The following is a 69,629-nucleotide window of genomic DNA, read 5'->3' as shown; positions in this document are numbered from 1 at the left end:
CATTCAGTATGATCCGAGTTTGTAGTCTCTATATTCTATCCTGGGCTCTGGACTGTCACCGATTAACTAGGCCTCTTCTGAGACTATATACGCTTTACTACAGTAAATGAGAACAGCACCTTCCCGAGTGGGATGGACACCGTCTCGCCCTAACAAGCCAGCTTTGCCCTCAAAGGTATTTTCGGCGCACCACCTGGACATCCCACGGTTCAGCGACCATAACCTGTTTAATGCTTGCAATGTAATTATTAATACTGTGAAATGTTCTGGGAGTTGATATTTATGTAACATTTGGAAGGAGTTCAGTGTCAGTGATATTTATTTTTATTTATTTTTATTCCTTGTGTCTTTCATCTCATTCAAGTTAGAAGTTTACGATCTGGTTCCATGTGTCGCACTCACGTATTCTCTCTCTCTCTCTCCCCCCTCTCTTCCTTCGCCGAGCAATACTGATTCTTGAGAATCCCTGAAAACTGTCAGCATTTATGAATTTTCCAGCTGATGGTTGACTTTTGAACTTTTTCTTGAGGATGTTTCCGTTCCATACTCTGCCCTTCACTCTCAGGCTCGTAGTGAAGAATCCATGTCTCATCAAAATCAGTTATTCTCTTTAAGAAACTTTCATCTTCCTTAGAGTATTGCTCCATATTTTGTTTGCAAAGATTTAAAAGCTTCTGTTTATGCTTTTCTGTGAGTTGGTTCGGCACCAGGTACACCCTTGAACCACAAATAATATAAAGAATCATTGCACGCTGCCCTTCTTTTGTGCAAATCACAAGTTTTTGCTCGCACCGCAGATACAAATGATTCAAGTTCACACGCTGCACAGCAGTAACTAGGGAAACTAAATCCTTGAACTAAAAGCGCTAATAAGAGGGTGCAGCCAACAAAAGTTTTAATATAAGCAGAGTGCAGATCATTTTTGACTTATCCTCATAAAAGGGGAATATAACATTTTGCTTGCTTTCCTATAACGGTCACGTTTTATTCATTTAATCAGTCTTTATAATTCCACCAATGGTTCTGTGGTACACATCTACCATATGCAAGTGGGATTATCTAGTAAAGCTGGTCTGAGTTCATCTAACATTGTATTAGAACTAATTCCAAGCACATGTGGTGAATAAAAAAAGGGAATAAAGTAATCGTTAGTTCTGTTTTTTCTTTACAGAATTAAACGCCATGCTTCTGAGGTGGACGACACCAGATCGCCGAGCGCTCTCGTTCCGGCTGTTGAGCCCCGGCTGAAGTACGTACCTCATCGCTGCTGCCCGGCTTGTCTGAACTCTGTGCGTCCGATGCAAAGGGATCAACACCGCGGCCAGAATCCACTGTTTATCCCGCTGCTGCACGGCTTTCGCCGCATGACCGCAAGAAGGCGTGTAGACGGAAAGGTGAGACTTTCTATAGTTACAAAAACTTGTACTGCTTCGAACAAACAAATCAAATGTTCAACTTTTTCGTCCCTTATTTTTCTCAGATGTCTTTTCACGTCTTCTATCGTGCCCCATGTGGGCGGGGCCTGTGCGAGATGGAAGAGGTGCAGGCCTTCCTGTTCGAGTCGCGCTGTGATTTCCTCTTCCTGGACATGTTCTGCCTGGACCCGTTTGTGCTGGTGAAAAGGGCCATGCTTCCATCCTACATGGCCAGCCGTCCTCGTCTTTGCCTGCCGGACATTTCAGGAGGGAAGGAGGCAGTACCTGTGTCTTGTGTTAACGAGCTTAACGATGTCCCTCCACCCCCTCTGGCATACACCAGTCACAGGATACCTGCACCTGGTGTCTTTATCAACACCAACCTTGACTTTATGGTGGGCTGCGACTGTACCGATGGCTGCCGAGACAGGTGTGTGTGTGTGGAATATTCCTTTAACAGTTCCAACTACGTTTTGTTGTGAACTATGTTTTGATTTGCACTCACTTGTGTCACAGGTCAAAGTGCGCCTGTTACCAGATGACCATCGAGGCCACGTCACTGTTCAGCGGTGGTCCTGTGGACGTCACTGCCGGGTACACGCATAAGCGACTGCCCAGATACGTCCCCACTGGGTGAGTTAGTCGACACGTAACCTTAGAACCCGATGAGGCCTGAGAGCTTTTCTTATTCCTCTCATTCCTTCTGCAGGGTGTACGAATGTAACCCCTTGTGCCGCTGCGATCCATGCCTGTGCAGTAACAGACTGGTTCAGCACGGCCTTCAGCTGCGTCTGGAGGTCTTCATGACTCAGCACAAAGGGTGGGGCCTGCGCTGCCTGGACGACGTCTCCAAGGGGACCTTCGTGTGCGTCTTCACAGGTGCGTGTGCAGCTAGAAGTTGACGATTAGCGATTTAACCGAGTGTACAGATGTGATTTATTAGAGCTTTCCGATGCAGGTAAAGTAGTCAAGGACGATATGGTGAACACAGAAAGTGCCATGACCGGCAACGAGTATTTAGCAAACCTGGACTACATCGAAGGAGTGGAGAAACTGAAGGAGGATTACGAAAGCGAAGCGTATTGCTCTGAAACGGAGGGAGAGATCGACAAGAAGACTCTCATCAGGATGACAACAGGGGCGTTAAAGAAACATGACGTGTTCCAGTTGGATTCGAGTTCCAGCAGTGGTGAAGGTGGGAGTGAGTGCGGAAGGGGGGGGGGATGGTGAGAGTGAGTTATGAATGAGAATGAGAGGGTAAATGTCTGTGTCAGAGTAAGTAGTTGAGGGTGAATGAATGGATGCGAATCAGAGGGTGAGCATGTGAGTGCGAGAATGAGTGGGTACAGTTAAACTTTGGATTGCGAGTATATCAAAGCTAATTTCCCCATAAGAAATAATCGAAACTCATGATTGGTTCCACAACCCAAAAATATGCATATAAACAGTTTACCGACTCTCTCTCTCTCTCACACACACACGGACACACACACCTCCGCCCGAGGGTGCGATTGGATGAGTTGGCGAGTGGATAAGTGGGCGGGTGAGCGGGTGGTAAGTGAATGGGTGAGGGGGTGTGAGTTTGTGAGCGGGTGAGGATGTGTCACTGGGTGAGGGTGAGTTTATTTCTTCTTTTTCAGAAAAGGAAGAGGCAACCCAACAGAAAACGACTCCCGATAAAATGGAGATAAAGACGACTCGTGACTATTCTGATAATGACGATGACGTGGATGATGAAGATTTTAAGATAAGCTCAGGTGACGAGATGGAAGTGAAGTTGAGCAGTGACTATACAAGGAGCTACACTACACGGAGGAACGCTAAGACTCCAGGCAGTAAGATCTGCTTTTTAAACTAAACAATAAACCTCATCTAATCCTCGACCGCTCTCATCTGATGCTTAATTCATTTTCTAATTTTTTGCTTCACGTTTACACAGAAGGAGAATGTTATAACACCCAGACATCTTCTGAGGAGCAAACAGAGGTGTCTGTCTTCTTGGCCAAGAAGATGAGAAAGGAAGGTCCGTGTCCGTTTAATTCTTATGTATATCGATGTGACGGTTCCCAGACGGCTTGTTTCTTCATGTTTAATGTAAAAATGTGTACCTTGTCAGGTCCAGGAGAGCGTAAACTGGGATTTGCCAAGAAGTCTACGCGTCCTTTCGCCATTAAGTCGAGTCACAGGCGAGTGACGCCACAAGCAGAGCCTGAGAAATGCATGCAGGAAAAGCAAATGGAGCACGAGCACGGCAGAAAGTGCACTCGGAGCCTGTTCGATGGAGAAAAGGCTTGCTATCTCATCGACGCCAAGCAGGAGGCCAACCTGGCACGATACATTAATGTAAGTAAATTCATGGGGATGAAATAGAGAGAGTATTGCTTTTTTTTTTTTTTTTTTTTTAATATACATCAAAGCTGAGCATATGTTCCTGAGCTGCTCTGATTTTAAATTTGCAAGTACATGGAGTATACAAACTCAAATATTATTATATTATTGCTTAAGTTGGTCAGGTCGAGGCTCAGCAACATTATGAGGCAATACAATGTCGTCAGCTGACAACCTGAATGTACTGAACGATCAGGTTATTAAATCTATGGAGTTTTTCCTTCTCTGATGGCATGGTCATATTTCAGGGCAAAAATTGTGAAAGAGTGGGCCTGGGAGCATGAGGAATCATCTTCACACATGAACTGGACAACACATTGTGCATTATAATCGATCCTTAAAGCATTTGAACAAAATGTGCTATTTCATAAAGAAATTCCCCAAAACAATTTAAAACACATAATTTATTTGCTTATGCCTTATTCTGTCGCTCTATTTCCACAGCATAGCTGTAGTCCCAACTTGTTTGTCCAAAATGTTTTTGTGGACACGCATGATCTCCGCTTCCCCTGGGTTGCCTTCTTCACCAGCAAGTGAGTGATTAATAAAAAATAAAAAAAGTGTGTTTTATACTGAATGCACTTCATGTGTGTATCACAAGTTCATGTTTTTAAAAGGTGACATTTCCCTGTGTGTGTTAGGCGTATCAGGGCTGGAACAGAGCTGACGTGGGACTACAGTTATGAAGTGGGCAGTGTTGAGGGCAAGCTTCTGCTCTGCTGCTGCGGTTCGGCTAACTGTACTGGACGGCTACTATGAACGGCTCCGTTACACAACCAATAAATCTTACAGTGAGACTGTTTTCTGTTGTTGCTCTGGTTTCAAATGTTCAACCTGGATGTTCCCAACATACTTTTACCATGTTTTAATTCCATTTTGATATGTTGTACTCGTTAATAAAAAAGGAAGAAATGTACACTGTGGTTGTTCACTATCAAATAATTCTGAGTACTGGAAAACACAATTTGTTTTTCACTAAGCCAGTTGAACAAAACTCCAAATGCTAATACATTTCCTGCAGTTTGATCTAGTTTTTAATGTCTCCTACACTTTTTTGAAACATGTTTAATCTTTAAGCCAAAAGTTATTGATAATCTCTCTAAGCGTCTTTTGCTAACACAGAACAGAATGCACTTAAAGGATAGTGCAGACAACAAAGGTTTTAATATAACAAGTGCGGATCATTCTTGACTTGCCCTCTATCTACTTATCTATCTATCTTAGACAAAACCAGCTCCATAGAGTCATTTGAACCTAAAGAACTGGCGCTGTCTTGCACAGACCCTCTAGCTCTAACCCTTCTTTGGGTTAAATTACAACATCAAGACTTCTTGCCTAGCACCTTTGCCTTACCCTTAATGTTGTTGGTCTTTCGGCTGCTCCTGACAAGGGGTTGCCACAATGGACCATCCAGTCCGCACATACAAGCTTGAAGCCTATCCTAGGAGACCTAGGGCACAAGGTGGGGTAGACCCTGGATGGGTGCCGATCCATCACCCATCACAGGGCACACACAATTATGCTAATTCACACACAATGGACAATTTTGGGAACACCGATTAGCTTTATCTGCATGTCTGTGGACTGTGGGAGGAGACCAGAGTACCTGCAAGAAACCCACCAAGCACACAAAGACCCAAGGTGGGAATCAAAAGTTTGTAACCACCTGACCTTCAGCCCCTTACTCACTCATTGTTGGTACTGCTTTATCCTGTATACATTGGTAAAAAGAGGAAGGTAAGCATGTTGAAGGTAACGGGATGACACGGGGTAAACTTTGGGCATGAATTCCTTCAACAACAAAAAAATGGCACTGTAAAATCTTATCGCAACCCTTATCTGAGAGTAAGAGTATAAGTAAATTTATCAACATTCTTAAAATAGGAAATCACCCCATCACTCAATTTCCAAAATGTAGGAGAGTTCCAGACGTGTCCTAACTGGTTAGGAGTAGTGAGGAAATGGTGTTCAGGCAGAGGCATGCCTGAAGGATAGACATTTTAGTGACTCTGAGTGAGACAGTGCTCATAAAAGATATGCTTGGACCAGAATGAAATACTTAAAAAAAAAAAAAAAAAAAAAAATTATTGTGTACGGTATATAACTGGTTCATTGAAGAAAATTCTGTATGCTCTCCTCAAAGGTGATTGCTAATTTACATTTATTTTTTTTACTAACATCGAAGATGCTGCTTTATAACAGTGATTTTGGTTTAGGTTTGGCATAAATAATAAACCAAACCTCATAAGTACACCGCAGAACCACAGATCATGTGCAGATTCATACACTTCCCCACCACTCAGCTTGAAATCAACCCCCCAAAAAAAGGTGCATCCACACATTAAAATAATCATATTTAAATGTCCATTTATATAAAATTATGAGTGTAGGGCAGCATTGTGGCTTAGTAGTTAGCACTGCAGCCTTGCACCACCAAGATCTGGGTTTGATTCCCGCCTGTGCATGGAGTTTGCATGTTCTCCCAGTGCTTGGTAGGTTTCCTCCGGGTATTTCAGTTTCCTCCCACAGTCCAAAGACATGCAGATCAGGCTGATTGGCATTCCCAAACTGCACATAATCGGCTCCTCATCCAGGGTCTACCCTAGTACCCCAAGTCTCCTGGAGTAGGCTGGTAGACAATGAGTAAGAGATTTGCAGTACATCGCATGGCACATACATTATGAGCAATTATAATCTGCATGTCTTGGGGAGGAAACCACCAAGCAGGGGGAGAACATGCACAGGTGGGAATCGAACCCAGATCCTGGAGGTACGAGGTGACAGCGCTAACCATTAAGCAAGTGTGCCACATTTGTCGAAATCCTTTAGGGAAGAAACACCAGAGGGTACGAGGTGTAGATAAGGGGTGACTTCCATACAGATGTAATAATACTTAGGTGTCCGTATACTTTTGGACATCTTGTATACTTTATTGTATACTAGAAGAACATAAAATGAAGTGCTCAGGGGAAATAATTTGTACACCCTATGTAGTTGCAATACACAACCAGTAGGTTGTGTGGATTTGGAACACAGCCTCCTCAGTGTTATTGGTGCTGGTGGTGATGGTGGAGAGCTAGTCGTCCAAAAAATTCAGCGCAGAGAGAAATCTAAAGTTTGAGCGCCAACACGGATTTTCTTTGGGATAAACGCACAGGCCTCGCTGCTAAAACGGTAATGAAGTAAGATTTTGTCGTGCATTGAAGAAAAATAGATTGAAATACGGAGTTATTTAACATTTAGCTTAGTTTAGTAGGCTAAGCTAAGCTAGGCTAGTCTAAGCTAAGCTAACAACCTCCTCAAGATGGCGGCAAGTGTAGAGCTACCTCTACTTTATCAAAAAAGCATCTTTAATTAGTATACGATTTTTTTTTTGGAATTAGGAGTGTTAGGAATGTGGTTTAGTGGAGTAGCGTTGTTTTTATGTTTACAAAACAGCCTGAGTTGGTGTAAAAGTTTCGTTAGCAAGTTGGCTAGTTCAGGTTGAGGCCTCGAGAACCACGGCACAGGTAGAGCTGCCTGTCTCTAAAAATAATAATAAAGTAATACTTGGTAAAAAAAAAAATAGTGGCGTCATATCTCCAGTACACATAAGGGAAATGTTTTGAGATATCTGGATAAGGGAAGCTCTTGATCACCTCCTAAATCAGTCTTTAAAAATAAATGAACTAATTCTAATAAATTTGGTTTGTAGATTATTATTATTTTTTATTTTTTTATTTTTTTTTTACAAATCAGTTAATCAATAATTAAAGTCTTTTTATTGTTAATTATTATGAGTTGTTATCAAAAAGTTTCAAGGCTAGTTTTGTAACACGCCAACAGATGGCAGCACAGAGCTGCACGCACAGTCCAGGGGAACACCGAGTTTTATAAGTCAGTGTGCCAAAAGACCGTGTTGCTCATGGCGATATTCTGACCATCTGCGTTACCATGTCTGATGCGTTTTCATTATGTACAGCAAGTTAGAACAGAGTGAATGCGAAAGAGACGTTTGATATGATTTGGTAAGTTTAAGACGATGCTGAGTTGTTTTGTGAGTGTCACGCACACAATGGAAGAACGTCACTGGAAGACGACGAGAGATTAGGAAGACCTTCGACGAGCTCACTACAAGAAAATGTCGAAACGATTTAGAAACTTGTGCATGATGATCGTCAAAGAAAAATCCACAACGCTGCTGCCATTGTCGGTGTATCATATGAAAAAAAAATAAGGCGGGTCTTACGCTCGACCAACTGCACGCTAATCGTCTTTTTTGAGCGTTCATGTCATTGTGCATTAAGAATTCACTCCCAGGTCTCATACCATCCATAAGTTCTACTGGCAGGTTTTAAGGCATCTGAGGGAGGACATACGGCCAAAGTGACCGGATCTGTGGCGTGTAAATCTCGAAACTGTTTAATTACTTCTCATAAAATTTATGTTAAAAAATATTGTTATAAAAATATTTTACACCCTGTCACCTTATTACCATTATGCTCTGTTTTTCTAAAGGTCCAGAATAAATCATGCCTTAAAACCGAGAGAAATTGATGCATGGTCCAATTTTGGGTTGAAACCCAAAAAAAAAAAAAAAACCCCAAACAAAAACCTTTCACAGGAAAATGGCTTTGGTGAAGTTTTGTATCCTTACCCTAGCAGTGATTCCTTTAGTGTGCACCAACGCGAGACTTATTAATGATGTTCCTTGCTAATTTTTCAGATAAAACAGTCTTTCCGTTAATGTGCGAGTATGTGAGTGAAAATCAAATAAGAGAGGAAGAAGTATTACTGTGTAAGATGAGAAGGGAAGAGTCTGATGCCTCCTCTCCTCTTTTTTATTTATCTTTTTGGAAAGTTTGACATTGAAATGTACAGTAATGGAAAATTGAAAAGTCATTCAGAAATTTTTTTACTAAGAAATCACAAAAGTGATGCACCAAGCTTGAGCGAAATGAGTTAATGCAACCAGAGCACCCTGTCGTTACATGATAGTCTGATATCTAAACAAGCCTAATTTCTACTTTTGGTTTATTTTCCAAGCATAACGCAAGGTCTAACGCTAGGAACTTTGCCCTCATGTAAAAAACACCCTAAAATGGCGGTTTGGTTCTGATCTTAACGCCAACAAGCTTTTTTTAGACCAGACGTCAGTTTTCTCAGCCACATAATATACCTCCACTTTACAGACCAGACCTTTCAGATTATTCAGACAAGTATGTAAATAAAATGATTAACTATTGCACATTTAGGAGTTGTAGCTAGAGTAAAACTATTTTCCGGTTCATTTTTCAGAACAAACTCATTTAATAAAATTTAGAATTAATTTTTATTTGTTTTTGTTCTTTAGCACTGTTACACTGACTCTGATTTATGTGTTCATGTGCTCAGATGCCCTATTCAAGGCGGTACGCATCGTCAGAGCGGGCCAGCCGCAGCAGCTATCAGGACCGCTATCGTGAGCGTGATCGAGAGAGAGGGAGAAAGCCACGCCATAGGCGCTCGCGGTCTTTCTCCTCAAGCAGTGAGCGGGAACGGAGGGGACGAGGACACAGGCAGGAGGCCACTTATGCACGCTCCAGAAGGTACAGAACAATCTCTGATTAAATATATACAGTTAAAGCTAAATTGCACTAGCGTTCTTTTGGAGGGATTTTACGCAGGCAATAAGTTGGTTACTGAACAGTTTATGCCTTCATTAATGTTCATATAAATTTTTTTAATTATTGAAAGTTTCTAAACTCATGATTCATGAAGCTCCCAAACACTTCCTTCCAGCTGTAATGACATAATTTAAGTCTTTTTTTTTACGTTTATTACTATAATGTATGCACTTGATATTCTTGTTCTCTTTATCAAAAAAATTGGATGCTAAACTGTAGCTGGGTTTTATGTTTCCAGCTACGACAACCGCTCTGTGGACAGGAGGCCGTACGACAGGCGCTACGGTGAAAACTACCGGCGGCAGGAGCACGAACGAGAACGCGACCGTGAACGCGAGCGACTGACCCCCGACGGCTTCCACTCGCGCGACGCTTCGACCAGTTACGACTACCGCCGCACGCACCAGCGCCACAAGAGCAGCAGGCGTAAGCACAAACGAAGGCGGCGTAGAACCAGGTCCTATAGCCCATCCTCCTCGGTGAGTACTTCCCAGCCCAGGCCTTGCTCCTAGGCCATCTTTCTCTTTCTCTCTCTCTCTCTACCTCACACTCTCTCTGCCCCTCTGTCTTTCTTTCCTTCTTTTTAACATTTCCTCTCCACAGCCCCAGGACTTGGTAAGTATAAACTCTTTTTGTTATTTTTTCCCCCTTTTTATTTTTTTAAAAAATAGGCAGGTTTTTTTTTTTATTCTTTATTTATCCTGTTTCAGTGGAAGTAATTACTTTGTAGTATAAAGTTGTTTGTATTGTTGGATTACTTAATGACAAGTTAGTGCAAATATTATCTCTCTAAACATACCTCCTCTTTCTTTCTTTCTTTCTTTCTTTCTCTCATAGCTGAAAAAGATCTAAAAATATTACTAGTAATAAACTGAAAAAAGATTATAGATTAAAAAGATGTAGATTTTTTTTTTCTTAATGTGAAGCTAATTTCAGTCTGTATGAACTTGTTTAATGTGCTGGTTACCAGTTCCTTTTGCTAATGTGTTGTTGTATACATAAATGTTTATGATGCAGGTTTTTTTATTTGTTTGTTTATTTATTTATTTATTTTGTCAGGGGTGGTAGACAGGAAGTTGATGGGAGGGGGAGTACATGTAGAGAGCAAGCAAAAGGGACAAAATGTGATCTTTGACTTGTTCCCTTGCACTATATCCCTATCGTTATATATATCTTCTCACGTGGTGTCATACGAACCGCTCCCATGATCACCAAACCTACGTACACCACCACCACCACCACTGCTCTGCTCCATCGCCGCGGCTACGGCTGCCCCTTCCACCCTCCCCTCTCGGCCCACCCCCTTCTGCTTTGATCCTGTGACCCTGGCCGGTGGGGCTGAAAAGCAGCGGAGTGCCAGCGGGACGCGGCCGCTATGTGTGAGGGACGACGAGGAGGGTCACCTGATCTGTCGGAGTGGCGACGTCCTGCAAGAGAGATGTACACACTGCCACTACTACTACTACTCCTCTACTCTTATATCGTAACCTTTCTCCCTATCAGTAGCAGCACAGAGCATACACACTCACACGCGAGGGCAAGAGCTCATGATGTCTTGATCATTTTGATTTATTTATTTTATTTATTTATATTTTTTCTTTAGAATATATTAGAAATGTTATACGTAGATAGACGGCTTAAAAATTCATACACGTACATATTTATCATTTGTAACCATTTTGTTTCTGGTGCGTTTCAGGGATGCTTTAAAAGCTTTTACAAGCTTTTGATATCCTTGTTCTCTGTATAGTCATGTCAGGGTCGTTTTTTTTTCTTTCTTTTTTTCCCCCCCTGATAGAACATCATATCACTTTTTAGTTTTGTCTCCCATGCATTAGTCTCGTTTAGATCTCCTCTCAGCATTTTAAAGATTTAGTTTGGGGTGGGATCGGGTGGCTCCCTGCTTATTATTTTCTTATCTTTTCAGTGATTCCTCAGAAGGGGGATGATGATGATGATGATGCTCCATTTCAGTAGTTTTTTTTTAAACAGTATACCCATCCAGGGTTATTACCCCAGTTATTTACCCCAACTTTGTTTGCATACATTGTCGGGTTGTCGATGTGCAGATCGTTTGTGCAATTTAGCTTAATTTTAGTGATTACCGCGTTGACGGGGGTGCTAGAGCATTTATCGCTTTGTCTTTTTCGGTTCTCTTGTCTGTTTTTGTTAATATTATTTACTTCCTGTCCTTTTTTTATCTGCTTTTTTTTCCTCCCCACCTCTATCTTTCTCTCTCAGATGAAATTGTTGGCACTCTGGGAGAGGGCACGTTTGGAAGGGTGATGGAATGCATTGACCATCGCAGGTAATTTGGTATTTTAGATGTTTTATTTTTTGATGTTTTAGAGTTTTGTATGAGCTCATCTTTTTACTAAATAAATAATAAAAAAGCTCTTTATGTAACAAGTTTAACACATTTCAAAATGTAACATGCTTAAACATTTTGGCTTAAAACTATTTTGACCAATTTGTCGTTATGCTAATTAAAATAAATAAATTTTTAAACATGTACGTAAATGGAAACTTTCATGGATACATAGAAATCATTCGCAGTAGATAATTTTTTGTTAAAAAAAAAGGGCGAAGCAGCTTATGTAGTTGTTAGTTATTTGCTTTTAATAGTTGGTTGTTTGGATGGTTTATTCATATTGTGTTGTTTGTTTTTTGCTTTTATTCAAGAGGTGGAGCTCATGTGGCCCTGAAAATCATTAAAAATGTTGAGAAGTACAGGGAGGCTGCGCGACTGGAGATCAATGTCCTGGAGAGGATCAATGAGCGAGACCCTGAAAACAAAAAGTGAGTGGTTGAGATCAACAAACTTATTGTCTATATACGGTGCATATAAAACTTTAAACCAGAGGCTGCAAGCAGTTGGGGCAAACAGTCCTAAATGGGCTTTATGAATATTCTACATCCCCAAGCTTTGACGTACTTGTTTTAAAACCTCTGCTTTAAACCGAAGTATTGTGTAACTAACAGATTATTTTGTTTAATTAAAGAACAGAAATTCAAGCTTGGAGGCAACGTCGTTAATTTTCCTCCAGGCCTCCATGACCTACTTAAAGACTTGTTTTTCTTTGCTTCTCGTTCCTGCTTTGCAGTCTTTGCGTGCAGATGTTTGACTGGTTTGACTATCACGGCCACATGTGTCTCAGCTTCGAGCTGTTAGCACTCAGCACCTTCGACTTCCTGAAGGAGAACAATTACCTCCCCTATTCCATCAGCCAGGTCCGACACATGGCCTACCAGCTCTGTCTAGCCGTCAAATGTGAGTTCACTAATAAAAATAAATCCTTCACTTCTTAAAGCTGCGCCTAATGAATGGTTAACTTTGAACATAGTGTTAAAAGCATTTTTATGGGTTTCTTATTAAGTGTTCATTTATCTACAGTTCTGCACGACAACAAGCTGACCCACACAGATTTAAAACCAGAGAATATTCTCTTTGTTAACTCAGACTTCACTATATCATACAGCGCGGAGAAGGTGAGTTTATTCACGTTGGGCCCTTTTTTTTTCCTTTTTCTTTTTTTAATAGGTAAACAGAAATGGACGGGGGGAAAATAATCTAAGGGGGAAAAAAAACGGGTCATGGGATATGGTGGAAAAAAAATTGTGGTAAACACAAACTAGTGAGCCGAGTGAAGTTTTGCGAGACCTCGCAAACATTTTCTAAGATCTTGCAAAACTTCACTCTTGAGTGTTATCGATTTAGAAGCACACACCCCCCCCCCCGCCCCCTCCCCCATTTCATTTACATTTACATTTAGGCATTTGGCAGACGCTCTTATCCAGAGCGACTTACATTTTTTTCTAATTACACATCTGAGCAGTTGAGGGTTAAGGGCCTTGCTCAAGGGCCCAACAGTGGCAACTTGGTGGTTGTGGGGTTTGAACCATTTCCCTTTACTGGCTCCGCAAGGACCTGTAAGAGTAAATCGTTTACAAAGGTGTGTCTTGTTTCCTTGTTTAGAAGAGAGATGAGCGTGCGGTGAAGAGCACTGCAGTGAGGGTAGTTGATTTTGGCAGTGCTACGTTTGACCACGAACACCACAGTACCATCGTCTCCACCAGGCACTACCGTGCACCTGAGGTTATTCTCGGTAAGTACAGGATAAAAAGGGATTAAAAAGTGGGAAGCCTTGACTAACTTATTCCAGATAAGTTTTACAATTATAACTTCATTAGTATCGTACATAATACATAAGTGTCAGCTGAACTCTCTTATGAGACTAACAGGAACCTTAGTTTTTAATCAGGTTTCTTGTTCAGCTTGCTTTTTGATCCCCAAAAAATGTGCCAAACTTATACACAGTAATTCTGTTTTCCTTGTAACTTTTACGCAGTCGTCATGGCTATTGTCATGAACTGCATCTCAAAAATTTGACCAGTTTTAACTTTAAGGACAAAATTAGAGCTTTTTTTAAACATAAACATGTCTATATTAGGAATAGTAAGTACAAAAAGCTAGTTTGGTTACCGAATGTAGAAGACAGTAAAGTTTATCCATTTTTATTGCTGAACCCCTATGCTTAGCGCAGGGTTTCAGGATAGTAAAAATACTAACATCGCACATACGTTATTCATTTAAATATCACTTGATCGGATGTGATTGACATTCACGTTTCAAAATTCTCACTGGATTAGTTAAAGCTGTGTATATTAGTCTAATTGAAGCTGTAATTAAAAGAAAAAAGAGATGTATTTTTCAGCCTATGGCAAGTTTGAAACCAACAATGTAATGGCATTTCCGTACCAGTTCTAACAACTGTTTAGAATCATGTTATTATTATTTTTAGCTAGGTTTTTTTTTTTTTTTTTTTTTTTTTATCTCCTCCAAAAAAAAATTCTAATTAAGTTGGAGCTAATTTCCACCCACCTTCAAGACACTGTCTTAACAAATCTGAGATGGTGAGGATTATCACGTGGTTCCTCTGGATGATGTTCCTCTTTTCGACACAGTTGCCTCCTCTTTAGATAACGCTTTTAAAGATAGGTAGTAGCTTTATACATTATGCAATAAGGTTTGTATAGGAGACAAAGCAGAATAAAAGAAAAAGTTACACACGAGGCACAACCCTGTTTTTGTCAGTCATGTTTTCTGGCAAATATTTAATTTTCGCGGCTTGATAGCCACGCTGATAGAGTTGGACATTTTTAGCGATTCCCAGTACTGTAATTTGTCGTCCCGAGTTTATACTTGTCAAATTAAATTGGCTTTTGCATGTTTTTTCTTTTGCTTTTTCAACACAAAGTCTTCCATTATTGTTAGCGAATGTCACAGTGTGTCTGATTAATCTTTTGTTTCCGTATAGAACTGGGTTGGAGTCAGCCTTGTGATGTGTGGAGTATCGGCTGCATCCTATTCGAGTATTACCTTGGCTTCACACTTTTTCAAGTAAGATTCTGTTCCCCCCTAATCCCCCCCCCCCCCCCCCATCCCCTTTCTCTCTATTACCAGGTAAGTATGTGTGACGTTCTATTCAGTCTAATGGTGTGTGTACAGTAATTAAACCTTGGAGTCATTAACTCAGTCACTGGATGCTCTCACTGATTCTCTATCTGCGTTATTTTCTTTCTCAGTTGCCTTTTCGGAATTTGTTTTCTTCATATTATTAAAACACTAATATTCTGATATTTAATTCTGTCTTTATAATGAAAAGTGCATCCAGTATTAAATCACATCTGCTTTAACATAAGCCTGCTGTCTTTTCTCATTGTTTCTTTTCCAGACTCATGATAACAGGGAGCACTTAGCCATGATGGAGAGGATACTGGGTCCTGTTCCTTCTAGGATGATCCGCAAAACGAGGTAAGGTACCGTGAGTGAGTGCACCCACGTACAGATTATTGGACCAAAACATATTACTTATTATATTAGTATAATTGTATATTATTACAAATTATATTGTTATATTATCGTAATATTTGTACATACAGGCTTTGTGGGTGTGTGTACAAATATTCTGTCATATTCACAAGTCCCCGATGTGACATTTGTGTTTCTTACTTACACTGCGCTGTATGAATACAGACATTCCCCAACTTATGAACATTTGAGTTGCGAATTTCAACAGCTGTGATAGCTTACGGTTATTGTACAAAAAAAATAGACTGCAGTGCACCAGATGCTAATATTTACAATTATATGCAATATTTTTAGTGTGTAATTGAATGTATAAAATGTCCAAAGTTTGGTATATTGTATGTTTGTGCGTGTGGGGGTGCAGGAGAAATGAGTCGCCTCACCAGTTTTAATAAATCAGTCCGAGAGCACGATGATAGAAAGCTGTAAAGCTGTCCTCATGCTGAATAATCCTAATGTCAGAAAATCCTCAACAAAACAGTGTTCACAGTCCAATAAAGTGGAAAACAGCTCGGAGACAAAATGGCGTCTGGGATTCCCCCAGTGATTTAAAGGCGCAGAGACAACACTTACATTTCACTGTGAGACTAATTTTCTTAGGCGTGATTATGGTTTTTGGCCACATGGTGGCAGAGGATTGGTATGCTTTATATTGTATATTTGCGTCAAAGGTGCATAAGACTCACTTTGTCGGACTTAAGAACAATTCAGACTTACGAACAAGCTCTAGGAACTGGTATCATTTCTGCAAATCATGAGTGTAAGGTCAAGCAGGCGAAAGTGGGCAGATAGCGCTTTTTGAATGTTACTTCGCCTCATTAAGAGTGCACAAGTAACTCATTGTCAGATCTCTCTCACATCTTACACTTAATCATGTTGATGGAATGACAATACAGACAGATTTGAATGTGACCTGGAATTCTCTTCCTAACAGAAAACAGAAGTACTTTTACCGTGGACGTCTAGACTGGGATGAAAACTCCTCAGCAGGAAGATACGTCCGAGAGAACTGCAAGCCCTTGCGAGTGAGATAGTTTCCTTTGTTGTTATTGTTGGTAATAATAATAATAATAATAATAATAATATTACTATAAATACAGCACTTTTTACATTAGTACAATCTGTATTAATACAATCTAACTCCAAGCCAGCCTTACATGTCTTAGAAAGGCTAGACACCAGGCATATTTAAAAAAAGGAAAAAACAAAAACATGAAACTGGAAATCTGGCTTTTGTGTGCAAAAAAACAGAGAAGAAGCGAAAAAAAATAGAAAACCCTAAACAGATGGAAAACAAACCAATCAAATAAGAAGTGGATTAAACTATACATTTAAAAAAAAGCGAAGGAAGGGCCACCCACACTGTTGAAATTTCGAGTTTGAATTAGGGATTGAGTAATGAATCTTTTACAGGGACAAACAGGACATAATAATCAACGTTTAAGATTGCAATTCAGTCTGTAAGACAGGATTTGAAAGAGATCTGTCCAGAATTTTTCACACTACTATCATTAAACTATTACCGATAAACATTGTAGATATTTTGATGCATTAGCTTTTATTAGAGAAGTGCTATTAAATATATTTTAACAATTTTTATATACATACTATATGTATATTTTTTATTATATGATTTTTTTTTTATAATTAATGAATAATTATATATTGTTTTGTAAAGTGTGAAATTATATTGTTTTTTATGAAGTGTAAGGAAAAGAAGATTATTAGGCAGAAAAAGATAAACATGTATAAGATATAATATTTAAACATTTAACGTAATGCAGCATTTGGTGCTTATTAGATTTTTTGTTTTTAATACTTATTAAAACCAGGCAGTCAGCATTAGTGCATCAAATGTCCAAAATCAGATCTAATTTTTTGTCTAATTCTGATTCACAAGAAAACTGAGATGTTTCTTGAACTGAGGTGTTTCTTGAGGTGGTATTTGAGTCCATTTTATCATTTCTTTGATTTATTCTGTCGCTCTTTTTTCAGCGGTACATCCTGTCTGAGGCGGAGGAGCATCACCAGCTGTTCGACCTGATCGAAGCCATGCTGGAGTACGAGCCGCCCAAACGCATCACTCTGGCCGCATCGCTCAGGCACCAGTTCTTCCAGAGTCCCATCAGTGCTGGGGAGCAGACGTCGGGAAAACCCTGGGAGACCAATCGTGATATTAGCCGGTGACCTTTGACTCTACCTGCCTTAGAATTAATTTTTTTGGCGGCAAAAAAAAAAAAAAAAACTTCACGTTTTTTGAGGGGCTGTGAACAGAGGGGACGTGCAACAACAATTGGGGTTTACTTGGTAAAACTTTTTTTTTTTTTTTTACATTTTCAGGCAACCTCACTGACCAAGTAGTTTTAAGGTGGACGGATTTATCGGGTTGCACTGCCGTGTCAGCTTTAAAGCATGTAAGGATGAAGTAGGACCCGTTTACAGTAGTTTTGTATTTATGGAGTGCATCATTTCAAAGGTTAACCTAGACGCAGAGTCTTCCACACATCAAGGACACGATGGAACGAACTATTGACCATCTAAAAATCAAATACTGCAAACTTGAAATATGTGGAAAAGCATACAAGATCTCACGTGTTGTTGCGTATATAACCATCTCTAATTGTAAAATGGGCAAAACAAGGTGTTTGTTTTCTAGAAGCTTTGGAAAAAACATGAATGTAAACACGAAGTTGGCTGCATTTGGAAGCTGAGCCTGAATCACGGACTCCAATATAGTAGTGTTTTTATTGGACAGGAAATAGTTGAAGAGCTGTTTCAGCATAGACACACTCCTTGATCCTAGCTCTGTTAGTCTCATCCGACAGCAGCTACTGTTCTCTGTAGCTCACTGCTACACACACATGCGCGCGCACACACACTCTCTTTCTCTCTAGTATTTTCTATTGAAGCCTTTTGTTCATGTAATCAAGCACAGAATTTTTTTTTTGTGCTCTGTGTCATTCTTGCCAGCACAGGTTTACAGTATTTATTTGAATCAGCATTATTTTTGTTGGTGTGTTTTTATATGAAGCTAAAGGTGTATATCTGTATATACAAATATATATGTATCTATAACTGTATAGAATAAAGGTTCTGTCTGTCTGCCTGGCGTTTGTTGAAGTCGTGGCAGCAAACGGCAGAGATCAAGTGCGTGTACATTGTTTATACCTTTAAAAGGAAACTAAACAGTTTATTCTTTGTATATTGCATTGCCTGTGCTGTTTTATTTGCTTAATGAAGGCGTGTGATAGGATCGACTTTCTCTGTAATGTCCTAATAAAGTCAGAACACAAGGTAAACAATATCTTTAACATTGTGAGAAAGAAGATTTTCAGGTAGGTTTGAATGGGAGTCTGTCTGTTGAACTCACAGTACCATCTCTGGTTATTTTCAGGTTTTTTTTGTTTTTTTAGGGTTTATTAATGTCTGGAAGACCAGCTTAAAGTTACTTTTATTACCACTCCTTCCTGGGAAATAATTATGGTGTACTGCTGGTGTTGTCACAGCTCCAAGGTCCTCGGCTCAGTCTTGAGCGCAGTATACCATTTGTACATGTCCTGCCCCCCTCCCAAAAAAAACAATCCATTTCCGAAGGGCCAAATTATTGGGTTGAATCAAGCAAAGAAAACAATTGAGAAGATTCGAAATGACTGGAAATGGGTTAAGAAATTTTTACCACGTTATCAAAAACTGTGCTGTCAAAAAAATCATGAATGGTGATCTCTTAAACAGTGGGTGAAGTTGCTTGGTAAAAAAAAAAAAAAAACTGTAAAAACCATAGCTGTGTTTAATAGTGAAAGTAAGAGCCTGACAGGAGATCTCACAGGATTGAGACTAGACAGCTGTCTCTATAAGAAAACCTCGTTAGACTCATCTGAAAATAAATCTTAAAATTTGTTAGAGAGCATAAAGATTGCACTTTGGAGCAAAGGAAAAAGGTCATGTGGTCTGATGTGTCCAGATTGAACCTATTCCACAGCGATGGTGCGTCAGTGTAAGAAGGGAAGCGATGCACCCAGCATGCATTGTGTCCACTGTACAAGCCTCTGGAGGCAGTGTTGAGATCTGTGGTTGCTTCAGTTGCTCTGGGAATAAAATGAAAGTCAGCTGATGACCTGAATGTACTGAATGACCAGGTTATTACATCTATGGAATTTTTCTACCCTAATGGCATGCCATATTTCAGGACTTAAATTGTGAGAGTGGTTCTGGGAGCATGATGACTCATTTTGACACAAGACCTGGACACCACATTGTGTGTCATCAAAAATAAAGGGAAATTAATAAAATCTTAGAGTGCACAACCTTTTTTGGCCAGGCAATGTATTTTGTTTAACATGTTCTCCATGTTTCTTTATGGGTTTCGTGTATGTCCTCTGCTTCGCTTCCACCTCCAAGTAACGTGTGTGAGAGCATGTTGCCCTGCAGTGATGCCTGGATCTTTCGATCCTGGAAGATATCAAGGATTCATCCCTTCACCTCATAAATCCTTCACAGTGTGGTAGAATAATTTCTACCTACTATCTCCCTAGGCTCATGTGCTCTTGTGTGCTTTGAACTACACCAGAGTAAAGAGAGGGTGTAGGAAAATGCACTGATAAATTATTATATAAATATAATCTTTGTTGAAGTCCTTTAAAGAATGTGTACTTCCTTAGTAATTTGTTATTGTTTCAAATCCTCTCTAAACCCTTTAAACCTCTTTTCTGATGATCTTATTTTATTACAGTAAGATTAAGGGAACAACCATGGCAGGAAACCCTGGCAGTATTATTGTCCTGCGGTCCTAATCTTTCTTCTGTCACTGGGTTCTCCTTCCATGAAACTTCTGATTGCTCTCTGTTAGATGACCTTTTCAGATTGATCCAATAAACTGCAGGTGGCTTTATCCAGTCTCCACCTGGGGTCCGTTCTTCGTACGTCGCTAACTCAGTTAGCTGGATTTGATTGTTGTGGATTTGTCCTGATCTTGGATTGTTTCGTTCTTCGATGCGCTTCTAGCATTTGTTGTCATAGCAACATATCCGTAAGCTTGAATTTGCTCGGGAGCAGGTTTATTTCATGTAAACAGGATTTAGCCTGCGCTCCTGCCAGGTTATGATTGGTTGAAATGGCGAGGTCACATCTGATTGGTTAAAGAGCATGACTGACTCATGTGGAAAAAGAAAAGTATATGCCCCCTGCCATGGACTCCCCCCCACTCTCTCACACACACACACAATCGCTATCAAATATTATATATGAACATAAATTCATAGGTTTAGTATTATCAAATATGATATTACTTTTATAATAAACCCTAGGCATGAGACAGCCGTCGAGACCATTATTACAAATTCTTGTAAATGTTTATTTTGTAACATTTATTTTTTAGGGGTTTGTCATAAAAATATGCTAAATATTTATATACATTAAAAATTAATATTTTATAATGATAAATTGGACGAAACTAATTTTATTATAAAATAAACAATATAAAAGTATACATAATATTTCTATTTTTTCATATACAACATATTTATTTTCATATTGCTTATTTTATTTTATTGTCTCATGTAATTTGTAATTTGTAAACCATTAACCTATGAATTTATGTTCTAATATAATATTTGATAGCGATTATGTAGGGGGGGCAATCCATGGCAGGGGGGCATTTCAGCGCATAACACGTGTTATAAAAAACATTGAGCCGCTCTTTTTCCATTTCGTCAACCAATCGGAGGGCTTGTGATCAGTGTTTCTACTGTCGATGCATATCGCTTTTTAAACCAACGCACGAGCGCGCAATAATTCTAGACAACTCAATCCAGCTATACTAATCAACAACAACAGGTGAGCTCGAAGAACCGACTTAGCCAGATCGTAATTAGCACGATGATCTCATCTTAGATGTGTCAATTCATCTCGGATGTGTCAAGCGACGTACGAAGAACGGACCTCAGGAAGGTTGTGACACAGGAAGATTCATCTCCACAACAACTCCTTCCTGCCTCTGCCCGTCCTGTGTTAAATTAGGAGTCAACTGACTAATCAAATCCGGATGAACATGTGACTTTTACAATCGCAAACTCCACTGGCTGGAAAAAAAACGTCACCATTTTAATTATAAGGTCAAATTATTGGTCTGCATCAAGCAACGAAAAACAACTAAGGGGATTTTAAATGACTGAAATTTGGTTCAGAATTGTTTAATAGATTATCACACATTTCTGACAGAAGATTACTTAAACTCTTGAAGTTGCATCATAAAAAAACAGGCAGCAGAAATCAGAGCTACAGTATGTTTATCAGCGACAGTAAGAGCATTTCCATACACACAATGTGATGAGAAGTCTCAGGATAAGGTCAGCTGTGTGTACGTAAGAAGACCAATTTTTATTTAAAAAAAGAAAGTTTGCTAGGGCCCATAAAGATTGTACCTTGCAGCAATGAAAAAAAGGTCATGTGGTCGTATAAGCCCAAATTGAGTCTATTCCTGAGTTTAGGACAGGCATTACTAAATGATGGATCGAGTGACAGTTATATTCGGACCCTGATGCTTTTCTGATAATTGAGAATAATTTTATATAACAGCAATCTAGTGCTTTTCCCTGTCAAGGTGGACGTGGCTATATACATAATTTAATATATCCAATCCATACGATAGTTTACTGTGTAAAGACAAAGTGTTTGGAAGAAACAGCAAGAAAAGGAAGGTAGACTATGAAAACTGAACTTTCAGAGATGAATGGACAGATCAATATATGTTTATTCTTAATGCAGGAAGTTGAAAACTAGTTTGTCTCATACTGTATGTTCAAAATGTGGCACTAATAATAAAAAGCAGTCAACTCAAAGAAAACATTATTGACCAGACCTTAAATTTTTAATTTAAGGTTTAGGGCCTTGTTCAAGGGTGCAGCAGTGGCAACTTACCAGGTCATACCAGGTCAATATCTTAACCATGGAACCATCATTTATTCAAGAACCTGCCCATCTGATGATACATCTTAGCCCCAGAGTACTACAGAGGCTTATGACCTTGTGGCGGATCACATTATGTATATTTCTGTGATTAATCCCCGTCCTTAATTACCACTGATTGGCATTTTGTTGTGATAACATTTTAGCAACTCAATTGAAAAAAACCTTTTCCCAATAACCTTAACAGTTGGTTCAACCACTGGTAAAAAAATTAAAAAAGAAAAAACCCTGAGATTTGTAATTTGTATTCATGAGTTTTATATCACAGTTGAGCAGATGTCACCAAAATATAAGAACAGATAAAATGCTCTAACCATCTGTCTGCCATTGCCGGATGTGACCTCCCCAACCTACTTATCCTTCAAACGTCTTCCTTATCCCCTTCTCCAGCTGTCTACAGCAGAGATTTCACTTCTTTAACCTTTCACTCTGAAGGGTTTAAAGAGCTGAAGGTTTATATTAAATAAACAAATTGAACAATTAAATGCATTGGCCTTAATAAGCACTGTAAATAATCTATTTGTTATAAACCAAAATCGTTAAACTGTTGAAGTCCTGACATGATTACGCTTCCTTGCTGTTACTAATGAGATTACCGAGCATTATTTTGTCTTGGAATTAGGCAGCAGAGATTCAGACAGAGCGCTTAAGAGTCTCATAGAGGCGCAGACCTAAAAGGAAGAAAGCAGCACTTTGTATGGATCGGATATGAATGTTTGCATTTGATGAACGTAAACATCAGGGATAAGGTATGTAAAGATTATTGTCTTGATTTTTTTTTGTATGTTTTAGATAAAAAAAAAAAAAAACTTTTACCATAATGGGTAACTTTGAAGAGTCATAACTTTGAAGAGCAAAGAAAAAAAAATACACTGTACTTGTTCTCTTTCAATACATGAGGTTTTTGTTGGCAAATTTATCGTTTTAATAAAAAAAAATTATCGTGAATAGAAGTCACAATTAATGTAACAATACAAAACTACAGTGCAAAAGTACTTTTAAAGTACTAAGTTTACTATTGGCAACACAGTGGCTTAGTGGTTAGCAATGTGGCCTTGCACCTCCAGGGTCTGGGTTTGATTCCCACTTTGGGGTCTGTGTGCATGGAGTTTGCATGTTCTCCCTATGGTTGGTGGGTTTCCTCCTGCAGTCCAAAGACATGCATATTAAGTTAATTGGCATTCCCAAATTGCCTTTAGTGTATGAATGTTGACTGGGGTAAAAATGGGAATAAATACAATGGTTACCAATGGCCTCCACAGTCCCTAGTTGGCTACAGAGGTTCCTGGATGGATGGATGTTGATGAACTATTATTGATGAAATTTTATACTACTATATTTTCAAATATAAAAATATTTTATTAGTTTTATTGCTTAAACAGCTTGTTCAGTTTTTAATTAAAATATAACTTTACATTAAAGTTAAAATTGCAAGATTGCCAGTATCTTGTATTAATGTGTATATTTGTATTTGTTGAAACAGTCCATCAGTAGACCACGCACTGTTTTGTCTTAAACTGAATTGTGATTTGTTCAGCCCCTAATTTGACCTGAAGCACGAAGATTAAATAAGGTGAAAGTCATTTATATGGACAGGAGTCAGAAAATCCCTGGAAGCGTTGAGTATTGAGGAGAAGACAAAGAACTAAATACTCTCCAGCTGCAACCTGTAACAATAAAAATAAAAATAAATAGAATAAGAACAACAACAATGAATGTGATGGTGAAGAAATCCCTGGCCAGCTGTGTATCAGGAGTGAAGGATGGAGTTGGTAAAAAAGGAAAGACTGTTCGGAGGAGAAGTGCACCCTGCTGTTACTCCCACATTACTTACGACTCGTCCTGGATCAGAGCCTACCAAGCTGAGCTCCACAGAGAAAGGTGAGTACTCAGAGAGGTCAAAATAATAAAAAATCAGAAAGTGTAAATAAAATAAAAGTCATGCAAAGAAATCTGTACATCCAAAAGTACAAATAATCCAGATAGTGTTGCACTGCTTTCTAAGAGAAATAAATATCACATTATTACAGTCTGGGTATTGCCAATGTGACAGCTTTTGTCTTTGAAGCTCTTCTTAATGCATTAGAAGCGATGTTATTTGCATTTTGGGACTATTCTGATTACTGACAATGTTACACCAGCACAAAGGGGAAAAAAATTAAGTGGGTTTAGGTCTGGTTCTATTCCATCTTCTGTCGTTGCCAGTTGAAAATCATACAATCATTAGTTCCTGCCGAGTTATCTGATTGAACGAGAGGCATTCCAAAGGATCTTATAGTAGATGGTAGCAGCATTGGGATGTTTACCTACAGTGGTACCTCTGCATACGAATTTAACCTGTCCCGGAGGTGAGTTCTTAAGGTTTCGTATTGTGAAATGCATTTTCCCATAGGAAATAATGTAAATGCAGATAATCCGTTCCAGCCGCCCAAAAATATTCCCAATTTCCAAAACTATAATCATATTTTTGCATATAAAAACAATCAAAACATTTAGGAAAGACAATGAAGTTAAATATTAAATAAATAGACATTAAACCTAAATTTATGATTCCTCTTGGCACCGGCTGCTTTAAAAAGAAAACTAAAAGTGACTCCCTTTTCTTTTTGCTACCATCCTTGCTAACATTCTTGAAACCTATTGTGCTATCACTTAAGTCCTCACTTAAGCTTGCACAAAATGCAAAAGACTCAACAAAAAAAGTGATATGCACCTTAACTGGCATTCAATTTAGCTTGAATGCAAAGTTTCAGTTCTTAAGGCAAAAATTTGTAAAGCGAGGCATTTACTGGTAGCTCAAGTAAGCATCCCAGATGTTCTAATAACTGTTAATTACACTAACTCTTGGTCGCAGCATGGGTGAATGTAGGTTGGTACAGTGTGCAGTATTGAGGAGAGAGCAACTACCTGACCAAAACCCACATTCAAAACCACATTTACCGAAGCCCTTACAGCATGAAAACACATCTGATAATGTTGTCTTTAAAAAATACTTTGACTCCTTTAGAAGTAATTGCTTCTGGGTCGTTCTGAATTCCATCTAAGCCATCTGTGTTGTTCTGTTCATGGCTAATGTGAGCTACAAAGGCTAACTAGGTTTTACCAAAAGACTGAATCACAAATTTATGTTTTTTATTTTCCATTTAACGGTATTTGGGATTTAACCCCCAAACATGGAAGTTAGCTAATATTGTAAAGTGGAATAAGTGGAAATATTAAGTAAGATTCATAAATTTCTCAGGACTATCCATCACCTCCATGGTTTATTTCGTGTTGCCTTTTGCCTATATAGCACCGGTAGGAATTTAAAACTACTTTCAACCCTTTTAATTACACTAACTGTTGGTGGCCAGATCCACCAGTTATGGAGAGATTTATGTTAAAAACTAACTGGTTAAATAAATCAACAAATCAAAATCTGTTGATAATAAATCTGTTGTATAAAAGCAAAGCATAAATCTGTTGATGTTTGTGGAACTGTTGTATAAAAGCAATATCACACTGTTGTGCTGAATATCACAAAGAAGGGATTCCAAGAAGGGATGCTGTGCTAAATATCTGCACAGCCATGATGATATTTGGCACAGCATCCCTTCTTGAAATATTGTTTCATTAAAAATTAAATATAGGCAAATTCAACTAAAATCTCTTCATTAGATCTCTTCAGTTCTGTTCACTTGGAAATATATTGTTCAGTGCAACCTGCAATTTTTTTTAACTTAATTTTTAAGTAAAAGTCAATGACAAACATCAATGACAATTATATGTGTACTTATTCGTGCTTTTGGATTTGCTGCTTTTTTACCCACCCCCTATTTTTCTTTGCTGTTTTTTGGTTCACCCTTTAAATCCTTAACTTCATAATGATTGTACAAGCTGTTATGAACCTATGTCCTATAGGAAACTGAGACAAGGCATATTAGCCCAGAAGAAGGCAGAGAGAACAGTTTTGAAATCCCACTACAGAAACCCACATCACTACACAAAGGTAAGAGTGTAGCCCATAAATGCTGATCCTGAGATTAATCCCTTGAGGAAGGCGTCATAGACAAGAAAGAGCCTTTGTTTTCTGCCTTTGCTTTTCAGACACCCCAGGACAGGAAGCACTTGAAAACCAAAGCATCTCCAAAAAAAGATGACTCGCTGTTTGGTGCCTTCCAAGGGTTGAGCATCAATATGGACAGCATCCGGTCTTTGAAACACACAGCACCGAGAGCGGAGCAGTGTAAAGTCATGTAATAAGAACGCACTAAATAATTTCCATCAGTAATAAAGCACATATACAGGGGATGTTACGGCACAACATGTGGTGCATAACGGAAGTATATGTTAATGTAAATGTACAGTACAGTAACTGTGTTTCTTTTAGCTTGGTTTGTTTTCATTGTTTTAATCTGTGTCTGTAGGTGTACATATCTTATTAGACTCAATCAAATCATAAATAAATAAATAAACTGAAATACAAGTTGTTGTTTTTTTAAATTCCTGATGATTATTTCTACATTTGCAACGTACTAATACGTTTTCTATCCCAGTACACTGATTTGTCCATATCATGTACTTACTGTGGATAGATTTGGTCTACTGCATATACAGTACGTATGGAAAGTGGCAACATAATTGAACCCTGGGTAAATCAGTAATCCCAGAAATCTGTAAGACTCCATCACACTCATTATATCATTTGCACATGTTCAAGAAAACCACCACCTTTTACAGCACCAGCTGCCAAGTTACCTTCGATCACATGTAATTTAGACTATATCACACTGCCCTGGCAAAAAAAGTCACACACTCTAATATTTGTTGGACAGCCTTTTGCTTTAATTATGATACACATTTGCTGTGGCATCGTTTTAATAAGCTAATGCAACATCACAACATTCCGTGCAGAGTTACATAGATTTTTCTTTAAAATCTTATATTGATGATTGGAGAGTCGGACCGCTGCAGAAAGCCTTTTCTAACACGTAAGATTTCCAGTGGGTTTAAGGTCTGAACTCTGTGGTGGCCAATACATGTGTTAAAATGATGCCTCATGCTCTGGAAACCACTTTTTCACAATTTGAGGCCAATGAATCCTGGCATCTTCATTTTGGAATATGCCCTTACCATCAGGGGAAAAAAATCAATTAATTGAAAAACCGGGCCAATCACCATATTAAGGAATTCAACTGACATAATTTCTTGGGCACATAACGTCAATGAACCTAGACCTGACCTAAACCTAGACCTGACCCAGATCATTAGTAGGGATTAGATATACTGTAGGCATCACTTCATCTGCCTCTGTTTTTAACCTGATCAATTAATCACTTTGGAACAGGGTCAGTCTGGACTCATCAGACCACATTATCTTTTCTCATGGCTCCACAGTCCTTTTTTTATGCTCCCTCACTAAATGAAGCAATTTTTCCAATAAGCCTCACTAATAAGCATTTTTCTTTTCTAACAATTAAACCTTTTTAAAGTTTCAAGTGATCACTGATGACAAAAAAAAGACAAGATTTTTCAGACCACATTTTGTCCTCAAAGATCTCGGGTTACCACTATCCTTCTAGGTTTTAATAATGGGTTTTACAATTCTGAACCTCATTGTATAGTTTTAGTATTCTCCTTAGTCTTTGTTTGATGCAGGACAACAATTTCACCCCTCTGAACCAGAGTAACCTCTTTGCCACAACCACAGAATGTCTTCTAAAATGGTTCTTTAAGAAATGAGAAGCTACTCACTTTGGCTAGGCAATCTGTTTCTACACTATTATTTCTATTTTAAAACATACACTAATCTCACAAAAAACACATTATATGACAAAATTCTCTTAGTCTACATTTGAGCAATGTTTTAGCTGAGGTACCTCTGCCTTTACTCAAGTACAGGATTTGTGCACTTTTGTGCCCCCTCTTGCTTTATGTTAAATTAATAATTCAAAGGAAATTAACTTATATTAAATTACATTTTATTTTTAAAGCACTTTTAATGCACATTGTTGCAAAGCAGCTTTACAGGAATCTCTTTATGTTACGATATGGCAGACTCTCACTCATCGTCTATATCGCTTAAGGGTCACCTGGAGCCTATCCCAGGAGACTTAGGGCACAAAGCAGAGTAAACACACATTCACACACTATGGGCAATTAGGGAATGGCAGTTAACCTAATCTACGTGTCTTTGGACTGTGGGAGAAAACTGAAGAACCCGGATGAAACCCACCATGCACAAGCAGAACATGCAAACTTTATGCACACTTTGTGCAAGGCTACAGTGCTAACCACTATGCCACCATGCTGCCAGAATCTGGGTCATGTTCATGGACATACAGGATTTCTACATGTTTTGTCATTGTGCTCCACATCCTCCACCAGAGGGAGAACAAAACATGTGAGATGTTTCCTGTGTCAGTAAAAGCGAAGATGGTCACTACACTGTACTGTTGCAACTGCTGCAACCCTTAATAATGATCTTTTTTTCAAACTTTTTAATTCATGGTTGTGGTGTATCTAACACTCAATTATTAAGTACTCTTTCTTTCTTATAAGCTAGGGGATTCTAAAGATGTTGATGAAGTGTTTAAAATAAAACCTGTTTCTGTTGTCCACCAAAACCATTTACATATTAGTAGTTCCTACACAAATTATAATAGGGACTGAACACATGTAGGGCTGGCACGGTGGTTTATTGGTTAGCTGGGTCACCTTGCACGTCTGGGATCGATTTACCTCTTGGGTGAGCATGGACTTTGCATGTTCTCCCACTGTTTGCTGGGTTTCCTTTGGGTACTCCACTTTCCTCCCACAGTCAAATTCAAATTCAAAGTTAAAATTTTATTTGTCAAATAAACAGTTATACACAGTATGATACACCGCGAAATGCTTAAACGACCACCTTAAAAACGTAAAAACAATTAACAAGAAATAAATAGGACAAAATATAGAAAATATTTTAAAAAATATATAAGAAATATAAAAAAACTTATCTTTACAATGAGAAAAAAAAATAAAGATGAATTTAAATGAAAATAAATGTCCAGGAAGTGTGAAAATGTGCATGTGTGTCTAGATGTTTATGGTCCATAAATGTCCATAATCTGCCAATGTCCATGAATGTCCAGAGTATGTGCAACTGTGCATGAGTATGTCCATAAGTGTCTATTACTGTGCAGTGTGCAAAAATGCTAAGATGATTAGTTCTGTATAGTGTCCATTTTTTTTAACATGGAAGGGTTAAATGCTTTTTTTTTTAAGATAAGACGCAGCGTGTTATTTTCCGTTTTTTATACGCTTTAGTCTACAAGCTGAGCAGCAGTCTCTCTCTCTCTCTCTCTCTCTCTCACACACACACACACACACATAGACACACAAAGGCTAATCAACCTTGTGTCAGTAGAGACAGAGAGAGAATTGTAACCACTTACAAGCAGATTACACTCCAACCTGCAGATTTATGCATGAGGCAAGTGTGCAGGATGAAGCGGTCGAGTGGCTCATTTCTGCACAAGAACTCCCTTGTTCTGTAACTCTAAAGATATAGTGACTTCATTTTTGTCTAAACAGGTTGTATGTTTTTCATCTTATAACTCTAACTTATACATCTATAACTTCAATTAGCCCAGGCTACATCCTACAATCAGAATGGATAGCTCGAGTGGACAAGCAGGTAATGAGAACTGTCCTCTTCCAAACGGAGCCTCCAAAAACCGAGGCAGGTTATCCTTCTCTTCTTGGCGTTCCTCCTCTTTGTCCTCCACACACGGAACTGGAGGTGGAGGTGATCTGAGCCGGAGGCTACAAAGTCTCATCCGTAAGCACGAAAGAGCTGTTTCTACAGCCAACTTCAACATTAAACCCACTGAGGTGACAATTGGGAGTGAAGGGATGACCTCGACCATTCCATCTGTAGGGACCTCTGGAAATCCTAATATTGAGGATGGCGAGACCGCTGACCAGTCCACTTATCTCCAGAAGCAGCTGAGCTCCATGTTGCAACCAGGAGTCAACAAGCATTCTCTGCGTATGTTTGGCAGCACCCAAGGAGTTGAAGCTGAGCAAGAGAGAGTCCGGTCTTTTGGGGTCTGGATTATACATCCCTACAGCAACTTCAGGTAAGTGACTCAGGGATGCTATAGAATGTTCATGGATATTTACAATCTAAGATTTAGATTACTTTGTTTTGGTGTGTATTGTATTGGAAGTACATTTACTCCTGGTATGATGCACAAGGTCAAGAGTTTCAGTTCACGTCATTGAATTTGGGAGTTTTAATCAGGCCCCTTATGAAGAGCAATCTTAATTCATCAGCATACCAATACATCTTGGACAATGATTTACTTCCAACCTTGTGGCAACAGTTTGGGGAAGGTCCTTTTCTATTGAAACATGACTGTGCCCCAGTGTCCGGCCATCTGTTTGTGACCTGAAGCTGAAGCGAACTTTCTGCAGCAGGACGATGATCCAAAGCACACCAGCAAGTTTACTTCTGAATGGCTGAAGAAAAACAAAATTAAGACTTTGGAATGACCTAGTCAAAGTCCTGACCTGAATCCAATTGAGATGCTGTGGCATTACCTTAAAAAGGCGGTTTATGCTCGAAAGCCCTCCAATATGACTGAATTACAACAATTCTGCAAAGATGAGCGGGCCAAAATTCCTCCACATTGCTGTAACAGACTCATCGCAAGTTATCAAAAATGCTTGATTGCAGTTGTTGATGCTAAGGGTGGCCCAACCAGTTATTATGTTAAGGGGGCAAACACTTTGTTACACAGGGCCATGTAGTTTTGTATTTTGTTTTCCCTTAATAAAAAAAACCCTTCATTTAAACTGCATGATGTGTTTACTTGTGTTATGTTTGACTTCATATTTTAATTTGTTTGATGATCTGAGACATTAAAGTGTGACAAACATGCAAAAAAACAAGAAATTAAAAAAGGGGCAAACACTTTTCACACCACTGTACGTGTTTTATTTATAAGAAAAATGTCATGACAAAAAGATCCTAATAAGAAGTACAAACAACTGTTTTTCGAGAACAAAGAATTGGCAGAAGCTAAGCACTCTCAACCCTTGTTATCTTTCTATCCTAGGGTTACAGTGCATGACTCAGTGAGTGTCAGGTATTAGTATGTAGGAAGTACAGATAAATGGATAAAGGGATTGAAGTAAGACAGAAGTGTACCTGGTTACCTCTACAATAATATAGTAGCACATATTCAATGCAAAATGTACTCTAAAGTATTCGTATTTATAGGGTTTTATTTGTTTATAAATAGGTTTAAAAGGTTGCCTGGACAGGCATGGTACTGCACGTACTGTGGTCAAGGCAGACAATTTTATGCCAAATCAGCATCTTTTTATCAGCTACAAATCAGCGTTTTTGCTGTAACAGCTATTCTGTAATTTTGGAATAATGAAGTAGTTAGTCAGTTAGTTAGACAGGAATTCATTTTTGTGGGAGATAAGAAAATATGTGAAATAAAATTACAGCACGATGTTTAAGATTACTTGGCAAAACAGTTGCCTAATTTAAGTATTTAAGACATAATATCTTCCACCAACCAATCTTGTAGAAATAATGACATTTAAATCTGTAATCAATTTTAAAATAATAGTAATAATTATCTAATCTGAAATAATAATAATAATAATAATAATAATAATAATAATGTTACTGGAAAATATCAGTAGAGTAAGCAACATATTAAATAATATACCACAATTTGGACAAAAATCATAATGAAGTCTAGCTTTACCTGCAAAATCAGAAACAGGTATGACAGACAGTCCCGAGTCCCTATAGATTAACAGAGAACCTGTGGCAGATTCTCCAAAATGCTCGAGAAAACTTAGCAGCTCATTTCCATATATAATTGTACAAAATATAGCTAAAACCACTGATGAATTTGTAAACAGCAAAGCTTTGTCATACTTAACATTCACTTTTATACACTATGTTGTTATGTACTGCATAAAACATACATTACTGCACAATTGAAGTAAACAAAAAAAGTCTTACAAACCCTAATTTTTACACAAATTCTATAGTTTATTATTATTATTTTTTTACGTCTATGCATTATCAAACATCACCTTGAGAATAAATAAATCCTGGATGCCTTCCCATTTTATTCAGGCTTGGGACCAGCACTGCATTCAGTGGCTGAGGTTTTATGCATTAAGTGGGAATCCACATGGCAGGTGAGAAACCTACCAATGCCATTAAATCAATCAATCAATTAATCAATCAATCAATAAACAAATAAATAAAAGTTACTGGATGTTTGTATGGCAGTGAAGTAAGCAACATATTACATAACACACCGCTTTTTAGACAAAAAGCATAATGAAGTCAGACTGTTTTTATCTTCAATAACAGAAACGTTGTATGACAGAAACAGGTATAACAGTCAGAGTTCATAAGGAAACTGTACAAAATGTACCTAAGACCATTAATTCATTTTTAAACAACAAAGTCTTGTTAGACTCGTATGTTTTTTTAAATACCGTTTATTGCTTTTTATTTTTTTATAGCTATTTTTTTATAGCTATTATTATTTTTTTTTTTACAATTTTTATTTAGTATTAGTTTCTAAGGCATCTTTGCTTTATAGCATTTTGTTTTAGTACAGTTCTGTTATTTACCCAAGTTCAAGTTCAAGTAGGCTTTATTGTCATTACAACCATATACAGTTAGTACACAGTGAAACGAAACAACGTTCCTCCAGGACCAAGGTGCTACATGCAACATAAATTTACATTTATAGACACTAAATTACCATAGACACTAAACTAGCTAACCAAGAGGCCTAGTTAGATGGCTAGCAGAGACAGGACAGAGAGACCTAACATAAATTACAACATAAAATAACAAAATAAACTAACTAGCTAAGTAACATTTTTATAGACAACATAAAGTGCATGTGCAAATGTGCAAACAAGAGCAACAACAAAGTGACAGTGCTCAACCACGACATAACAGAACATAAAATATTGTGGCGTGGGTGGGGTTTTGAGTAACAACCATCATGCTTTGCGGGAGGGATTGTTATGTGTTCACCGTGTTGGGGAAAGGTGTTTGGGGTAGTGGCTTCGGCCAGGTTGTGTGTGTGTGTGTTTTGATGTCTGTTTTAGTGACTGTGGAATGTGCTGTTTTGTGTTGGTGCTCAATAAAGTCCTCCCAGCCATTCGCATTGGGCAGCCAGGAAGCTCACTCGTCTCTCCACCATCCTTTCCGGCGTAAAAACGCTACATTTGGTGTCAGAAGTGGGATGGAGAGTAACGGGTTTGAGCGCACAACGGAGGACCTTCTGAAAATCCAAGCGGGCCGCCGAGTAGCGGAGCGACTACTCGCGAAGAAGAAGCGCTTTCCAGACGGCGCTAAAGCGAGCACACCACGGCAACCAACGCGGAGCGGCGAGGTGAAAATCCCGGCGCTGGATCTCGGGGCGGAGGCTGTCGCTGCGCAAGCGCCGGAGCAAGAGACAGCTCCACGCGCCGTTAGCCGGCAAAGCGACCTGCCGCTGCGCGAGGCCGAGCGCGCTGAGCCCATATCGGCGGTACATCACGGCAGAAGAGCCGAGCGACCGCCCGCAGCTCAGTGGCGCTCGGTTCGTGAACCTAGCCGGGGACAGGGCTACCTGTCGCGGCTAGGCAACGAGCAACTCTCCGACGTTTCGCGGCGAGGCCGAGGCACGGGACAGCGTACACCAGCAGCCGCTAAACTAGCGCCGGGAGGACACTTGGGAAGCCGCGCGGGGCTCTACATTGACTGTGTGCTGGATGGCGTCTTACTGCGGGCGCTCGTGGACACCGGCTCCACTGTTTCGCTGCTGCGCTCTGGATTACTGGGGCAAAGCAAGCGTGTTCGCCGACGGCCTGATCCTGCCTTCAGCATCCGCACCGTTGCTGGGGGCTGCGTCAAGGTACGGGCGTGTCGCACGGTGCGAGTCCAGGTGGGTGGTCGAACTTACGCACACGAGTTCTTAGTGGGGAGTGTCGAGGAGGACTGCGTTTTGGGGTTGGACATTTTGCATAGATGGGGTGCGGTGCTGAACTTGTCCAGCGGAACTCTGCGTGGTAACTTCGGGGTAGCCAGGTTGCTCGGACCCAAACCACAGCCAGACAGGTTAGCAGCACACCGGGAAATGGAACTCCCGGTAGCCGACGTAGAACCCTCGACGCAGGACGTTTCCCCTGTGCAGCCCTCCAGACCCTCCGGTGGTGATCAGCCGTCCAAGCCAGCATGCAGCCGTCTTACTGCGTCACCCGCAGTCGCTCCGCCGGTCTCACAGCTGAACTGTGAACCGCTCATCGCCAGGCAGAAGGGCCCCACCCAGCGCTCGCGGGCACCGCTGCGAGACTTTCGGGTGGGGGCACCTATGGGGCGAATGGGCGTGGACACTCACAGCCAGGGGCGAGATTTTGCTGCTGGCGAGCAGGTGTGGGTGTGTTCCTCCGGAAGGAGAAGGAGGGGGCTCTCGGCCGGGCGTGTGTCTCACTGGGTGGGCCCCTGTACGGTAATAGCTCGGCTCTCCGATGTCATCTACCGGGTGCGGTTGGCGGAGCGGGCACGAGTTTTGCTCCACCGGGACCGTCTTGCGCCTTGCCAGCCGCACGCCGTGGAAACATTGAACTCTGTGGAGGCCGGACCGCCTCAGGACTACGTTTGCGTTCATCTCTCACCTGCCAAAGGACGCCGGCGTTCCCACCGCCAGCGCCGACCGCCTTCACGCTTCCGAAACAAAGTTCTTCATGGTGACCAGGGACGGTCACAGCTCGGGTGGGGGCAGTGTGGCGTGGGCGGGGCGGCGGCTGACGACCAGCATGCTTTGCGGAAATGTCGGTGTGTTCACCATGATGGGGGAAGGTGTTTGGGTTAGTGACTTCGGCCCTGTTGTGTGTGTGTTGAAGTGTGTGACGTGTGTAATGTGCTCCAGTTCAAGCTAGTGCTGAATTGGATGTAGGCTCCTGAGTGAAGGTGCTGCTCATGCCTTACATGCTGTGTGCTTAATAAAGTACTCCCAGCCATTGCATTGGGTAGCAAATAAGCTCACTCGTCTCTCCAGCATTCTTCCCGGCGTAAAAACGCTACACATAGGCCGAACGGCATGCGCCGGAATTGCCATAGCCCTTGCCCAATCGAGAACGTTTTAGGTCGCACTTCCAGGGCGAGCTCTACTTGCCAGTACCCGCTACGCAAATCCAACGAGCTAAACCACGCCGAGCCCGCAACTATTCCAGCGCATCATCTATACGCGGCAACGGATAAGAATCTTTGCGCGTTACCTCGTTTAACCGCCGGTAATCGACACAAAACCGCCACGATTCGTCCTTTTTACGCACGAGTACAACGGGTGAAGACCACGGTCCGGATGCTGGCTCTATGACGCCCGAGTCGGCCATCTCACGCAGCTTCTGCTCGGCTATAGCTCGTTTAGCTAACGGGAGGCGTCTCGGATGTAACCGAACAGGAGCGGCGTTACCCGTGTCGATATTGTGCTGCACCAAATTGGTATGAGTGCACTCGCGCTCATCTACTGCGAAAATATCCGCGAACTCGTGCAAAAGGGACTTCACGGTGTCGGTCTGCGTCTGATTTAGCCCCACACTGCTACGCCGCATCAGCTCGGCCATTATTCTCGCTCGGTCGGCTACCGGATGTTTACATGGTGCGTCCACCGGAAGTTCCGCCCCCCCCGGTGCGTGCTACTAACCCGTCCGGCTGCGCTTTGGGCACTAGCAACCTGGCTAAACCGAAATTACCACGCAGAGTCCTGTCCGCGAGATTCAGTACCGCACCCCACCTTTCCAAAATGTCTAACCCCAAGACACAATCATCCTCAATGTCCGCCACAAAGAATGGATGAGAAAGAATGATTGCACCTACTTGTATTCGCACTGTGCGACAGGCCCGTATCCTCAAATAACTCCCCGACACGGTGCGAATGTTCATGGCCGGTTCCGGCAGCACACAACCGCGCTCTCCTCGCTTCAACAATCCCCCACGCAGCAGCGAAACTGTAGATCCGGTGTCTACGAGCGCCCATAGCGAAACATTGTCCAGGCCACAGTCCACGTAGACCCCCGCGCGATTTCCGACACGTCCCGACCGGAAGTTAAATCTAGCCGTTGGGGAAACAAAGACGGCTGTGGAAGGCGGCTTCCCCTCGGCGCCCCCCGCCGCTAGTCTTAACGGCTGCTGGGGTACGTTGTCCTCAGGCCTGAGAGCGTTGCAGCTGTAGTCCGGCGGTCCCTGGCCCCGGCGTGGTCTGCCATGATGGGCTGAACCGTTAAATGTGTCGCAGCTACGCACCTTTCTCGGGTTAGCGTCATACTATCGCCGGTTTGTGAGGGATTTTGCCACGATCGCCAGCCCGCTGCACGCGCTCACGAGGAAGAACCAGCCGTTTCGCTGGGACAGGGAGCATGCGCGTGCGTTCACTCGGTTACGAGAAGCTCTGGTTACGTCGCCCGTTCTCGAATATCCTGATATAGCTCGTACGTTTATTCTCGACACGGACGCGAGCAATGTAGGGCTGGGGGCCGTCCTGTCGCAGGTTTCGGAGGGTAAAGAGCGTGCTGTCACTTACTTCAGCCGCGCGTTGTCCGGGCCGGAGAAGAATTACTGCATCACGCGGCGCGAGCTGCTAGCGGTCGTCGCGGGCCTTAAGCATTTTAGGCCGTATTTATATGGGCAATCCTTCTTGCTGCGGACCGATCACGCTTCGCTGGTGTGGCTGCTCAGTTTTAAAGAGCCCGAGGGGCAGTTAGCGCGTTGGCTCGAGCGGTTGCAGGACTATAACTTTACCGTTCAGCACCGAGCGGGAAAATTGCATGCTAACGCCGATGCGTTATCCCGCCGGCCGTGCAGCAAAGAGCGTTGTCGACATTGCGAGCGGGTTGAAGAGCGTGTAGGTGGTCACGACATCGAACACACCCCGACCCCCGTGAATCAGAACATTTTCCCTGCGCAGTCTTCCGAAGCCCCCGTCAGTAATCGGCCGTCCGAGCCGGCCTGTAGCCGAGTTACTGCGTCACCTAGCCAATCGCCTGTGGTCGTTTCGCCTGTGCCACAGATGGACTGTGATCAGCTAATTGCCGAACAGGAGAAAGATCCGGCGCTGCAGCGGGTCCTGGGGTGGGTTAACGCGGGCCAGAGACCGGATTATGCCGCTGTTGCTCACCTGGGGCCCGAGGAAAAAGCTCTCCACTCGTAGTTCAACCGACTAGCGTTGCGGGGAGGTTTACTCTACCGCCACTGGGAACGGCCGTGCGGCGTTGGCGAATCTTTTCAGCTGCTAGTGCCGCGGAATCTCCGGGCACGAGTGTTGGGAATGGTCCACGGGCATGCGGGTGCAGGACACTTCGGAGTCACTAAAACGCTGCGGCGGTTGCGCGCTCGCTTCTACTGGCCGGGCTGCCACACGGATAGTGAACTCTTTGTGCACAGATGTGACGTCTGCACGGCAAAGAAGGGCCCTACCCAGCGCTCGCGAGCACCCCTGCAAGACTTTTGGGTGGGGGCACCTATGGAGCGTATGGGCGTGGACATTCTTGGGCCGTTTCCCATCTCCGATCACGGGAACCGGTATGTGCTGGTGGCCATGGATTATTTCACAAAGTGGCCGGAGGCGTTTGCTGTCCCTGACCAGAGCGCTTCCACCACGGCTCGAGTGCTGGTGGATGAGGTGTTCAGCCGATTCGGCGCCCCGGAGCAGTTGCACAGCGATCAGGGGCGTAACTTTGAGGCGGAGGTGTTTGCGGCGGTCTGCGAGCGCCTCGGGGTGAAAAAGACCCGCACCACGCCCCTTCATCTGCAGAGTGACGGCCTCGTGGAACGCTTCAATCGAACGCTCACCACCCAACTCGCCGTGCTTACCAGCGACCGGCAGAAGGATTGGGACGAACATTTGCCTCTCGTGCTTTGGGCTTATCGCACAGCAGTGCAGGAGTCCTCCCAGCTGACGCCAGCTGCGTTAATGTTCGGTTGCGAGTTGCGCACACCCGTGGACCTTGTGTTCGGGTCCCCTCCACAAGTGGATTTACCCTGGAAGCCGGGTTTGGATTATTTTTTTTCATTGAAAGACAAACTGTTCCGTGTCCACGAGTTGGCACGTAGACACTTGGCGGACGCCGGCGTTAAGCAGCGCCGCGTGTATGACACTCACAGCCGGGGGCGAGACTTTGCTACTGGGGAGCAGGTGTGGGTGTATTCCCCCGGAAGGAAAAGGGGGCTCTCCCCTAAGCTCATGTCTCACTGGGTGGGCCCCTGCACGGTCATTGCCCAGCTCTCCGATGTAGTCTACCGGGTGCGGTTGACGGGGCGGTCGCGAGTGGTCGTGCTCCACCGGGATCGTCTCGCTCCCTATCGGCCCAACGCCAGTGAAACACCGAACTCTGTGGAGGCCGGTGTGCCTCAGGAAGAGGGCTGCAACCCGTCTCCCCCCGCAAGAAGACTCCGGCGTTCACAACGCCAGCGCCGACCACCGTCACGCCTCCAAGACTGAGTTCGCCATAGTGTCCGGGGACGGTCACAGCTCGGGTGGGGGCAGTGTGGCGTGGGTGGGGTTTTGAGTAACAACCATCATGCTTTGCGGGAGGGATTGTTATGTGTTCACCATGTTGGGGAAAGGTGTTTGGGGTAGTGGCTTCGGCCAGGTTGTGTGTGTGTGTGTTTTGATGTCTGTTTTAGTGACTGTGGAATGTGCTGTTTTGTGTTGGTGCTCAATAAAGTCCTCCCAGCCATTCGCATTGGGCAGCCAGGAAGCTCACTCGTCTCTCCACCATCCTTTCCGGCGTAAAAACGCTACAATATGGTGTTGAGGTAGTGGGTAAACATAAACATTCCTTAAAACAGCAGCAAGAATTGAGGAATTAGTGCAAAATGTAGTCCAGTAATGATCATTGTGCAAAAGATTGTTAAAAACAGTGAAGCATTTACAGGTTGGTGTGTACGATAATTTGGTGGTGTAGGTCAGTGTGTCTGCACTTGTGCTGATTAGTCAGTCCAGTCTCAATATTTTGAGGTAGTTGAGTTAAGCTGTGTGATAATGTTTGTGTTTGTGTGTGTGTGTGTGAGTGTGTTTGTGTTTATCAGTCCAGTCCCTTTTTGTTAAGGAGACGGATGGCTTGTGGAAAAAAGCTGTTGCACAGTCTGGATGTGTGTGCCCGAATGCTTCGGTACCTTTTTCCAGATGGCAGGAGTGTGAAGTGTGTGTGAGAGGGGTGTGTCCGATCAGCCACAATGCTGGTGGCTTTGCGGATGCAGCGTGTGGTATAGATGTCTTCAATAGAGGGGAAAGAGACCCCGATGATCTTCTCCGCTGTCCTCACTATCCGCTGTAGGGTTTTGCGGTCCGATATGGCACAATTCCCAAACCAGACAGTGATGCAGCCGCTCAGGATGCTCTCGATAGTTCCTCTATAGAAGGTGGTCAGGATCGGTGGTGGAAGCTGGGCCTTCCTCAGTCTTCTCAGAAAGGTAGAGACGCTGTTGGGCTTTCTTGTGTAGGGAGCTGGTGTTGAGGGACCAGCTGAGGTCCTTCTCATACCCATTTTTATAACACTTTCACAATTTGATTTATTTTTTTATTTTATAATATTATGTTTTATTACAAAATGACCTTTTAGAATAATTTCATACCACATTTTATAATAATACCATATTTACTTAATAATGTAATTTATTTAATTTCTTTGTACTCTGTTAGTCAACACAAATATGGCAGTGATTGGTTAATCCTTTCCTTTAGATTATTTTGTTACAATATAAATAAAAACAAACTTCGGTAAAAGGTTGTCTGTCAGAGCCAGACTGGTTCCTACAATGGTGACAAAACACAAGAAAATATTCTAGACATGGTTACTGAATTTTCTCCACTGGACCTCAAAGAAAGAGATTTCCCTTTTTTGGGGGGATTGGGATTGACAATTTTTTATTGTTTAAAAAAAATTATTTAAAAAATTTATTTTATTTTTTTACTGTAAATTAAAGGATCAGAGATGTTCTATTTATTTTGTTTGGTATTTGGAGGAAACTACTGCTATAATTAGAAACAAATGTGGTATATTAAAAAGTATCATTATGAAAAAAAATGTACCACTTTTAAATGAGCCATTATGAAAAGGTTTACTACCTATTTTAAATAAAAAAAGCTATTAAAGTAAAAAATTAATATCTGTAATAAAACATTGAGAAACAGAGTGATTTTTTTGTTTGTTTTTATTAGCCCTATTTTTTAATTGATTATGTTCTCTTTTTTCAAGGTTCTACTGGGACTTGGTAATGCTCTTTCTGATGATGAGCAACCTTGTCATACTTCCATGGTGCATCACTTTCTTTGAAGATCAGAACACTCTGCCATGGATGCTTTTCAACATGGCGTCAGATACTCTGTTTCTGACTGACCTAATCTTAAATTTCCGCACGGGAATCCTAGAGGACGATAATTCCAACATCATCCTGGATCCGCAGGTGATCCGACGCCGATACCTGCAGGGCTGGTTCCTTGTGGATTTCATCTCTTCAATCCCGGTGGATTATATTTTCCTTGCTGTGGACCTGGAGGCCCGGCTTGAGTCGGCGGAAGTTTATCGCACTGCTAGAGCATTAAGGATTGTCCGTTTTACTAAGATCCTCAGCCTGCTCAGGTTACTTCGTCTGTCCAGGCTTATCCGCTATATTCACCAGTGGGAAGAGGTAAGCAATGAGAAAATTTGACTCAAAAGTGTATAGAGCCATTAATGCACCAATAATGCAAATTTTCTGTAATGACAAAAAAAATCAAAAAGAGGTTCTGATCAGCTGATCAGGTTGATCAGATTAAGATCAGCAATGGCATAGTACTATTTTACAAAAGTAAAATATGATAGTTACAGCTGGTCATAGAGAAAGGGTTAAAATTTAAATTGCATATCAAGATTAAGATCCATTTTAGCATACATAATGCTTTGTAATACCATCAAGGGGAAAGTACATCCATCAATTAACCCTCAGTTGTCTACATTCATTTAGATCTTTCACATGACATATGACCTGGCAAGTGCAGTTGTTCGAATAGTCAACTTGATCGGGATGATGCTTCTACTATGCCACTGGGACGGCTGTCTTCAGTTCATGGTCCCCTTGCTTCAGGATTTCCCCCCAAACTGCTGGGTTTCCAAAAACAACATGGTGGTGAGGAAGTTAAATGACTTTTACAGCATTTTATCCAGATTTGTTCACTAATTCAAATTCTTTCAAATGACCCATGAACTATGGCAAGGTTAATGGGCTTGCATATGATTCCTGTGAAAAATATCTAAAGTCACAGAACATGTCAGTTCTCTCTGAGGAAAATCCTCATTCATTAGTTCAAAGACACCCACAAGGTATATAGACATGGATTTTACTGTAACAAATTTATCATGGCTAAAGGGGGTTTCCTCCTGGCCTCATGTCTAAAATAACCAAGCCAAATAAGATAGTTGATTAGAATCTTTCTGCCACATCTAAAGCTCGTCTAGGACCGTTGTTCTGAACAGATCTTTGAACAGCATGAAAAACGTTTTTCCTAAAAACCTTGGTCGACCAGGTTGTAATTGGCATTGATGTTTTACCTTTTTTACCCTTTGATTCTCTTAATGTTAGAAAGGGGTTCTGAAAGTTGAGTCATGTCAACTGGACATCTTTCTTGTTAGGTTAGATACATTTAACTACACATCCAAGTGGTCTAAGGGTAAGTTGGAAATTTGGTAACTCATCTTTGAATTCTACAATGTCAAAGGATCCTCTCCTAGCTGAAAAGTCTCGATACATGAGTGATGGAGAAGGTGAGAGTAGAAGAGGGTCGTTAAGAAAAAAGAACTGTTAAGATAAAGTAATAATAGAAAGAGATTAGGGAGAGTTTGTAACCCTCTGGAGTCTGAGGCCTTTCTGAAGTGACCCGCTTAAAGAGGTCTTTATGTCTGTATTATCTTACACAAGAGGCTATATTGTTGGTTGTACTTATCTAGTTTAAGCGCAATCATTAAAGAAGTAGGGAAATACACCTTGGATAGGACTCCATCCATGGAAGTTATTTGAAGTTCTTAATGGTACTTTTTAGCCAAAAGGTGAGAAGAATAAACTATTGAGTCCACATCCAAGTGGTCTAAGGGTAAGTTGGAAATTTGGTAACTCATCTTTGAATTCTACAATGTCAAAGGATCCTCTCCTAGCTGAAAAGTCTCGATACATGAGTGATGGAGAAGGTGAGAGTAGGAGAGGGTCGTTAAGAAAAAAGAACTGTTAAGATAAAGTAATAATAGAAAGAGATTAGGGAGAGTTTGTAACCCTCTGGAGTCTGAGGCCTTTCTGAAGACCTGCAGTGGGTCAGTGCTCTTTTTAAGTGTGCACGTCTTTCCCAGTGGACCTGTGAAGACGTCTTGTTCTTCCTGGAGATGGATGAAAGGGCAGCATGAAAAAAAGGAGACAGTTTGGGCCTAAGACCTCCACCTCTGTTTGAAGAAAAAGATACTTGTCCATAGATAGCTATTTTTTCTACCCCTCTCTTGAACCATCTGTCCTCTTTGTCCAAAATTCGTACATCGTCATCCTCAAACTTGTGTCCTTTGTCCTTAAGGTGAAGGTATACTGCTGATACAACCCTGAGGTGTTACTTCTTCTGTGTTGGTACATCCTCTTATGTAGTGATTGTCTCCCCAATGTTGAGTTTTAAACACTCTTCACTGTTGATCCACATATATTATATAACTTGTTAGAAAGGGGGATTTCTGGACTCCTAGCTATTTCATTTCTGGTTCAGTTCACCTTCTGATTGACCAACAATCTGTCTCCTTAAAAATCTGCCATTTTGAAGTAAGGAATCAAAAAGTAGTCATTATTTTAAAACTATGAGCATCTATTGACTTGAATGCGGGTGTACAGTATTGGGAAAATACTGACTTATACTATCTGATGTCACTTGGAAGAGAATTAGTTCTATTTTGACTCTGGTTCCTCATATGCATATCCTTTCATGGAGTTTTTCTTTGCCACCATTTCGGTAAAGCTGCTTTGTGAGAATCCAAATAGTTTATATCATATATATTATATATTTGAACTTGAATTTCAAGATTTATATTAGAACTATTTGTGTTTGCAAAGTATGTTGTAGTTACTACCTGATCATATGCATTTATTTTTCTTATTAACAAAATTTTAATTTTAGAAACCTTTTACATCGTTGTTATTCTTTTCGTTGTCAGAATGCCACCTGGGAGGAACAGTACTCTTATGCTCTCTTTATGTCCATGAGCCATATGCTGTGTATCGGATACGGTGCCCAAGCTCCAGAGAGAATGACTGATGTCTGGCTCACCATGATGAGTATGATTGTAGGTGCCACTTGTTATGCCATGTTCCTTGGCCATGCAACCAACCTGGTACAATCCCTGGACGCCTCCCATCGCCAGTACCAGGAAAAGGTACTGGTGCATATTTTCTTGGTTAAAATGGAAAATTGTTATAAACTAACAAAATGATATATCCCCAATTGTTCATTTACCAAAGTAGATGCTGTTTGACATGATTTCACTTATGCATTTACTTAAACTTATATTGATGCCATTATTTTATTATTATATATTTCACCTGTTAAATTTCCTCTCTTTTATTATTTTTACTGTTGTCTTTTACAGTACAAGCAAGTGGAGCAATACATGTCTTTTCATAAGTTGCCTGCTGACTTGCGACAAAGAATTCATGACTATTATGAACACCGTTTCCAGGGGAAGATGTTTGATGAGGACAACATTCTGGGAGAACTCAGTGACCCGCTTAAAGAGGTCTTTATGTCTGTATTATCTTACACAAGAGGCTATATTGTTGGTTGTACTTATCTAGTTTAAGCGCAATCATTAAAGAAGTAGGGAAATACACCTTGGATAGGACTCCATCCATGGAAGTTATTTGAAGTTCTTAATGGTACTTTTTAGCCAAAAGGTGAGAAGAATAAACTATTGAGGTGATGGACAGTCCCATTTTGGAAAGTTTCTTTTTATATTTCCACTTATTCTGCTTTAGAATATCAGCTCTTCCCCCAGTTTGGCAGACTGTACCAACTTACTTTCACGCATGTTGCAATCAACAGTTAGTGTAATTAATGATTGTAGAACACCTGGGACAGGGAGTAATACAAATAGTTATACGTCTTAGTGCTGTTAATGTCCACTTGTGGGAAACTTCTCACTCAATCAGATTACTTGGTTAGAACTAACTGTTGTATCCCGTAACAACACATAAATACTGTTTATCTGAATACTTTAGTAAAGGGATAGCTTCATGGTTTTTATTTAAAGATAGCCATTAATCCTGGTGATCAGACAGTCAGTGGAAGTTCCTTGATGCATGTTTTCCATGTACCCTGAAAGATGGTGGGATCAGTTAAGTGGTGCTAGAGGCCCAGAGGGAGTATGGTGCAAAGCAGACAACTACAGAAAGCCAGCAAAATGGTGGTGTGGGAGAGCTCAGTTGCAAGGGTCAAACGCCATAAAGAGGGATATCTGCAGTAATCCAGGTGCAAAATGACAACAAACTAAACAAAAGAAACCAAGTTCACTCCCCAAAGATTCCAGCATGGAGTCCTAGGGATCATAATTGCCCTGCTCTCAGAATGACATGCTTGCACTTCAACAGTTGTGAATAGTGCTTTCCTCCAGTTGTCTTACCCTACCCCTACATTCTCTGCTTTCATAACAGGATATAGTAAGCTTCAATTGCCGTGAACTGGTAGCAAACATGCCACTGTTTGGCAACAGCGATCCTCACTTTGTCACTGTGCTCCTGACTAAGTTGCGGTTCGAGGTCTTTCTGCCAGGCGATACCATTATTCGTGAGGGTACACTGGGGCGTAAAATGTACTTCATCCAGCATGGATGTGTCACTGTCCTCACCCATGACAAGAAGGAAAAGAAGCTCAGTGATGGCTGCTACTTTGGGGGTGAGAAAATATTTTACTGATTTGTTTTAGGTACATGATTTAAGTTATGATCATACTCTTCTCCTATACTGTAGCTCCTCCAAAGTTTACACTTTGACCCCTATTTTTTCCTTAATATTAATGTGTCCTTTCCTTTTCTCAGAGATTTGTTTGCTGACCAGTGGGCGTCGAACTGCCAGCGTGCAAGCTGACACCTACTGCAGACTCTATTCTCTCAGCGTGGACAGCTTTAACGAGGTGTTAGAAGAGCACCCCATCATGAGGAGGGCCTTTGAGAGTGCCGCCATAAGGCACCTTGACAACACTGTATATGCCATGCCATTGAGAGAAAACACAAAGGAACCGACAAAAGAGAAAAATGACAGTGACGCCTTATAACATATGGTTAATTGTTCATTTTGTCATCTACCATGTTGAGTGTCATCCCGTCATTGGACTTGTGTCATCTTGAGGACTTGTTCCAGGGAGGCCTGAAAGGCTTTACCGGCCCGAGGGGTTCCCAATCCTGGTTCTGTAGGATCCCCTGCTCTGCACATTTTAATACATTTTCAGGTCCTGTCATACCAGATTCATCTAATTAACTGGCTGTAATTAAAATAGTTGTGACAAAGTTTTCTAAAATCAACACAGGGTTAAAATGATACATCCAGGGTATGAAAAATACCCACAAAACACCTAATATTTGGTTAAATGTACAGTAAATTAGCAAATATCATCTTTAGTAGATTCTTTTGGTATTTATTAACAAGTTTCTGGAAGAATTCTACTTAAATATTTGACCTCTCTTCTTGGCAGAAGTGTTGTAATTTTCTGTCACAGGTCAATTTTTAAAGGTTAGTTCACAATTTGTGAATAGAGTTAAGGTTCCAAAGGCTTCAAGCTATAGAGTGCTTTATATATTCCACAACCATGGTGATGTAAAACTGGCTTGACTTAGGGAATCCGTCATCGTTTTTCTCAGTTCTGTACTGAGCTCCTTGCACTTTCCCATTTTCCTTTTTATATTGGCACAGAGAAATTAACAGAAGGTTGAGACTTTCTCATGAAGAAAAAGACATTATGAGAATTTCAGCGCCAATAAATTCATTATCTCATTGGATGTATGTGTCATTTTAATGGTATATTTATTTAAGATTTTAATTGAAACTTCCGCTCTAAATTCTTCTCCTCCTTCTAAAGCCCCAGAAAAAAGATGAGATTTAAGAAATCATTGGAATCACAATGTATCCAAGACTTTCATGTTCATGATGAGTGCATGTAAACTTCAACCTCAACCTTAATGGTTTTGAATGGAATTTATCTGTGTTAAGTAAATAAATTTCACTTTACTCTTTCATTATGATTACAAATAATCACAAAGTGCAAACTAAGAAAATAACAGTATTAAACTCCCAAAGTTACAGGCAGGTGACCAAGTGAATGAATGCACTATTGCTTATTCCACTATTACTACAATTGAACCATTACCACTATTAAAGCCATTTTAAAGGTCGACTTACATTCTAAACTAAACTAATATGCATGTAACATACTCTAACAATACCATGAGTACAAACATATTATTATTACATAGTCACTGCACTGTTCCTTACTGTGCTTGCTGTCCTGCCTTAGTAATTCTGTATTTTCTTGCTCTGTTTGTACATTTGCACACATGCACTTTATACTATATATGTATATAGTCCTGTGTAATCATAGTTCTGAGTAGTGTCATGTAGTTCAGTCTTGTTTTATGTAACACCATAATCCTAAAGGAACATTGTTTCCTTTCACTGTGTACTGTATCAGCTGGTTTTAAATGGCTTTGGCTGTTCTGGAGAGCTTACTGGTGAGCATTACATGAGGTGATTCATCTGCTTAGAGTGATTAAACCTGTCTTACCTCACAAGTGGATACACGGACATGTCAGGGTCAGTCTCAACAGGAATGGAGGGTAATGCATTGGGGGCTCTATTGATGTCAAATATAACTGTAAAAACATATGTATGCCCAGTAAAGGTTTAAAAAAGTTAAAAGTTTTCTATTCTGGGTTTATTTTCTAATATGACCACTGGTATGGAATCCTTACTCTTCTGTATTTTATTGCTGAGTAAAAATGCGTTAGTGGCGAAAGTCCTGCTTGCATACCCCATTTTTTGTTAGCCCTCTGTGTGAAACCCCCAGATTGTAAAAGACACACCCTCCTTACTGAATGTCAGGATGTATATTTTGTGTGTCCTGGACGAAGCAATGAGGTGTAAACTGACAAAAGGAAAAAAAGAAAATTGCAATTCTATGCAAATCTCAACCTTACAAAAAAATAAAAAATAATAATAAAGTTGTGTGTACAGGAACTAAAAATATTAATTCATGCCTTTCAGTCCGCTTCAACTGAATTTAAATGTTTATACAATAAAAAGAAAAAGGACTAATTTAAACATGATAGATCTATAATGCACATAAACTTACTAACCACTTCATTAAGTACACCTTTTATTTAGGGAAGCCCTATGGGACACATATGTGACAGCAACATATTCTTTGTTTTACATTAAGTTGTTCAAGAAAAACAGTCACAACAGGTTAAATATAAAATGCCTAGAATTGCTAAATGGATTGAAATTTACTTATAGACAGAAAAAACAAGCTTTTTAAAGTTATCTAATTCTGTTACGTGTGCTACCCAGGTCATGTATGTTATACGTGTTAATATATTGCAGGAATTGTTGTTGCAGAAAAATAATCCATGCCTTTTGGCTTAAGAGCAGTGTGAAAGTGATCAGTATAAGGAACAGGCCGAAAGCATTTTATAGAAAAAGAACATAATACCTTTATCCTCCTGAATAAAATGCGGTGGTGCTTTGTAAAGGGAGACACACAGGCATTAGAGATTGATATGATCTGGGAGCTCAGCAAATAGATTGAAGGTCACACCATTTGTGCTCTGGAAAATGGCCGGGAAGGCCGTTATTAAAACAATAATTAAGAAGTCTGACCTCGACCCCTGTCACCTGTCCAATTACAGGCCGATATTAAACCTCTCCTTAAATCTTTAAGATCAATCCCTGCTATCCTGTATCACCCAAATAAGAATGGGTTCTCTGTTGAGTCCCAGTTCCTCTCAAGGTTTCTTCCTATTGCCATCTCAGGGAGTTTTTCCTTGCCACTGTCGCCCTAGGCTTGCTCATCAGGGACTATCTGACCATTTTAATTCATACACATTCACATTCTGTTGAAAAGTAAACACTACTACCTAAATTAATTGTTGTTTAAAATATTTGAATCATCGTTTTATGAAACGATTTGTGTGCAGTGTTTAATCTGTCACTTCCATCCAGACTTCCAGCAGAAACAGCAAGCTTGGGCTTAATATCATTCTAGCATATTGTAGCGTTTTTACGCCGGAAAGAATGCTGGAGAGACGAGTGAGCTTATTTGCTGCCCAATGCAATGGCTGGGAGTACTTTATTAGGCACTCAGCATGTAAGGCATGAGCAGCACCTTCACTCAGGAGCCTACATCCAATTCAGCGTCAGCTTGAACTGGAGCACATTTCACACGTCACACCCCCCTCACACACAACAGGGCCGAAGCCACTAACCAAAACACCTTTCCCCAATATGGTAAACACACCGACATCCCCCCCAAGGCATGCTGGTCGTCAGCCGCCGCCCCGCCCACGCCACACTGCCCCCACCCGAGCTGTGACCGTCCCTGGTCACCATGACGGACTTTGTATTGGAGGCGTGGAGGCGGTCGGCGCTGGCGGTGGGAACGCCGGCGTCCTTTGGCAGGTGAGGGATGAACGCGAACGTAGTCCTGAGGCGGTCCGGTCTCCACAGAGTTCGATGTCTCCCCGGCGTGCGGCTGGTGAGGCGCAAGACGGTCCCGGTGGGGCAAAACTCGTGCCCGCCCTGCCAACCGCACCCTGCTAAACTAGCGCCGGGTGGACATCGGAGAGCCGAGCTGGCTGTGAGTGTCCACGCCCCTTCGCCCCATAGGTGCCCCCACCCAAAAGTCTTGTAGCGGTGCCCGCGAGCGCTGAGTGGGGCCCTTCTGCCTGGCGATGAGCGGTTTACAGTTCCACAACCCGTGGGAAACAGTGGAGCCGGTGTCCACGAGCGCCCGCAGTAAGACGCCGTCCGGCACACAGTCGAGGTAAAGCCCCGCGGGGCTCCCCAATCGTCCACCCGGCGCTAGTTTAGCGGCTGCTGGTCTACGCTGTCCCTCAGGCCTGAGAACGTTGCAGCGGTAGTCCGGCTGTCCCTCAGGCCTGAGAACGTTGCAGCGGTAGCCCGACGGTCCCTGGCCTTGGCGTCGTCGCGGAATCTCGGAAGCGGTGTCGAGGCCTAGCCGCGACGGGGTTCACCTACCGAGCGACACTGAGCTGCGGGCGGTTGCTCGGCTCTTTCGCCGTGATGTGCCGCCATAATGGGCTCAGCGCGCTCGACCTCGCGCAGCGCCTCCTTACGGTCACCCGCGCCGTCGCCTCGCCGCGAAACGTCAGAGAGCTGCTCGTTGCCTAGCCGTGACGGGTAGCCCTGTCCCCGGCTAGGTATCGTTCGGCTCTTCCGCCGCGATGTTCCGCCGATATGGGCTCAGCGCGCTTGGCCTCGCGCAGCGGCAGGTCGCTTTGCCAGCTAACGGCGCACGGAGCTGTATCTTGCTCCGGCGCTTGCGCAGCGCCAGCCTCCGCCCCGAGATCCAGCGCCGGGATTTTCTGCTTCCCGCTCCGCGTTGGTTGACGTGGTGTGCTCGCGCTAGCTCCGCCAGGAAAGCGCTTCTTCTGCGCAAGTAGTCGCTCCGCTACTCGGCGGCCTGCTTGGATTTTCAGAAGGTCCTCCGTTGTGCGCTCGAACCCGTTATTCTCCATCCCACTTCTGACACCAATGTAGCGTTTTTACACCGGAAAGAATGCTGGAGAGACGAGTGAGCTTATTTGCTACCCAATGCAATGGCTGGGAGTACTTTATTAAGCACTCAGCATGTAAGGCAAGAGCAGCACCTTCACTCAGGAGCCTACATCTTGAACTGGAGCACATTTCACACGTCACACCCCCCTCACACACAACAGGGCCGAAGCCACTAACCAAAACACCTTTCCCCAATATGGTGAACACACCGACATCCCCGCAAGGCATGCTGGTCGTCAGCCGCCGCCCCGCCCACGCCACAATATTTTCATATTATAATTAAAAATATGTGTTCTCTTACACTGTTTTGTCCAACCAACTTGTGATGCATCCAGTCTAAAAAATGACTAATAAAGTTCAATAAATTATTAGATTCTTGACTTGGCTGCAGTTGCTCAATAGTTCAGGCCTGGAATTTACGAGTCTACCTGAGCCTTCAATAACTACCTGGACTCCAAGGTGTGAGAACCTTGGAGTCTTTTCTTACTATTTTTATTGCTTAAACATTATGCTGTTTTTTTTAATTGTGGTGCTTTAATTATGTGTACAGTTGAAGTAAAGTACATTAATACACTCCCCACTTCTTTTCTCATGCCATGTACTATTGATTTATTAAAAGAATGTAATTTTTTTATAACCCATAACAATATTCTATTAGGTCTTGAGCCATTTTCCAGTGAGACTCACAGCAGTGAAAACAGTGGTGCTGGAAATTAACACTTTCATACCGACAATTTTCTGTAACACTCAGCTTCTTCAGCTTTTTTCTTTTACATTTAGGCATTTAGCAGACACTCTTATCCAAAGCGACTTACATTTTTATCTCATTACACATCTGAGCAGTTGAGGGTTAAGGGCCTTGCTCAAGGGCCCAACAGTGGCAACTTGGTTTTAACCATTTAACTGTGATTTGTGGATTTGTACTTAAACAAGGATGTCCTCTGAGTGCAGCCCTTTATGTACTGCCAATAAGTCCATTAATACATAAAATTCAAAATGACAAGAGACTTAAAGGAGTAAAATTAGGGGAAAACAGGATTATAATATCGGCTTATGCAGACGACATTACAGTGTTTATAAAATCAAAACATGACCTAGTAATAATATTTGAGCATTTTAAATCATACGAAATAGTTTCAAGACCATAAGTATGAAAACTGAATGTGTATGGGTCGGAAATCATACAAAGAAATCTAAAGTCTAAATTCCAGAGACTTAAAACTTAAAGGTTTTGGGTGTTTACATTGAAACGAGGGATGTGTTGAACATAATTGGGCTAAAAAAAGAAAATTAGTAATTAAAGAAGAATTAGACAAATGAAAAGTGCAAAACTTAAGTTACAAAGTGCAAATTAATATTATCAAAACCTTCATATTATCTAAAATAATGTTTTAAACATGTATCTTTCCACCACCAGATAATTGGATTAAAAAACTTAACAAATTATGCTGCAACTGCACCTGGGACAGGGCCAGAGAAGTCACTAAACGAGCATTGTTATTTAAGAACAGAGATCTAGGCGGATTAGGTTTTGGGACCGAAACCAAAATCTCTGCCATTAAAATAATCTCAAGCGGGATCAACAGAACCGCAAAATGGATTAGAAGTTCATTTATTAAACATTATGAAATAAAGTAATAACTTAGCCATGCACCCTGTTTTGGTTGGAGTCAGACAAAGTGCGCAAAAGGTGTGCAAAGCTGAGCTACTTGAGCGCTCCTGGAGGGCTGTGATTGGTTGAATGGTGAGGTCGCATCTGATTGGCTAAAGAGTACGAGTGACGTATTTTTGAGACTTTGCTGGCATGTTGGAGTCAGGAAAGTCTCAGAAAATACACCCACACAAATCCAGTGATATTCACACACAGAAATCAATTTTCACATGCACAGCCCATGATGCACTCGGAAATTTTAAACATTCACATTTTTACACAGTTGTACATATGTGAATTGTATATTATGAATATGTATATTTTTTATGCATGTGAATGTGTTTCTCTTTGAATATATATATTTTTTCATGCATGTGACATGGGTTTTACTCTCGTGAATTGGGTTACGCACGTGAACATCGTGTCTTTTGTGTGAATTATTTATGAGACCAATCTGCCTCCATAGTAAAGGGCTCGGAAAAGAAGGCGCTAAGCGTCACCGTAAGGTTCTTTGCGATAACATCCAGGGCATCACTAAGCCAGCTATTTGCTGTCTGGCATGTCGTGGCGGAGTAAAACATATTTCAGGCCTGATCTACGAGGAGACTTTGTGCTTAAAGTTTTTCTGGAGAACGCTATCTGCGACACTGTCACCTACACCGAACATGCTAAGAGAAAGACTGTCATGGCCATGGATGTGGTGTACGCTCTGAAACGCCACTCTGTACGGCTTCGGTGGTTAAACACTTCAACAGTTAACGACGCGACCACAGCGGCTCTTTTAAGATCCACCCACATATCCAGCAAAAGAGCTTTCATTTCTGTGTTTGAGAAACATCTAAGCTTTAAAAAGCAGTCCTCAAAACACGCAGTTTAAAAGCTGCACAATAATATTTATATAGGAGCTATAGAGCAGAGGAGATAACTACAGTAGATGTTTGTGCATTATAGGTATACGTTTTAAAGTAAATCTGTATAAATTGTTAATCAAAAGGCTTGGTTTTCGAGTGTTTAGCTTATAGACATATGTAGGAAATAGTTTTAAAAGCATCCGGATGTATTTAAAAGATGACAAATGATAATGTTTATTTACGAATTATATTTACTTGATATTTCCTAATAGTTAAACATACTTATTTTCTGGATGTAATTATTGTAAATATAATTTTTTTTAATAAAATAAATAAAATAAATAAATAATGAGGAGTTTCCACTTCCCAACCCCCCAATGTAAATGTAATTCTAAACCGACGGGAAGAGACACAAAGCGTAGCAGAAGCGAAATAGAAGGCGGTCCCACGGAAGAGGAGTTTGAAATATCGACCAATCAAAATACGTTCTTGGCTTGCGCTTAATTACAATGTAGCCTGTACATAGCGGCCCGCGAGAGGAAGCTATTTATTGTTTTCTCGAGGAAAACCAGTACGATGCCTGAACCAGCCAAGACCGCACCCAAGAAGGGCTCGAAGAAAGCCGTGACCAAGGCGGCCGGGAAAGGAGGCAAGAAGCGCAGAAAGTCCAGGAAAGAGAGTTATGCTATCTACGTGTACAAAGTTTTGAAGCAGGTTCACCCGGACACAGGCATTTCGTCCAAAGCTATGGGAATCATGAATTCATTCGTTAACGACATTTTCGAGCGCATTGCCGGTGAGTCTTCGCGTCTGGCTCACTATAACAAACGCTCCACCATCACTTCCAGAGAGATCCAGACCGCGGTGCGGCTGTTGCTTCCTGGGGAGTTGGCCAAGCACGCCGTGTCTGAGGGCACTAAAGCTGTGACCAAATACACCAGCTCTAAGTAAAGCGCGTTACTGCCGCATTTATCAACCCAACGGCTCTTTTAAGAGCCACCCATGTTTTCCGTCAAAGAGCGATTTTCTGAATCGTACCATTCTATTCTTGTGTTCTGGTTAAGGCTGACCAATTTACATGTTTCCTCTCTAAAATAATTTCATGAGGTTCAATAAAGTAGTTTATACGTGGCATTTGAACACAAAATAAATGTTTTTTTTTTTTTTTTTTCATGAAAACTGGTAGTTTACACTTGGTATTCCTGGTCAAAAACACACATACCACATTACAAATGATGAAGGTGGACATTGAGCCATTCTGCACAAACTCAATTGAGGCCAGACATTTAAATCATGCATATACTAGCACAGTGAATTTATATATATATATATATATTTGCATGCTAAATTTTTAATTTTCATGTATATTTTTAAGAAATTTTTTTTTTTTACTTCTATGGGTCACATTAGACCACTAAATGTGGATATACACAAACGTTTTCTCCTCTTGCGCACATAATTTTCACCATTACTCTTTTTATTCAGTTAGGATAGCATTTCACTGCAGCAACACGCTATAAAAAATATGTACAAACTCATCCATTTAATAAGTAGAAAAATATGAAAACGTGCTGATTTTTCTGAAACAGTGAGGTGGCTCTTAAAAGAGCCTTTGTGTAGATTATACGGGGTTGTAGTTTAAGCGCGCTCTCCGCGAATACGGCGGGCCAGCTGAATGTCCTTGGGCATGATGGTCACCCTCTTGGCGTGGATAGCACACAGATTGGTATCTTCAAACAGGCCGACCAGATAAGCCTCGCTCGCCTCCTGCAGAGCCATTACAGCCGAGCTCTGAAAGCGCAAATCAGTCTTGAAATCCTGAGCGATTTCTCTCACCAGGCGCTGGAACGGCAGCTTACGGATGAGCAGCTCGGTAGACTTCTGGTAACGACGAATCTCCCTCAGAGCCACAGTACCGGGCCTGTAACGGTGAGGCTTCTTTACACCGCCTGTAGCCGGCGCGCTTTTGCGGGCAGCTTTAGTGGCAAGTTGCTTCCTAGGCGCCTTACCACCGGTGGATTTACGCGCGGTCTGCTTGGTTCTTGCCATCACTCACTGTACTTCAAAGAAAACAGAATGAGAAACACCAAAGAAGGCGGCCTATTTACAGCTCAACGCTCGGCTGCGCTGATTGGGCGTCCTAAAAGCGTCGCCTGTCATTGGTTTCAATGAGTTACGTCACTTCGCGTTCTACCAAAAAGTCCTTATCGTTGCGGTTTTATTAAACTTTATTGAAATGTAATCCTTTGTCACTGTTATTTACATGGTATTGGTTTTTACACATACACGTTTACAATTTCAAAATATCGCATTATATTACACGTTCTCTCGTCCTTTTTAAACCGTTGCGACAACCTCGTTTTATCAAGAGTATACCCAACTTGCGCTATTTTAATTACGATCTGTTTACTTATCCATTAAACAAAAATAATTATATAAAGTCATAGGGGTGTGTCTGTGCTTATAACCAAAACGTTAGAGATCAAATAGAAAAACGCGCTTTTAAAGCAAAGATGGGTGGCTCTTAAAAGAGCCTTTGGGTACTAGGAAATGCAGCAGTCGAGGGAAGTTACTTGGTCTTGGCCGGCTTCTCGGTCTTCTTGGGCAGAAGGACAGCCTGGATGTTAGGCAGCACACCACCCTGAGCGATGGTCACTCCGCCAAGCAATTTGTTCAACTCCTCATCGTTACGCACGGCGAGCTGGAGGTGTCGTGGAATGATACGAGTCTTCTTGTTATCGCGAGCGGCATTACCAGCCAGCTCCAATATCTCAGCAGTGAGATACTCCAGCACGGCAGCCAAGTAGACAGGAGCACCGGCACCAACGCGCTCAGCGTAGTTCCCTTTACGGAGAAGCCTATGGACACGGCCCACGGGAAACTGCAGCCCAGCTCTGGATGAGCGAGTCTTGGCCTTAGCACGAGCCTTTCCGCCGGTCTTACCTCTTCCAGACATGATTTAGTACGTCAACTCGCTCAAAACAATCGTGAAATACAAGCGCTCTTTCCCGAGCTCCATATAATATAGGCTAAAATGCCTTGTCTTCATTGGCTACAATCATTATGGCAAACCAACCAATCACAAACACGCCGTCGAATTCTGACTTCTCGCCAACTCCCCAACCATTAAAGATAACAGAAATAGTCATAATAGTAATACGTACAAAGAAATATATTATAAAAATAGATATATTTGAATAAAGTAAAATTTCTGCTGAAACGGTCGTGAAACAGATCATAAATTAACTTACCTTAAGTCAGCACATTTTTAGGTATATTAGAGACTTATGTTTTCATTATATATACACGCATTTCAATTAAATCTGCATATGAATATATTGAAGTGCATAACCAAATAACTTTGCTATGTAATTGAAAATGGAAGATTGTTAAACTTGTGAGATTTGATTTAGAATGGAACAGTAATTGCTCCCAAAAAGGCAATATAAAAATGACAAAAAAACCTTATGGAAAACATCACATTATTAAAGACGTTTTATATTTTTAGTTTACATGCACGCAAGATTACTTTGCATGGTTAAATAAAATAACCGCGTACTTAATAATGCAAGATTCTAATGAATCTTACAAGCTCAAGTTTTTGTAATTGTAGTTTGAATATTTTTGCTCCTTAAACGACAATGTGGGTGGCTCTTAAAAGAGCCGTTGAGGAGAAAAATCATGAAAGATTTTTTAAAACATTTTTACTTCTTTTTAGGAGCTGCCTTTTTCGCTTTGGGCTTGGCAGTCTTGGGCTTAGCGGCCTTTGCTTTCTTGGGGCTTTTGGCAGCCTTTTTAGGAGTCGCCGGCTTCTTTGCCTTTTTGGGGCTCTTGGTGGCTTTCTTTGCGGCAGGTTTCTTTACCTTCTTAGGAGACTTCTTGGCGGCGGCGGCGGGCTTCTTGGCTGCTACCTTTTTGGGCTTCTTCGCCACAGCGGGTTTCTTGGTGACCGCCTTCTTCGTTTTAGGCGCGGTTTTCTTGGCTTCGGTCTGCTTCTTGTTCAGCTTGAAAGAGCCAGACGCGCCTGTGCCTTTGGTCTGAAACAAGACCTCCTTTTCCACCAGTTTCTTAACGGCAAGCTTAATGCGAGAGTTGCTCTTCTCCACATCGTATCCACCGGCAGCCAGAGCTTTCTTCAGGGCGGCGAGAGACATGCCATTCCTCTCCTTGTTCGAGGAAACCGCTTTGACGATCAACTCGCCGACGCTAGGGCCGGCCTTCTTTGGCCGCAAAGCTGCTTTCTTTTTGGGCGCTGTAGCCGGCGCGGCGGCGGGCGCGGGAGCAACTTCTGCCATCTCTCAGGAAGCTAATTTTACGTGAATATGAGACCAAGCGCGCTGTAAAACACTGCTATCTCCCTCCCCTCGGTCAGGGGCTGGTCTTAAAACACACATGAGAACGGTGTAGACTCAACCCAGCAGACGCTGAATGACTGCGTATCAGTCACACGGTAGCAAGTGTGTTTTCTCCGGACATTTCTCCGCGAATATCCGAGTCCTGATAGCAAATTTCCATCGTTAAATCACATGATTAGTGAGAAACGCCTTTCCCCTTTCTTTTAAGGCCCGGCACGGCAAGCTAGACACACGCATTCTCGCGCAGTATCAATAAAAGTGCGCAGCGCGCCGGGAGCTCGAGCCGGCGGACTGCGCATTTCGTATGTATCAGGTGAAAAACCGGACAAAAACAGGTCGCACCGTTGTAGGTACTCTGGTTCGAACTGAAAGCAAACCCTGTCAGTGAGCTTGATATATAAGCATTGTCCGAGCGTTATGTGTAGGATTTGAAACGGAGTTGGTTTTGGCCTGTGTAAAGCACAAACGCACATGTGTTTGCGTTGTTTGTTGGCACCCATCTAAGAAATGTCCCTCCCTATTCCATCCTATGATCACATAGTGGACCTTCAGTTAGCACAGTGATTTAGTATTGCAGTTGACTGTATGCTGTTTATCGCATATTTTGAATTTCCTGTGGACATGGTAAGCTTGACTACAATCACAATATGAAACCTAGATGTTTAGACCCTCACTGATGAGTAAATCTTAAGTTTGTCCATGATTATAAGTGGGCCTGTGCATATGCTAAATCGGTGTTTAAAACACTTATCATTTCTCTTGTAATATTCATTTCTGCGTTATCAATATAACTATTAAAGTCCCCTGTTATAGCAAAAAGTAAAAAAGGAAATAATAGATAGCAGCTCTGTAAACTCTTCAATAAAGTCTGGGGAGTATTTTGGAGGTCTGTAAATAATGATGAACAGAAAACGTGGAGCACCTTTCAGCAAAATTCCTAGATATTCAAAAGACAAATAGTGACCAAATGACACTTACTTGCATTGATAACCGTCTTTAAATAGAGCAGCTACACCTCTCCTAACAGTTCTGCAGACTCTCATAAAAGTAAAGGTAGTAGGGGCTGTTTCATTAAGGACTGTTGCACTGCAGCTAACTTCTAACTAAGTTTCATTTAAAACCATAAAATCCAATTTGTTTGTGGTGATCAAGTTATTGATTAAAAATTATTTATTTAAGTTTGTCTGGTGAGATAGGCTCTGGTGTTTCAGGTGGCTGTAGTAAATTGTCCTGAATTCCCTGGCTGTTTTCCAGAAAATAATCTTGGAGCTGTTGTAGTACAGTATGTCACAGTCTGTCTGTAATAATCTCTGAGGGCAGGACTGAGCCAGGATGTCCATGAGCCGTGGTTGTTTTGGCTGCGTGGTGTTATCAATGTCCTTGTGGGATTCTTTAAACACACCATGACTCGAAAGCTGTCTGTGGTCACCCAAACTTTGTCCAGGTGTGTATGTGCCATTCAGGTTGAGAAGATTGGCACATTCTGCTGAAGAATAATAAAGGGAGAAATTGATATTTTCCTTTAGCACCCATGCACCAAGTTTGTTTGGGTGGAGACCATCCAGTTTGAACAGTTATCTATGGTTCAGGTGCCAGTAGAGTGTCAAACACTTCTCCCATACCATCTTAAAGTTAAAAAGATGTACAAAAAATGCCAGGAACCTGCAGGGGGTGGGGAGGTGATAAATAGTATAATAAGTTTTATCTTTGTATTTTTGATAGTCAAGATTTCTCATATATATATACTGAGCAAAAAAAGAAACATCCCTTTTCAGGACTGTGTATTTCAACAATAATGTAAAAATCCAAATAACCTTACAGATCTTCATTGTAAAGGGTTTAAACCATGTTTTCCATGCATGTTCAATTAACCATAATCAATTAATTAACTTGCACCTGTGGAATGGTCGTTAAGACCTTAACAGCTTACAGAAAGTAGGCATTTAAGGTCACAGTTCTAAAAACGCAGGACACTAAAGAGACTTGTCTACCGACTGTGAAAAACACCCAAAGAAAGATGCCCAGGGTTCCTGCTCATCTGCATGAACGTGCATTAGGCATGCTGCAGGGAGGCATGAGGACTGCTGATGTGGCTAGGGCAATAAATTGCCATGTCCCCACGTTGAGACGCCTAAGACAGCGCTACAGGGAGACAGGAAGGACAGCTGATCATCCTCGTAGTGGAAGACCACGTGTAACAACACCTGCACAGGATCGGTACATCCGAATATCACACCTGCGTGACAGGTACAGGATGGCCACAACAACTGCCCGAGTCACACCAGGAACACACAATCCCTTCATCAAATTCAAATTAAAATTTTATTTGTCACATACACAGTCATACACAGTACGGTATGCAGTAAAATGCTTAGGCAACTGCTCATGACCTAAAATAGAAGACTAATATGAGAATTAAAATATAGGGTAAATAAAACTAGAAAAGAATAAAATAAAATAAAATATAAAACTAAAGTTAAAAAAATAAATAAATAACTGTACGATAAAAATACACAATATAGAAAATATTTAAAGAATGTATAACAAAATATAAAACAAATATAAAACAATAAGAGCAGCTGAATGGGTAGGTATATTTATGTAATTTTTGTATGGAATGGTAGTTGTAATGGTAATGTAATGTCCACTGTTTGTGCAATTCACATATTTAAAGTGTCTAGTGCCATGCAAAAAATGCTTAAAAAGTGATTTATTTAAAGTGACTTGTGACCACCAGGTGTAGTTGTGCAGTGGCCACTAGTGTAAACGAATGTCCAGAATGTCCAGTGTATGTGTGTAAAGACCATATGTGTGTCAGTACTGTGTGGTGGTGTGATTGAGAGACCGTATCGCCTGTGGGAAGAAGCTCCTCCTCAGTCTCTCTGTGTTAGCCTTCAGGGAGCGGAATCGCTTTCCTGACCTCAACATAGAGAACAGTCCATTGTTGGGATGGCCTTGGTCCAGCACCGCCTGCTGTAGATTGAGTGCAGGTCAGGGAGCTCGGTGCGGATGATGCGCTCAGCTGATCGCACCACCCTCTGTAGAGCTTGTCTGTCCTGCATGGTGCTGTTCCCGAACCAGGTTGAGATGTTTCCCGTCAGGATGCTCTCTATGGTGCAGGAGTAAAAGTTCCTGAGCACCTTGGAGGGCAGTCGGAAGTCTCTCAAGCGTCTGAGGTGGTAGAGACGCTGCCGGGCCTTTTTCACCACGGTGTTGATGTGACAGGAGCATGACAGGTCCTGCGTGATGTGAACACCAAGGTATTTGAAACTGTCCACTCTCTCCACTCGGCTCTCGTTGATGACGGGGGTCTGGTAGTTCCTCTCCTGCTTAGTGCTGAAGTCCACTATCAGCTCTATGGCGTCAGATTTATGTCAAAAGTCACGAGCGCGTAAGACATGCTCACGAGCACATTATGTTATTTCACACGCGCAAAAATGAACCTTCAGGTGGCATGATAAAAGTACTCGCGCACAAATTCAACAACCGGGAGGTGTACAGGCACCTGCGCGCGAGCGCCTGGCATACTCTCATAGGTTAACTCTGCTCGCGCAGTGGAATCCTGCTCGCGCGCAGCGGGCTTCTGCTCGCGGAGCGCTGTTTTGCTCGCGCAGTGGATTTCTCCTCGCTCAGCTGATTTCTGCTCGCTCGAGTCTAGATGACTTTTGACAATTTGGGGGCGGAAACCAAGGAGGGCACTGGCTCTCTTATGATTGGTCACTTTCATCGTAATCACACCCACAGGGACATCCTTGTACCTTGATTGACAGCTCTCATTACAGGAAGGCACGGAGTTGGGTTAAGTTACCACCGAAGAAGAGTGGGAATTAATTTTCTAATATACATAAACTGTCTATCCACGTATAAAATGCTGCGCAGATCATAGTTAAATCAATTACCATATTTTCTCTTACATCTATAAACGGCAAGATGAGCTGGAGCCACACAAAAATACAATAAGGGACAAGGTGTTAGCCTGCAAAATCAAATGCATTAAATCAGGCGTCAGTAAGAATAGCACTTGTACATGTGAAAACAATTATGTTATGATTCAGTTAGCCTAATGTTAGTTGTCTAAGATGCAGTTTTTAAAGATTACAAGTTTTAAAATGAGTGTCGGGCGATCAGCATCACAAGTGTTGGCTAAGGCGTTAGCTACAGAACGAATAGGCTAGCTAGTTACGTTACTTATTGCTCAAAAATATGGTAATTGATTTAACTATGATCTGCGCAGCATTTTATACGTGGATAGACAGTTTATGTATATTAGAAAATTAATTCCCACTCTTCTTCGGTGGTAACTTAACCCAACTCCGTGCCTTCCTGTAATGAGAGCTGTCAATCAAGGTACAAGGACGTCCCTGTGGGTGTGATTACGATGAAAGTGACCAATCATAAGAGAGCCAGTGCCCTCCTTGGTTTCCGCCCCCAAATTGTCAAAAGTCATCTAGACTCGAGCGAGCAGAAATCAGCTGAGCGAGGAGAAATCCACTGCGCGAGCAAAACAGCGCTCCGCGAGCAGAAGCCCGCTGCGCGCGAGCAGGATTCCACTGCGCGAGCAGAGTTAACCTATGAGAGTATGCCAGGCGCTCGCGCGCAGGTGCCTGTACACCTCCCGGTTGTTGAATTTGTGCGCGAGTACTTTTATCATGCCACCTGAAGGTTCATTTTTGCGCGTGTGAAATAACATAATGTGCTCGTGAGCATGTCTTACGCGATCGTGACTTTTGACATAAATCTGACGCCATACAGCTCCTTTGTCTTACTGACGTTTAGAAGGAGGTTGTTCCTCTGGCACCAGTTCTCCAGATTCCTAATCTCCTTCAGGTAGGCCGTCTCGTTGTTATCAGAGATTAGGCCCACCATGACGGTGTTGTCAGCAAACTTAATGATGGTGGTGGAGCTGGTAGTGGCTACACAGTCATATGTGTGCTCAGTGCTCAGACTGTCCGCAATAGGCAGTTTTAATTTTAAAATAAGAGTAATTCTTACACATTAAGTTTGAACTTGTAATGCTGTGTATGTCCTGGCCATTATTTATCTGAGCTCAAACATATATACTTTCAGTAAAAGTATATATGTTTGAGCTCAGATAAATAATGGCCAGGACATACACAGCAAATACAAGTTAAAAACTTTTTAGATATGTTACACGGTACTGGTATGGTATAGTTACAGGATAGACCATAATAGATACCTATTGCACTTTGGTAGCCGCTGTGGTACCCAGTGTTGGGGGAGGTTACTTTTTAAAGTATCTATTTACATTACAAAATTAGTAATTAGTTACATTACAGCGTTACTTTCTGATAAAAGTAACTAGTTAGAGTACTTTTCCACTGCAGAAATAAAAAAACTCCTTTGTGATTCCTCATGCATGTTGTTTAGTCAAGACCTTTATAATTAATCTACCACCATCACTCAGCAAAGTTGGCCCATAATCTGTTAACTACTAATACCCCTATCTCATCTACGCGGTTTCACGTGGTGGCCGTAAGTACGGTTCATCATGATTCACCACAAGTTTTCCTTTATCGGGGGCAGGGCTTGTAGAACGTCTTTCTCACACACACACACACACACACACACACACACACACAATGCAATGTAAATTGTATTTAGGTAAAATGTGTGGTTTCTGTTGTATTTTTTCGTAACAGGTAAAATGCACAAACGGCATCATGTCTCTCCAGGACCAGTCTGCACCCATGACAGGGGAGTTGGTCAAACAAAAGACCTTTTCTGGCCTTTATCAGAGAGAAGAGGATGCTTCAGACAGAAGCAATGCACACACTCCACAGCCCAGTCAGAACTTCCTCAGTCATCCTCAATGAAACCAGCACACATATGGCAAGTGCTCACCTTACGAAACTTCAAGAAAACCCAGAAGTGTTTAACAGTTAAGGGGTAGCAGCGCTTCAGTACTCAGTAAGTAAAGGGATATAAAAATGTCTGTGCTAGTTTGGCTTCAATGTCGCCCCCCCAGGTTTGCGTGCACACTGGAACACTGGTAGTAAGAAAACACCCTTAAAACATCACTTTAAAAATGTAGTTACTCCTAAGAAAGACAAAGTAAAACCCATCAAAATATCATACCCTTTGAAATATGAAACAATGCATAGCTTTAAAACATCATTAGAATTTCAGAAACATTGTTTTACACTGTCTGAGGGTACAAAGTCTTATTAATATATTTGACTTTTTATCATAAATAAATATTCAATGAAATTTATCATCCTTGTCTGTTCTTGTTTCTTTAACCAGAGCTCTGCTGTGGAGGATTGGGTGAGAGGGGTGACGGATGGCCTTTTGGATCTACTGGAGAAATGTAAACAAGCTGTTGGAGGTGACTGTAGTCCTTAAGGGCTTGAGTGACTATGCAGCAGCTTTAGGAGTGATGTTTGGTCAGGTCTATGCTCTAAACATTGAAGTCCAAAAGGACTGGATGTACACCTATGAAGCCATCCGAATGATTATTGTTGGACTTGGAGGGACACACGCCCCTCAGATTGACATGCTGAAAAACTCTTATTGCCATTTTTGTGTCTGACACATTGGGAAAAATAGTATTTGCTAGTTTTTAAATATGGTTATGATGTTAGAATGAAAACAACTGTGCAACTTACACTTTTATTTTCCACTAGGTGTCGCTGTCTAACAGGGTGTGTAAGATACAGTACAAACTCTTCTATCAAGACTGCTTTTCATCTTAAAATATACTCTTATACAGTGTGCTTACCATTTTAAATTCCTTTGTGGAAAAATTTTAGTGGCAATGTAATTAATACTTCACCTCTGTCGCCTTTAGTGACATAGCTACTTTTTTAATTTAATGTTTTATATATGATTCTCAAGTGTGTGTGTGTGTGTGTGTGTGTATATATATATATAATCAAGTACATGAACAAAGTACAGGATCTGGTTCTTTTTATTTTATTCCGGATAACTGTGTAAAATGTAATAGTAAAATGGGTAACAGACTCCTAAACAGCTGACAGGAGTGTGCAACCATGGTCATTTATTTATTTATTTATTTATTTATTTATTTTAACTGTCTCCAAATACTTTCTGTAAAAACATATCACAAGCAATAAACAAACGGTATTGGGGACATTAATGCATGAAACAAAAAAGGAGGCAATGCAAGATGTAAAATCTTGTTTTATGAACATATATTTTGTGATTTTATCTTTTTAAATATAAAAATTTACAGATAAATTGGTTAAATAAATCAAGTAAAGAAAATTATAAACAAATCAATGACAAGAAGAATAGAGATAGCATTTGTGACCATTTATAAAATCTTTATCTAATAGAGTGGGTGACAATGCTTTGCAGGGCGCAAGCACACAGAGACACACACACACACACACAAATAGTTTGGCACAATTTCAGAAGCACTATAGTACGGTACACGGTCCTATCATGTACGGCAGTGCGATTTTGTGGAACACGTACCAGGATACTGTCAAAAATATGCTACCCTTGTTTATGAACTGTAACGATAATATTTTATATTTAATTACATAATTACCTCTCCAGTGCCATCTTACCTACAATACTCTGGTGAATAGCATGGTACTTCTTGGGTACCACAGTGGCTACCAAAGTGCAATAGGTATCTAATAACTGTAACTATACCACACCATTACAGTGTACTAACATATGTAAAATGGTACAGTATGTACAAAGAATTGTGGTACACACCAAATAATTACCATGGTACCCAGTGAAGTGCCACAGTACATACCCTGGTACTCAATACAGTCCTATAGTGCCTTCCATGGTAATACTATGGTATACAGTATATGGTTTTTGCATTTACTATACAGTAGTACTAAAGCTCATTTTATTTTATTATAAATCCACAATTATATTAACTAATGCAACTTTTACGATACAGATTTTGATCATTGGTTTAGAATATGTAAGAAAAGAAAGGTTGAAGAGTCATGATCAATTTCATCTTTTTGGGGGGTACCCAGAAGGCTCTTTTAAGAGCCACCCATTTTTCCTTTAAAAGTGCGTTTTTAAATTTAGGCATTTGGCAGACGCTCTTATCCAGAGCGACTTACATATTTATCTCATTATACATCTGAGCAATTGAGGGGTTAAGGGCCTTGCTCAAGGGCCCAACAGTGGCAACTTGGTGATTGTTGGGTTTGAACCTGGGATCTTCCAAACCGTAGTCCAATGCCTTAACCACTGAGCTACCTCTGGCTTCTGTTTTTCTTCATCAGTGACATAAAATAATAAATAAAGGCATGTAAAAGAACTAGAATCGTGCATGTGAGGTCGGTCTTCTTCATATATAAATTGTGTAGCAATTGGATTTAGTTGCACTACGTTTGTTTCAGTTTTAAATATCATATTTTTATATAATATAATATTTTTTTGAGTCTATTCTATTTCAGCGGGAATGAGGTTAAATTATCTGTTTAATATTTTCGGAACATAACCCATGTTCTCCAGGCGGGGGGGAGTTCTGGTGTCATGGTTTAATTGTGTGTGACACTATATGCCTGCCTGTGTGAGAGGAATCCTGTTCGTCAGACAGTAATATTTTGAGCTACATTGTTGTGTAGAAATTGTTTCCTGATGTATGGAATACTTGTAAAGATTTTGTTCATTACTGATTACTGTAATAATAATTGCTGTAATGAAAAGCTAATTACTGTAGAATCCACTGATTTTGTTAACAAATATGTGGCAGGATTTTTTTTTTCCTGAAGCCGAGGTGTCCGCCTCTGCACAAAAAGTGCAGCAGTAAATTACAACACTGCCTGGCCAAAAAACGTCACACATTGAGATTTTATTCAATTAGTTTTAGCTTTTAGCTATAGTTTTTTTTTTTTAACCATGCAAGTGTTTAAGTGATCCCATTCACATTAAGGTTCACCACTGCTCTTATGGGTTTTAATAATGCGTTGAAAGGTTTTTAACTCAGGTCTAGGAATTTCAAATTTCCTTTGTTGTTTTCTTTGCTTTATTCAGTCCAATAATGTGACACTTCTAAATTGGTGACAATATACAACAATAAAAAGTCCACCCCTCATTGTATAAAATAAGCAAATAAAACAGTAAAACAATGAATAAATAAATAAATAAATAAATAATAATAATTTGTGGTTTTAAAAGATTATAAATACATTGAGGTGCTAAATTATTCAGGACTTTTAAAGCCATTAACAATACTTTAAAAGTGACCCTGAACTGCACAGGGAGCCAATGTAAGGATGCCAAGACAGGAGTATTCCAGTTAAGAAACATGCAGCAGTAAATTTGGATCAGTTGCAACCATGCAATCGAGGCTTGTCCAACACAGACAAAGAGAGCATTACAATAATCTAGCCAACTTGAAATGAAAGTGTGACCTTGGACAAGACAAGCTCAAAAACGCAAGGTAATTTTATGCAGTTTCCTAGCACTTGGTTTTACATACAATTTAAGGGAACTTGTCTCAGGGAAAGGGCCAACACGGACTCCATTAAGTTATTATTAATAATAAATTAAAAAAATTTAAAGCCAGCCATGCTTTGACTTCCTCTAGTCGTTCCAAAAGTGTTAAATTATTTTTATCAGTCTGTTTCAGAGGAAGATATTTTGAATATCATCTGCAAAACAGTGAAAAGACATTCTGTCCTTCCTAATTATGCATCCCAATTGCAGTAAGTAAAGTAAAAATAAGGCCCAAGAATAGACAATTGTGCGACCCCGCATGCGAGAACTGCTGATGAGAATACAGCGTTAGAAAAACTTCTTTCCATCAGGTAAGATCTGAACCAGTCCAGAGAAGAACCAGTAATCACCGCACTGTGTTGGAATGATCCACAGTGTCAAATGCAGCTGTGATATCTAAAAAGCAGAAGAAAGACAAAATTCCCTAAGTCAGTAGTTCAGTAAGAGATCATTAAAAACTTTTAAGAGGGCGAATTGGTGCTGTGGGGAGCTTTAAAACCAGACTGGTACACCTCAAGAATGCCATGTGCGTCTAAGTAAGACTAAGTAAGTCTGGAGCTGTACAGAGACAATTTTCTGCAGTAAAGAAATCGTAATTTAGATATTCATCTGAATTCAGAATCGAGGGATACAGGTTAGGTTTTTTAATTAATAGATGCACCACAGCATGCTTAAAAGTCTCAGCCACAACACCAGGGTTCAAGCTGACATTTAAAATTTCCTGAACCACTGGTCCAATGGTATGAAAGATCTCCTTATAAAATCGAGGACGGACAACAGGGGTGGGACAGGATTAACATTTTATATAGCCTATAATCTCCTCTAAAAATGAATGTGAAACTGTCAAACTGCTTAAAAGTGGCAGATCATGTAGCATAAGTGAGTAACACCAAAGTACTGCAAATGACTATTTGACTTTATGCTAGGACTTCATACTAAATACCGATTGCTGTATAGCAATTTAATGAAAAAAAAAAAAAATTCTATCAACCTGATTGACATTATTAAAAATAAACATTTAGAACATCAAAAAGCCCAATGCACTGTTTCAGTGTTGGTTTATATGTAGTTTCTCAGAGATTTACACTTTAAAAAAAATTTTATTAAATGGCATGAAATTACAGAGCTCTTCAGGCAAAAACTAAATTATTTATATAAAATAAAACAAAATACAAATCCAAAAATGTTTTTCCTCGAGTATGAAAATTTAGAAAGAAAAAAAAAAAAAAAAAAAAGACTGAATAAGCATCTTGTTTACCAATTTCAGATTGTGTACTCAAACCAAAGACGATTGCCAAAAAATGGAAATAACAGATAATGGAACTGCATTTTTGCTGACAATGTCAGGGCTTGTTTTTTATTATAAACATGCAATTGAAAAATCAAGCAGTCATTACTTTTTTATTTGGTTATGAGAACAAATGAATGCCTTTGTCTCTCGCCTAATCACTGAACCAATCAAAACTAAATGTCAATTTCTTGGTGCTGCTAAAACGTTCTGAATGTGTTCATAAAAGCTCGCTCTCCTTCACACGACTACGATAGACAATCGCTCTTTAACGGGAAATATGGGTGGCTCTTAAAAGAGCCGTTGGGTTGATGAAGGCGGCGATGACGCGCTTTACTTGGAGCTGGTATATTTGGTCACAGCCTTGGTGCCCTCGGACACGGCGTGCTTGGCCAACTCGCCGGGCAGCAACAGGCGCACGGCGGTCTGGATCTCCCTGGAAGTGATGGTGGAGCGTTTGTTGTAGTGAGCCAGACGCGAGGACTCACCGGCAATGCGCTCGAAAATGTCGTTGACGAACGAATTCATGATCCCCATCGCCTTAGACGAAATACCGGTGTCGGGGTGAACCTGTTTCATGACTTTATACACGTAGATAGCGTAGCTCTCCTTCCTGGACTTTCTGCGCTTCTTGCCTCCTTTGCCGGCCGTCTTGGTCACGGCTTTCTTCGAGCCCTTCTTGGGCGCAGTCTTGGCTGGTTCAGGCATGGTGCTGCTGTTTCTCAACGATACTGAGAGAACAATAACCAGCTCCGCCTCGCGGGCCCTCCAAGTATAGACTACATTGTAATTAAGCACAAGCCAGCAACGGAGTTTGATTGGCCGACATTCCAAAGCTCCCATATGAGGGTTCACCCTCTGCCCCGCCTCCGCTACGTTTTGTCTCTCTTCCCGCCTGTTAGAAGAAAGACCTTTATTAAATAAAGTTTGATTAATACCGGAAAAGGGAAAATTCCCATTTTTTTTTTTTTTTGTGTAGAGAAAAGGGAAATTTATAATACTTTAATCCAGATAATTAGCAGATTAGATTTTCAACCCACAGAAAATGTTATGTAAATATAATTCATAAAAACATTAAAATGTATCTTTTAAAGAGTCCCACATATACATTAAATGCTTTCTTTTTTCATACATTCGAATGCCTTTAAAACAGTTACCTAATTATTTATAATTCCCTAATAATGCTAATACACAGTCTCCCCACTAACAATTAAAATTAAACTTCAAAGCGTATGTCCGTAATTGTAGTTCCCTCTTTGGGGTTTTAAATAAATCTTGATGTGATTTTAAACAGCGTGCTTTTGTGGAAGGTGTTTATTTAAAAAAAAAAAAGATATATATAATTTCATCCTGAATATTAACATGTTATCTTTTAAAGAGTCCACATTTATAAGAAGAGTGTATCTCACAAGAGAAACTTCAAATGAGCTGTTTATTTATTTTTTGTCTATTTGTTTTGTCAAAATAACAAAAAAAATGTAAGGCAATCGAAAAATGCTTTTAAAACGTTTTTGCAATTATTTCCACAAACTGAACACGTCTTCCGACTAACACAACTTATGCAGATGTCTACTAATTTGTGAAAACTTTACTTTAACACACATACACAGGAAAAAGCTCTTTTTCCTGGACATATGGGTGGCTCTTAAAAGAGCCGTTATGTTCTTGTCGTTAGCTGTTGGAGCATTTACCCGCCAAAGCCATACAGGGTACGTCCCTGGCGTTTCAGAGTGCAAAACATTACAATAGCCACAACGATAATTTTAGTCAAAAAACAAGTAGGTCAAGGGTTTAGAAAAAAAAAGAGTCAAACTTGCAAGTAAAAACATAACAATAACAATTGTTATATTTCACATATAGTCCACATCTACAAGGAGAGTGTGTCCCACACAACAGAA

At 41.0% G+C, this 69,629-nt stretch overlaps 9 protein-coding genes across 10 annotated transcripts in view; 5 read left to right on the top strand and 4 right to left on the bottom strand.

Moving 5' to 3' along the window:
• The window catches only part of setdb1a (SET domain bifurcated histone lysine methyltransferase 1a), a 16,642-nt gene extending 11,923 nt beyond the window's left edge, over positions 1–4,719 (top strand). Inside the window, exons 11-20 of the mRNA XM_053490173.1 lie at positions 1,172–1,394; positions 1,481–1,845; positions 1,932–2,048; positions 2,125–2,294; positions 2,374–2,610; positions 3,056–3,250; positions 3,355–3,438; positions 3,532–3,758; positions 4,248–4,336; positions 4,445–4,719. Coding sequence (XP_053346148.1) covers positions 1,172–1,394; positions 1,481–1,845; positions 1,932–2,048; positions 2,125–2,294; positions 2,374–2,610; positions 3,056–3,250; positions 3,355–3,438; positions 3,532–3,758; positions 4,248–4,336; positions 4,445–4,562 — 1,825 coding nt within the window. The 3' untranslated portion in view covers positions 4,563–4,719. The remainder of the gene's footprint in view (positions 1–1,171; positions 1,395–1,480; positions 1,846–1,931; positions 2,049–2,124; positions 2,295–2,373; positions 2,611–3,055; positions 3,251–3,354; positions 3,439–3,531; positions 3,759–4,247; positions 4,337–4,444) is intronic.
• Positions 4,720–6,847: 2,128 nt separating this feature from the next.
• clk2a (CDC-like kinase 2a) lies at positions 6,848–18,621 on the top strand. 2 transcript variants are annotated; one of them, XM_053489995.1, is made up of 13 exons: positions 6,848–6,977; positions 9,177–9,370; positions 9,687–9,927; positions 10,798–10,888; positions 11,690–11,756; positions 12,131–12,247; positions 12,553–12,719; positions 12,843–12,937; positions 13,425–13,554; positions 14,767–14,849; positions 15,184–15,263; positions 16,252–16,342; positions 17,313–18,621. In XM_053489995.1, exons 2-13 carry the CDS (start codon positions 9,177–9,179, stop codon positions 17,502–17,504), a joined length of 1,548 nt encoding a protein of 515 aa, XP_053345970.1. In that variant the 5' UTR covers positions 6,848–6,977; the 3' UTR covers positions 17,505–18,621. The 2 variants fall into 2 exon arrangements, with proteins under 2 accessions (XP_053345970.1, XP_053345971.1); XM_053489996.1 differs by lacking the exons at positions 6,848–6,977; positions 9,177–9,370; positions 10,798–10,888 and having other exon boundaries at positions 9,785–9,927.
• A 5,346-nt stretch (positions 18,622–23,967) lies between these two features.
• si:ch211-81a5.8 (uncharacterized protein LOC560648 homolog) lies at positions 23,968–26,663 on the top strand. Its single transcript, XM_053490406.1, has 3 exons — positions 23,968–24,161; positions 26,181–26,268; positions 26,367–26,663. The coding sequence occupies exons 1-3, from the start codon at positions 23,992–23,994 to the stop codon at positions 26,517–26,519; spliced, it is 411 nt and encodes a 136-aa protein (XP_053346381.1). The 5' UTR covers positions 23,968–23,991; the 3' UTR covers positions 26,520–26,663.
• Positions 26,664–29,892: 3,229 nt separating this feature from the next.
• On the top strand, positions 29,893–46,238 carry hcn3 (hyperpolarization activated cyclic nucleotide-gated potassium channel 3). Its single transcript, XM_053489901.1, has 7 exons — positions 29,893–30,382; positions 40,542–40,974; positions 41,290–41,451; positions 43,503–43,721; positions 43,935–44,081; positions 44,995–45,235; positions 45,378–46,238. Exons 1-7 carry the CDS (start codon positions 29,913–29,915, stop codon positions 45,611–45,613), a joined length of 1,908 nt encoding a protein of 635 aa, XP_053345876.1. The 5' UTR covers positions 29,893–29,912; the 3' UTR covers positions 45,614–46,238.
• Positions 46,239–53,205: 6,967 nt separating this feature from the next.
• LOC128515765 (histone H2B-like) lies at positions 53,206–53,611 on the top strand. The gene has a single exon (XM_053489919.1). It carries the CDS (start codon positions 53,206–53,208, stop codon positions 53,578–53,580), a length of 375 nt encoding a protein of 124 aa, XP_053345894.1. The 3' UTR covers positions 53,581–53,611.
• Positions 53,612–54,205: 594 nt separating this feature from the next.
• On the bottom strand, positions 54,206–54,678 carry LOC128515754 (histone H3). The gene has a single exon (XM_053489908.1). It carries the CDS (start codon positions 54,676–54,678, stop codon positions 54,268–54,270), a length of 411 nt encoding a protein of 136 aa, XP_053345883.1. The 3' UTR covers positions 54,206–54,267.
• A 376-nt stretch (positions 54,679–55,054) lies between these two features.
• On the bottom strand, positions 55,055–55,662 carry LOC128515759 (histone H2A-like). The gene has a single exon (XM_053489913.1). It carries the CDS (start codon positions 55,583–55,585, stop codon positions 55,199–55,201), a length of 387 nt encoding a protein of 128 aa, XP_053345888.1. The 5' UTR covers positions 55,586–55,662; the 3' UTR covers positions 55,055–55,198.
• A 671-nt stretch (positions 55,663–56,333) lies between these two features.
• On the bottom strand, positions 56,334–56,924 carry LOC128515753 (histone H1-like). Its single transcript, XM_053489906.1, has one exon. The coding sequence runs from the start codon at positions 56,922–56,924 to the stop codon at positions 56,334–56,336; it is 591 nt and encodes a 196-aa protein (XP_053345881.1).
• Positions 56,925–68,064: 11,140 nt separating this feature from the next.
• Positions 68,065–68,469, bottom strand: LOC128515771 (histone H2B-like). The gene has a single exon (XM_053489924.1). The coding sequence runs from the start codon at positions 68,437–68,439 to the stop codon at positions 68,065–68,067; it is 375 nt and encodes a 124-aa protein (XP_053345899.1). The 5' UTR covers positions 68,440–68,469.
• Positions 68,470–69,629: the final 1,160 nt, after the last annotated feature.

This window comes from Clarias gariepinus, chromosome 28, assembly GCF_024256425.1.
Source record: "Clarias gariepinus isolate MV-2021 ecotype Netherlands chromosome 28, CGAR_prim_01v2, whole genome shotgun sequence".
Lineage (NCBI taxonomy): Eukaryota > Metazoa > Chordata > Actinopteri > Siluriformes > Clariidae > Clarias > Clarias gariepinus.
The sequence above is the reverse complement of the archived record's forward strand: the minus strand, read 5'-3'. Positions and strand labels throughout refer to the sequence as shown.

Coding starts and splice junctions, on each gene's coding strand:
- si:ch211-81a5.8 (XM_053490406.1), top strand. CDS start 23,992: ATGAATGTGATGGTGAAGAAATCCCTGGCCAGCTGTGTATCAGGAGTG. Junction 24,162..26,180: donor GCTGAGCTCCACAGAGAAAG/GTGAGTACTCAG, acceptor TATGTCCTATAG/GAAACTGAGACAAGGCATAT. Junction 26,269..26,366: donor ACCCACATCACTACACAAAG/GTAAGAGTGTAG, acceptor TTTGCTTTTCAG/ACACCCCAGGACAGGAAGCA.
- LOC128515765 (XM_053489919.1), top strand. CDS start 53,206: ATGCCTGAACCAGCCAAGACCGCACCCAAGAAGGGCTCGAAGAAAGCC.
- LOC128515754 (XM_053489908.1), bottom strand. CDS start 54,678: ATGGCAAGAACCAAGCAGACCGCGCGTAAATCCACCGGTGGTAAGGCG.
- LOC128515771 (XM_053489924.1), bottom strand. CDS start 68,439: ATGCCTGAACCAGCCAAGACTGCGCCCAAGAAGGGCTCGAAGAAAGCC.
- LOC128515753 (XM_053489906.1), bottom strand. CDS start 56,924: ATGGCAGAAGTTGCTCCCGCGCCCGCCGCCGCGCCGGCTACAGCGCCC.
- LOC128515759 (XM_053489913.1), bottom strand. CDS start 55,585: ATGTCTGGAAGAGGTAAGACCGGCGGAAAGGCTCGTGCTAAGGCCAAG.
- clk2a (XM_053489995.1), top strand. CDS start 9,177: ATGCCCTATTCAAGGCGGTACGCATCGTCAGAGCGGGCCAGCCGCAGC. Junction 10,889..11,689: donor CGACGTCCTGCAAGAGAGAT/GTACACACTGCC, acceptor TTTCTCTCTCAG/ATGAAATTGTTGGCACTCTG. Junction 16,343..17,312: donor AGAACTGCAAGCCCTTGCGA/GTGAGATAGTTT, acceptor CTCTTTTTTCAG/CGGTACATCCTGTCTGAGGC.
- hcn3 (XM_053489901.1), top strand. CDS start 29,913: ATGGATAGCTCGAGTGGACAAGCAGGTAATGAGAACTGTCCTCTTCCA. Junction 41,452..43,502: donor TTTCCAAAAACAACATGGTG/GTGAGGAAGTTA, acceptor TTTCGTTGTCAG/AATGCCACCTGGGAGGAACA. Junction 44,082..44,994: donor TCAGTGACCCGCTTAAAGAG/GTCTTTATGTCT, acceptor CTTTCATAACAG/GATATAGTAAGCTTCAATTG.